Source organism: Henckelia pumila, chromosome 2 (genome assembly GCF_033568475.1).
Source record: "Henckelia pumila isolate YLH828 chromosome 2, ASM3356847v2, whole genome shotgun sequence".
Classification (NCBI taxonomy): Eukaryota; Viridiplantae; Streptophyta; class Magnoliopsida; order Lamiales; family Gesneriaceae; genus Henckelia; species Henckelia pumila.
This window is the reverse complement of record NC_133121.1, coordinates 90,781,192-90,853,280: the sequence shown is the minus strand read 5'-3', so window position 1 is coordinate 90,853,280 and position 72,089 is coordinate 90,781,192. Positions and strand designations below refer to the sequence as shown.

Below are 72,089 nucleotides of genomic sequence, written 5' to 3'. Positions count from 1 at the left end.
GAGCAATTTTGAGTCAAGGTGAATAAATATGGCAACACTTCCCCATCAGATGTCACAAATATAACTCCAGCGCCGGCTCCTTATTTATGCAAAGCTCTATCGAAATACATTTTCCATGGAGGTTTAACTTCAATTACAAGAACATCTTCATCAGGAAAATCATTTGATATCTCCCAATCGGCAGGGATTGGGTGTTCCGCTAAAAAGTCGGCTAATGCTTGCCCCTTTGACAGCCTTTTGAGGAACATATATAATTTTAAATTGCTGCAATTGGAGATACCATCTTGCAAGCCTATCAGAAAGAACCGGTCTTGTCATCACATATTTTAGCGGGTTTGCTTTTGAGACAAGCCGAATAGTGTGGGCTTGGAAGTAGTGTTTTAGCTTCTGAATGACAAATATGAGGGCTAGGCATATCTTTTCTATTGGTGAGTAATTCAATTCATTTGGCGTCATAATTCTACTCAAATAGTATAGTGCAGTTTCTTTTCCATCATCATTATCTTGAGCTAATAAAGCTCCAACAGAACGCTCTTGAGCAGTGATATAGAGGGTTAATGGGCGTCCAGGCACCGGGGAGGCCAACACGGGAGGCTTCATCAAATAAGCCTTAATGCTCTCAAAAGCGTTCTTGCAAGATTCATCCCACTTAAATGAAACTCCTTTTTTCATGAGGCGGCTAAATGGTTGACAACGCCCAGCCATATTTGAAATAAATCTTCTGATATATGCCAATTTTCCTTGCAAACTTTTCAGCTCGTGGATATTTCGAGGTCCAGACATTTTTAAAATTGCATCAATTTTGGCTCGCTCGATTTCGATCCCTCGGTGTCGGACAATAAATCCAAGGAATTTTCCTGATGTGACACCGAATGCGCATTTCAAAGGGTTCATCTTGATCTGGTACTTTCTCAGGCGCTCAAAAATTCTTCTTAAATCTTCCAAATGATTATTTCTCTGTTTTGATTTGACAACCACACCATCGACATAACATTCGACATTTTTGTGTAACATGTCGTCAAAAATCTTTTGCATCGCCCTTTGATAAGTGGCACCAGCATTCTTTAATTCAAATGACATCACTTTGTAGCAATATATACCCTTTGGGGTGCGAAATGCAGTTAACTCTTCATCTTCTGGCGCCATGCGAATTTGATTATATCCAAAAGATCCATCCATGAAAGACAATGCTTTGTGACCCCTAGTGGCGTCAATCATGAGTTCAGTGATAGGTAATGGAAAGTCATCTTTTGGGCATGCATCACTCAGATCTCGAAAGTCAACACAAACCCAAATTTGTCCATTCTTTTTCTTTACAGGGACTATGCTGGATATCCATGTAGGACACTTGACTTCACGGATGAATCCAACCTCAATGAGTTTGTTAATCTCAGTTTCTATTGGCGGGATTAACTCAGGGCAGAACCTTCGTTGAGCTTGCTTGATAGGTTGAGCTCTCTTTTTAACAGCTAAGTGATGGACAAACACTTTTGGATCTAGCCCAGGCATCTCTTTGTATGACCATGCAAATATATCTTTAAACTCATGCAATAGCTTGATGTATGCTTCCTCTTCATTGATGGACAATAGGGCGCTGAGGTAGATTGGCCTGGGGTTATCATCGTCACCTAGATTAATTTCTTTCAATTCATCAACAGTGACTTCCTACCATTTTGATTGTATGAGATGTCGCAATTTGATTGGCTTCTCATGATTCATTTGGTGATTGTCACAAGATTTGATTTTAAATACTAAATATATTAGTATTTTCTTCCATTTGATTCAAAATTTCATTTGAAATACTAAAAATATTAGTATTTCATTCCATTTATTGCAAGATGCAATCTTAATTTTAAAATATTGATTTGATTACAAAAATATTAAAATATCAATTAATTAACTATTTATTTTTTTTATAGGAATTTAATTTCCAATAAATAGTAAATTATTTTTTATTGATATTTAATATTATTTTGTACTTTTCATAATTTTTTAGGTCTACAAATTTAATTGTATACAAATGCCCTCTCGAAACTTATTCACAACTATTTTTTTTAAGTAAATAAGTCACGATTATTTACTTTCAAAATTGACCTCTTTAATCTATTCGATATATATATATATATATATATATATATATATATATATATATATATATATATATAATAAGAGAAACACACGTGAGTTCAAGTGCAAGAAAAACACACGTGATTTCAAATATCAAGGGAAACCCATGCAACATAAGGAAGTTTATGTCGAGTGAATCTTGGTTTATTTCCAACTTGCATTCTTTACAAATTTCCTTATCATATTTCCTTGCAATCAAAATTTTCTTCCTTCTAAAAAATGAAAACTTTTTATTCCCCCTCCATATATTCTCTTTGAATGAATTTTTTTTTCTTTCATTCATGCACACCCTTTCTACTATAAAAAGGTTGAGATAGGTCTTTTCTTGATCAAGCACAGGTACGCACCATTCTCTTTTCTCTTTTATTTCGTCTGTCCTTTCTATTAATTTTGGCTCTATCAGTTGTGCAAACTTCAGCACCTTTTCGACTCGCCTTCCAAGATTTTTGAGTGGAGTTTGAATTGACTTCCCAATACAGTGTGCACCTTCAATTATTTTTTCAATTCACGCCTTTTTCTTTTTTGTTCCTTCTAATTAATTTCATTCCACATGTTTGCAGAATTTCGTAGCTTTTGGAACGCTGTCCAAATTCCAAGACTTTGCATTGCCATCCAGTCGGTTCCTTCTTTTTTCCTCTTTTTCTGGTGCTTCCCCCCACTTGTGTTCTTCCTGTTTCTTTATTTTAATTTTTTTTGGGCTGAATCTAATTTCAAAACATTAATAAACAGAGATAATTATATAATCATATCAATCTCTCTAAACCCCACTATTTCACTTGCTAGGCCACCGTTGCACTCTCCCTTCATCTCCACTTTCAAAGACCCTTAAAACATAGAACTAACATGGTCCATGTCCATTTAAGAAACCCTTAAACGACCACATTTTCTTACAAGAACAAGCTAGTGGTGCATTGGAAATTTATCTTGGTGCATCGTTGGGGTGAACCAAGAAAACCTCGTACTCATCTTGCCAATCCACCTTGTGTAAGAGTTCCGCATACTTATTATCCCCGCTTATGAATATGCAACTGACTTTTGTTCCCTGTGGTACCTTATAATTGAATTTCAAGCCAATAATACTATCCATAAAAGTCAAGATCGCTGCATCATGATCGGCTGAATATTTCAACCAATTCATCCTGATGCCTGCTTTATTTATTTCTTTTGTTACATCGTCGGGGATACAATATTTAAACCCATAGCCATTAATAGAACTGTACCAAAAATTTGATGATCTTTAAGAAGTTGGCGTGTTCTAATGTAGACCAATTTTGGATCATATTTTTTTGGTGGACATGTCTTAATGTCCCAAAAATTTGTATTATATTTTGTATCCATAACAAGTTGGGAGGTGAAGGAAATTAAAACGGGAGGTTACTGGTACGAGGGAAGAAAATACTGAAGGAAATACCCGTCCTCGATCAAGAAGGGAGGTTACTGGTACGAGTGAAGGAAATAGTGGTGATCAAGAATGGGAGGTTGTTGGTATCGAGGTACTCAAGATTTGACGTGACAATAACCCCATAGCTACAATTGACGTGAAGTAAATATGTTAGGTGGCTGCAATTGTGGCATGTAGCTTAAGCAATAAATGCCATAGTTGGCGTCCAATTAAGATATCACAGCATTAATTAAGGACAAGGCTCCCAATGTGGTGTAGTTTCTTTCCCATTATCATTATCTTGAGCTAATAAATCTCCAACAGAACGCTCTTGAGCAGTGATATAGAGGGTTAATGGGCGTCCAGGCACCAGGGCGGCCAACACGGGAGGCTACATAAAATAAGCCTTAATGCTTTCAAAAGCATTCTTGCAAGATTCATCCCACTTAAATGGAACTCTTTTTTTCATGAGGAGGCTAAATGGTTGACAACGCCCAGCCAGATTTAAAATAAATCTCCTGATATATGCCAATTTTTCTTGCAAACTTTTTAGCTCGTGGATATTTCCAGGTCTAGACATTTTTAAAATTGCTTAAATTTTTGCTTGCTCGATTTCGATCCCTCGGTGTCGGATAGTAAATCCAAGAAATTTTCCTTATGTGACACCGAATGCGCATTTCAAAGGGTCCATCTTGAGCTGGTACTTTCTCAGGCGCTCAAAAATTCTTCTTAAATCTTCCAAATGATTATTTTTCTGTTTTGATTTGACAACCAAATCATCGACATAATATTAGATATTTTTGTGTAACATGTCGTCAAAAATCTTTTGCATCGCCCTTTGATAATTGGCACCAGCATTCTTTAATCCAAATGGAATCACTTTGTAGCAATATATACCCTTTGGGGTGCGAAATGCAGTTAACTCTTCATCTTCTGGCGCCATGAGAATTTGATTATATCCAGAAGATCCATCCATGAAATACAATGATTCGTGACCCATAGTGGCGTCAATCATGAGTTCAGTGATAGGTAATGGAAAGTCATCTTTTGGGCATGCATCATTCAGATCTCGAAAGTCAACACAAACCCAAATTTGTCCATTCTTTTTCTTTATAGGGACTATGTTGGATATCCATGTAGGATATTTGACTTCACGGATGAATCCAACCTCAATGAGTTTGTTAATCTCAATTTCGATTGGCGGGATTAACTCAGGGCGAAACCTTCGTTAAGCTTGCTTCATAGGCCGAAGCTCCCTTTTCAACAGCTAAGTGATGGACAACCACTTTTGGATCTAGCCCAGGCATCTCTTTGTATGACCATGAAAATATATCTTTAAACTCATGTAGTAGCTTGATGTATGCTTCCTCTTCATTGATGGACAATAAGGCGCTGAGGTAGATTGGTCTGGGGTTATCATCGTCACCTAGATTAATTTCTTTCAGTTCATCAACAATGGCTTTTACCCATTCTTCAAGTTCAAGGGGGGCGATTTCAGCATCTTTCTCTGATTGAGTTTCTTCTTCATTTGAAGTGATGTGACATGAAGCTACGCTTTCTGTATCATCTTCATCTTTTTGAGTTCGAATGTAAACCACTGTTTGCATCTTAGCCTTCAGGATCTTGTCACATGATATAATCAATGTGGTGAATCGCTTCATGCAAAATGGAATCAGACTTCGCAATCTTTTTGGGTTTTTCCGATTATGCGCCTCATGCAAATGCTTGGGAGAGTTCCATCTTTTTCGATTCTTGCTCATATTCCTTTGCCTTTTACATTGGCTCAACCTATCAAAGACAGATACTTGGTGATCCTTTTTGCTTTGTTCGTCAACAACGGTGTTTGACTTATATTCATATTTAGCAATATAGTTAAGGCTGACTCTTTTGATGGCAATAAGTATGGGACTTTGTGGAATGAACCCAAGGCCTGATCGAGTTTTTTTGAACAGTACGCGTACTTTCTTCAAGAGCCGGTTGGCAGTTATTCCACGCATACAAAAATTCTCCTAATTTGTTCAAAGGACTATTTCTAGAACAATCAAACCTATTCAAATATTGATGAACTAATCTTTCGTAATTCTAATAAAATTTGAATGCATTAAATATTTATGAAAATTCAGTTTACACCCAAACCGCACAATGAAACCGAATACTATTTCTAGTCGGTTTTACAATATGATGATTATCAAAGGGATCAAAATCAAAACCACTTCTTTCGACTTGGAATCGATTAACATGCAAGCAAACAGTTGATCAGACTATTCACAAGACAAATATAAATCTGACAATCAATAAAATAAAATCAACTCTGAAAAATCCCAAACAAACATCCAAGTTTTCTACATGAATTTGTTTGGCCCAATCACGCCTTCTTGGTTGAAAACAAACTACTCAATAATTGAAAACAATAATTAAACAAAAATTAAGAAAAAAGAACAAAAGAAAGAAAAGAAATCTTCTCTCCCAAGCCTACAGCAGCCTCCTTCTCCCTTGTGAAATCTCTTTGCCTTCTAGGCCACCGTTGCACTCTTCCTTCATCTCCACTTTCAAAGGCCCTTAAAACATAGAACTAACACGGTCCATGTCCATTTAAAAAACCCTTAAATGACCACATTTTCTTACAAGAACAAGCTAGTGGTGCATTTGAAATTTGTCTTGGTGCATCGTTGGGGTGAACCAAGAAAACCTCGTACTCATCTTACCAATCCACCTTTTGTAAGAGTTCCGCATACTTATTATCCCCGCTTATGAATATGCAACTGACTTTTTTTCCCTGTGGTACCTTATAATTGAATTTCAAGCCAATAATACTATCCATAAAAGTCAAGATCGATGCATCATGATCGGATGAATATTTCAACCAATTCATCCTGATGCCTGCTTTATTTATTTCTTTTGTTACATCGTCGGAGATAAAATATTTAAACCCATAGCCATTAATAAGAACTGTACCAAAAATTGGATGATCTTTAAGAATTTGGCGTGTTCTAATATAGACCAATTTTGGATCATCTTTTTTTGGTGGACATGCCACAATGTCCCAAAACACTGTATTATATTTTGTATCCATAACAAGTTGGGAGGTGAAGGAAATTAAAACGGGAGGTTACTGGTACGAGGGAAGAAAATACTGAAGGAAATACCTGTCCTCGATCAAGACGGGAGGTTACTGGTACGAGTGAAGGAAATAGTGGTGATCAAGAATGGGATGTTGCTGGTATCGAGGTACTCAAGATTTGACGTGAAGTAAATAACCCCATAGCTGCAATTGACGTGAAGTAAATACGTTAGGTGGCTGCAATTGTGGCTTGCAGCTTAAGCAATAAACTCCATAGCTGGCGTCCAATTAAGATATCACAACATTAATTAAGGACAAGGCTCCCAATGTGGTGCAGTTTCCTTCCCATTATCAATATCTTGAGCTAATAAATCTCCAACATAAAGCTCTTGAGTAGTGATATAGAGGGTTAATGGGCGTCCAGGCATCGGGGCGGCCAACACGGGAGGCTTCATCAAATAAGCCTTAATGCTTTCAAAAGCATTCTTGCAAGATTCATCCCACTTAAATGAAACTCTTTTTTTCATGAGGCGGCTAAATGGTTGACAACGCCCAGCCAGATTTGAAATAAATCTCCTGATATATGCCAAGTTTCCTTGCAAACTTTTCAGCTCTTGAATATTTCGAGGTCTAGACATTTTTAAAATTGCATCAATTTTGGCTTGCTCGATTTCGATCCCTCGATGTCGGACAATAAATCCAAGAAATTTTCCTGATGTGACACCGAATGCGCATTTCAAAGTGTTCTTCTTGAGCTGATTCTTTCTCAGGCGCTCAAAAATTCTTCTTAAATCTTCCAAATGATTATTTCTCTGTTTTGATTTGACAACCAAATCATCAACATAACATTCGACATTTTGTGTAACATATCGTCAAAAATCTTTTGCATCGCCCTTTGATAAGTGACACCAGCATTCTTTAATCCAAATGGCATCACTTTGTAGCAATATATACCATTTGAGGTGCGAAATGCAGTTAACTCTTCATATTCTGGCGCCATGGGAATTTGATTATATCCAGAATATCCATCCATGAAAGACAATGCTTCTTGACCCATAGTGGCGTCAATCATCAGTTCAGTGATAGGTAATGGAAAGTCATCTTTTGGGCATGCATCATTCAGATCTCGAAAGTCAACACAAACCCAAATTTTTCCATTTTTATTCTTTACAGGGACTATGCTGGATATCCATGTAGGATACTTGACTTCACGGATGAATCCAACCTCAATAAGTTTGTTAATCTCAGTTTCGATTGGCGGGATTAACTCAGGGCGGAACCTTTGTTGAGCTTTCTTGATAGGCCGAAGCTCCCTTTTTAATAGCTAAGTGATGGACAACCACTTTTAGATCTAGCCCAGACATATCTTTGTATGACCATGCAAATATATCTTTAAACTCATGCAGTAGCTTGATGTATGCTTCCTCTTCATTGATGGACAATAGGGCGCTGAGGTAGATTGGTCTGAGGTTATCATCGTCACCTAGATTAATTTCTTTCAGTTCATCAACGGTGGCTTTTACCCATTCTTCAAGTTCAAGGGGGGCGATTTCAGCATCTTCCTCTGATGGAGTTTCTTCTTCATTTGAAGTGATGTGACATGAAGCTACGCTTTCTGTATCATCTTCATCTTTTTGAGTTCGAGTGTAAACCATTGTTTGCATCTTAGCCTTCAGGATCTTATCACATAATATAATCAATGTGGTGCATCGCTTCATGCGAAATGGAATCGGACTTCGCAATCTTTTCAGGGTTTTCCGATTATGCGCCTCACGCAAATGCTTGGGAAAGTTCCATCTTTTTCGATTCTTGCTCATATTCCTTTGTCTTTTACGTTGGCTCAACCTATCAAAGACAGATACTTGGTGATCCTTTTTGCTTTGTTCTTCAACAACAGTGTTTGACGAATATTCATCTTTCGCAATATAGTTAAGGCTGAATCTTTTTATGGCAATAAGGATGGGACTTTGTGGAATGAACCCAAGGCCTGATCGAGTTTTTTGAACAGTACGCGTACTTTCTTCAAGAGCCGGTTGGCAGTTAGTCCACGCGCATAGGAATTCTCCTAATTTGTTCAAAGGACTATTTCTAGAACAATCAAACCTATTCAAATATTGATGAAATAATCTTTCGTAATTTTAATCAAATTTGAATGCATTAAATATTTATGAAAATTCAGTTTACACCCAAATCGCACACTGAAACCGAATACTATTTCTAGTCGGTTTTACAATATGATGATTATCAAAGTGATCAAAATCAAAACCTCCTCTGTCGACTTGGAATCGATTAACATGCAAGCAAACAGTTGATCAGACTATTCACAAGACAAATATAAATCTAACAATCAATAAAATAAAATCAACTCTGAAAAATCCCAAACAAATGTCCATGTTTTCTACATGAATTTGTTCGTCCCAATCACGTCGTCTTGGTTGAAAACAAACTACTCAATAATTGAAAACAATAATTAAACAAAAATTAAGAAAAAAGAACAAAAGAAAGAAAAGAAATATTCTCTCCCAAGCCTACAGCAGCCGCCTTCTCCCTTGTGCAATCTCTCTGCCTTCTAGGCTACCGTTGCACTCTTCCTTCATCTCCACTTTCAAAGACCCTTAAAACATAGAAGTAACATGGTCCATGTCCATTTAAGAAACCGTTAAACGACCACATTTTCTTACAAGAACAAGCTAGAGGTGCATTTGAAAGTTGTCTTGGTGCATCTTTGGGGTGAAAAGGGAAAACCTCGTACTCATCTTGCCAATCCACCTTGTGTAAGAGTTCCGCATACTTATTATCCCCGCGTATGAATATGCAACTGAATTTTGTTCCCTGTGATACCTTATAATTTAATTTCAAGCCAATAATACTATCCATAAAAGTCAAGATCGCTGCATCATGATCGGCTAATTTCAGCCAATTCATACTGATGCCTGTTTTATTTATTTCTTTTGTTACATCGTCGGTGATACAATATTTAAAATCATAGCCATTAATAATAACTGTACCAAAAATTTGATGATCTTTAAGAATTTGGCGTGTTATAATGTAGACCAATTTTGGATCATCTTTTTTTGGTGGACATGTCACAATGTTCCAAAACACTGTATTATATTTTGTATCCATAACAAGTTGGGAGGTGAAGGAAATTAAAACGGGAGGTTACTGGTACGAGGGAAGAAAATACCGAAGGAAATACCCGTCCTCGATCAAGACGGGAGGTTACTGGTATGAGTGAAGGAAATAGTGGTGATCAAGAATGGGAGGTTGCTGGTATCGAGGTACTCAAGATTTGACGTGAAGTAAATAACCCCATAGCTTCAATTGACGTGAAGTAAATACGTTAGGTGGCTGCAATTGCGGCCTGCAGCTTAAGAAATAAACGCCAGAGCTGACGTCCAATTAAGATATCACAGCATTAATTAAGGACAAGGCTCCCAATGTGGTGCAGTTTCCTTCCCATTATTATTATCTTGAGCTAATAAAGCTTCAACAGAACACTCTTGAGCAGTGATATAGAGGGTTAATGGGCGTCCAAGCACCGGGGCGGCCAACACGGGAGGCTTCATCAAATAAGCATTAATGCTTTCAAAAGCATTCTTGCAAGATTCTTCCCACTTAAATGGAACTCTTTTTTTCATGATGCGGCTAAATGGTTGATAACGCCCAGCCAAATTTGAAATAAATCTCCTGATATATGCCAATTTTCCTTGCAAACTTTTCGGCTCGTGGATATTTCTAGGTCTAGACATTTTTAAAATTTCATCAATTTTGGCTTGCTCGATTTCGATCCCTCGGTGTCGGAAAATAAATCCAAGAAATTTTCCTGATGTGACACCGAATGCGCATTTAAAAGGGTTCATCTTGAGCTGGTACTTTCTCAGGCACTCAAAAATTCTTCTTAAATCTTCCAAATGATTATTTCTCTGTTTTGATTTGACAACCAAATCATCGACATAACATTCGACATTTTTGTGTAACATGTCGTCAAAAATCTTTTGCATCGCCCTTTGATAAGTGGCACCAGCATTCTTTAATCCAAATGACATCACTTTGTAGCAATATATACCCTTTGGGGTGCGAAATGCAGTTAACTCTTCATATTCTGGCGCCATGCGAATTTGATTATATCCAGAAGATTCATCCATGAAAGACAATGCTTCGTGACTCATAGTGGCGTCAATCATGAGTTCAGTGATAGGTAATGGAAAGTCATCTTTTGGGCATACATCATTTAGATCTCGAAAGTCAACACAAACCCGAATTTGTCCATTCTTTTTCTTTACAAGGACTATGCTAGATATCCATGTAGGATACTTGACTTCACGGATGAATCCAACCTCAATGAGTTTGTTAATCTCAGTTTCGATTGGCGGGATTAACTCAGGGCGGAACCTTCGTTGAGCTTGCTTGATAGGCCAAAGCTCCCTTTTTAACAGCTAAGTGATGGACAACCACTTTTGGATCTAGCCCAGACATCTCTTTGTATGACCGTTCAAATATATCTTTAAACTCATGCAGTAGCTTGATGTATGCTTCTTCTTCATTGATGGGCAATAGGGCGCTGAGGTAGATTGGTCTAAGGTTATCATCGTCACCTAGATTAATTTCTTTCAGTTCATCAACAGTGGATTTTACCCATTCTTCAAGTTCAAGGGGGGGGGGGGGGGGGGGGATTTCAGCATCTTCCTCTGATGGAGTTTCTTCTTCATTTGAAGTGATGTGACATGAAGCTACGCTTTCTGTATCATCTTCATCTTTTTGAGTTCGAGTGTAAACCACTGTTTGCATATTAGCCTTCAGGATCTTATCACATGATATAATCAACGTGGTACATCACTTCACGCGAAATGGAATCAGACTTCGCAATATTTTTGGGGTTTTCCGATTATGCGCCTCACGCAAATGCTTGGAAAAGTTCCATATTTTTCGATTCTTGCTCATATTCCTTTGCCTTTTATGTTGGCTCATCCTATCAAAGACAGATACTTGGTGATCCTTTTTGCTTCGTTCGTCAACAATGGTGTTTGACAAATATTCATCTTTAGCAATATAGTTAAGGCTGACTCTTTTGATGGCAATAAGGATGGGACTTTGTGGAATGAACCCAAGGCCTGGTCGAGTTTTTTGAACAGTTCGCGTACTTTTTTCAAGAGCCATTTGGCAGTTATTCCACGCGCTTGTTTGTTAGAAATTTCTGAGGGGAGTTTACCCAAGGTGAGGTTTTCATTTGGGTTGTATCTGGCTTTAACAAGCAGTTTACAAGCTTTTGGATCAAATCCCTTTGCATTCTGTAGTTCTGAATATTCTCAATGTTTACCTCGGCCCCTTGATTTGGACGGACAAATCCTATGATAGATGGTCATTTTTCATCAAGCTTCGTTAGAGGAAGTACCATATTTTTCAAAGGATTTTCTTCTTTGATAGGCAATTTACCTTTTGATCGGTATTTATGAACTTTCAAGGTTTCTTTAATCTTACTTTCTTCATCATCCCGTCTTTTGGGTTCCCGATGAGGTGAACACTTTTCGATTCTTGATATCTTCTCATTCTCAAAGTAATACTTGACATCGGCAAAGTGTGACTCGGTCTCAGTAAATGACCTCTCATCTCCAAGTACTTTCCTTAACACCACCCCGTCTCGACAATATTTAAAACATTGGTGCCACGTAGAAGGAACTAACCCATTTTCATGAAGCCATGGTCGACCAAGCAACATGTTGTATGATGTTCGGGAGTCTATGACGTGAAATAATGCACTTGAGGTCATGTCACCCATTATTAGTTCTAATCTTATGGCCCCAAGAGCTATTTGTCCTCCTTGATTGAATCATTGGATCATCAGGTGACTGTTTGCAAGTTCTTCTGTGCCTATATTCAACTCATTCATCGTGCGCAAAGGCATGATATTAATTGCAGAGCCTCCATCGATCAATATCCTATTCATTTTTTTGCTCGCGACTATAGCCCGTGATGAATAGAGGCCGATTGTGAAAGTCAGAACCAAACGGTAGATCTTCGTCAGTGAATGCTAAGGTCGCTGCACAATCTTTCTTATTTTCAGACTGACCGATCTGGTTGAAGAGGCTTCCTTGTAAACCTATTACGTGGCAAGATGCACTATCATGGTCCTGTATTTCAACTTGATTGACATTCTCATTATCCTTTTCAAATGATATTTTTCCTTGGCGAGCTAACTGCATGATTTTATCCTTGAATATGAATCAATCATGAATAGTATGCCCGATCAACCGATGATATTTGCAATATTTCGGATCATCCGCTTGTGTAGCTTCTTCAGGTCGCTTCAGTTCTGGTAATTCAATCAAGTTTGCTTTGAGCAAATCATCAAATATCCCCGATACATCAGAGTCAAGAAAAGGGTACTGTTTTGATTGCATCTCCTTTAAACTCAGCTTTTTTCGTTCTCTTTCTTGATATATTTCTTTCTGGCCATTGATTTTATCACTTATGTTTCCCTTGACTTTGACAGGTGTGACATTAAGTGACATAGATTCTTTAGTCGGGGTCTTTGTGAAAGGCTTGTTTCCTTTCTTGAAGCTTTCTTTTTCTTTTGCTTTATGAGATTCGTGAGCTGGAGGTCCTTCTGCTCCACTTGCAGCGATGCTCAATTCCATGTCATGAGCTCGAGTAGCTAGATCCTCGAATGTCTTTGGCTGGTTTCCTTGAAGGATGTATCAAAACCCCCAATGCATACCTTGGATGCACATCTCAATGGCAGAAGATTCTGACAATCTATCTTTGCAGTTAAGACTCAAATTTCGCCAACGATTGATATAGTCAATGACAGACTCTTTCTTCCACTATCGTGAGTTTGTGAGCTCGATCATGCTAACTATTCGTCGAATACTATAGACGCGATTGAGAAATTCTTGTTCTAGATGATTCCAACTATTAATCGAGCATGGATTCAGATCAGTATACCAGTCAAACACATTTCCTTTTAGTGAGCGAACAAATTGTTTGACCAGATAATCTCCAAATGTTCCAGCATTGTTACATGTCTCGAAGAAATGAGCCACATGTTGTTTTGGGTTTCCCTTGCCATCGAACTGTTGAAACTTTGGAGGCTGGTAATCAGTGGGCATCCGCAAGTCATCGATCTTTTGAGAGTAAGGCTTGGCATATGTGAGAGATGACTTGGAGCTTCCGTCAAGTTTTTCTTTGATAGTACCCATGATGAAGTTTTTTAACTGGTATACAAGAACTGACCCATCAGGTGAAAAATATAAATCTTTAGTATGTTCCTTTCCTTTTTTCTTCAACGATGACTCAGTTTCACCATTAGTTTCACCTTGTTTGTCCATGTTACTTGCATCAGTATGGTCTATCTTGTCCATCAACTTCATAATTTGGGAGTCTTGTTCTTGAACATGTTTCGAGAGTCCCTCAATTGCCTTAGTCAGACTCGCTATTTGATCTTCTAAAGTTGTGGAATTTGTCACCATCACGAGTGCTATGTGCGAGCTTTGATGGGTTTCTAGGAAGCGAGCTCGCTCAGAAGATTCTTGTAATTTCTTCGACATACTTCTTGTGCTGACTCCAAGACTTTAAGTTGACTTCGTAGTAGAAATCTTTATGTTGGAGATCTTGTCATTGGTGGACATGATGACATAGAACTTTTGGCGAAGAGAAAAGATTAAGGGTAGAGATGGTCCCACTGGGCGTGCCAAAATTTGTAGCGCAAAATTCTTTATTTCTTGAAATTAAGAAATAAAAAATGATACAAAGTGAATTAAATAAAGATTAGTGAATACAATCTCTAGATAATCGCTTGATTCTCCTCTTCTATGACAATTTCTTGTGAAATGTGAATTTCTTGGGTGTTTGATCTTCTTGGAAGATGATTTGATATCTTGATAACATTAATTCGATGGGTTCACACCTTGTTATCGAATTAACCTTCAAAATTTGAGAAGAACGCGATGAATGTCTTGAATCGCGCCTTGAATTTTGTTGATCTTGAATTTTGTGAAGAACAAAATCTTCTTAAATTTGAATGTACTTAAATATGTTGAAGAATAACGCAATCAATTCCTTGAATCACGCCTTGATCTTCTTGAATTTGATGAATTTGAAGAATAACGTCTTGAATTGTGCCTTGATCTTCGTTGATTTCCTTAAACTTCTTGAATATCACTTGAGAGAAAAATCTTGAATTCTTCTACTCATTTGCTTCAATCTTCTGTGTCGTGTCTTTTTCTTGGTCATCTGCCCCCTATTTATAGTTGAATGATGCAGATTCATACCATTTTCATTTGATGAGGTGTCACAATTTGATTGACTCCTCATGATTCATTTGTGATTATCTTCCATTAATCACAATATTTGATTTTAAATACTAAAAATATTAGTATTTTCTTCCATTTGATTCAAGATTTGATTTGAAATACTAAAAATATTAGTATTTCATTTCATTTATTGCAAGATGCAATCTTGATTTAAAATCTTGATTTTCTCACAAAATATATTAAAATATCAATTAATCAACTATTTATTTTTATAGAAATTTAATTTTTCAATAAATAGTCAATTATTTTTTTATTGATATTTAATATATATATATATATACTTCTTTTGTACTTTTCATTAACTTACTACATTAAAGCCTTCCAACCTTCATATCATACTTGCCTGTGGTAGTGGACATGCAGTAAACCCACCATACGAGAAATCGAGCTCGAAGAAGGAAAAATGCTTAAAGATTATGGAATTTCGGGTCGGATAGTTGAGCGATTGCCGTGATAGATACTGATTCAACGGCCGCCATCACAAAGAAAATCGGTAGTTTCATTTAATTTTTTCTGTAAAGAGTCGGAAGTTTGTCATTTGTTCGCCATTCGGAAATTCTTTTTCTATTTCACACGCATTTGTGGGCTGGGCCCATTTACAGCCCATATTAACGGTGATACAAGACAGTAGCCTATTTTGTTCATGGCAAAATGTCGGAGTGAGTATCAATTTATCTTTCTTTTTTTTAAAAAAAAAAAATATCTTGATCTTACATTTATCTCTTGGAGCACTAAAATTTTTTTTTAGAAGGATAATTAGAATTTCATTTTTTGAAAATCAATTTTAGAGAGTGTTTGTAACTTCTAAAAATAAGTGATTATATATTTTTTATTTACAAATTTTGTTAAAGAAAAAAAATACATAATAACTTATTTTTAGAATCTGAAAATACTACCTTAGTCTTAGTTAATGTATGTTTCGTTGAATTAATGGTTGTCATGTAATATGTTATGTCATCATTTTTAGTCATTGTCGTCAAATATGTAACTAGCTTATATCATTGTTAATTTTTTGTAATTACGTTGTTAAATATGCATGCATGTCACAAGAGATTTTCAGCCATGTAATTATAAAAATTTAACAATGATATTGGTTATTTAACTACACTAGCCTATTGCACACATCCGTTGTGTGTGACGAAAAATTGATTTTTTAATTAAAATTAATATCAATAAAAAATTCTAATAAACTTATAGTAGCAAAAAATGAAGGTTTTTGGGCTTTAGAATATGCAAATACTACCTTAGTCATATATAAATTGAGCTTTAAAATTTTTTAGTTAATGTATGTTTCGTTGAATTAATGGTTGTCATGTATTATGTTATGTCATCATTTTTAGTCATTGTCGTCAAATATGTAACTAGCTTATATCATCGTTAATTTTTTGTAATTACGTTGTTAAATATGCATGCATGTCACAAGAGATTTTCAGCCATGTAATTATAAAAATTTAACAATGATATTGGTTATTTAACTACATTAGCCTATTGCACACATCCGTTGTGTGTGACGAAAAATTGATTTTTTAATTAAAATTAATATCAATAAAAAATTCTAATAAACTTATAGTAGCAAAAAACGAAGGTTTTTGGGCTTTAGAATCTGCAAATACTACCTTAGTCATATATAAATTGAGCTTTAAAATTTTTTAATTAATGTATGTTTCGTTGAATTAATGGTTGTCATGTATTATGTTATGTCATCATTTTTAGTCATTGTCGTCAAATATGTAACTAGCTTATATCATCGTTAATTTTTTGTAATTACGTTGTTAAATATGCATGCATGTCACAAGAGATTTTCAGCCATGTAATTATAAAAATTTAACAATGATATTGGTTATTTAATTACACTAGCCTATTGCACACATCCTTTGTGTGTGACGAAAAATTGATTTTTTTAATTAAAATTAATATCAATAAAAAATTCTAATAAACTTATAGTAGCAAAAAACGAAGGTTTTGGGCTTTAGAATCTGCAAATACTACCTTAGTCATATATAAATTGAGCTTTAAAACTTTTTAGTTAATGTATGTTTCGTTGAATTAATGGTTGTCATGTATTATGTTATGTCATCATTTTTAGTCATTGTCGTCAAATATGTAACTAACTTATATCATCGTTAATTTTTTGTAATTACGTTTTTAAATATGCATGCATGTCACAAGAGATTTTCAGCCATGTAATTATAAAAATTTAACAATGATATTGGTTATTTAACTACACTAGCCTATTGCACACATTCGTTGTGTGTGACGAAAAATTGATTTTTTTAATTAAAATTAATATCAATAAAAAATTCTAATAAACTTATAGTAGCAAAAAACGAAAGTTTTTGGGCTTTAGAATCTGCAAATACTACCTTAGTCATATATAAATTGAGCTTTAAAATTTTTTAGTTAATGTATGTTTCGTTGAATTAATGGTTGTCATGTATTATGTTATGTCATCATTTTTAGTCATTGTCGTCAAATATGTAACTAGCTTATATCATCGTTAATTTTTTGTAATTACGTTGTTAAATATGCATGCATGTCACAAGAGATTTTCAGCCATGTAATTATAAAAATTTAACAATGATATTGGTTATTTAACTACACTAGCCTATTGCACACATCCGTTGTGTGTGACGAAAAATTAATTTTTTTAATTAAAATTAATATCAATAAAAAAATTCTAATAAACTTATAGTAGCAAAAAACGAAGGTTTTTGGACTTTAAAATCTGCAAATACTACCTTAGTCATATATAAATTGAGCTTTAAAATTTTTTAGTTAATGTATGTTTCGTTGAATTAATGGTTGTCATGTATTATGTTATGTCATCATTTTTAGTCATTGTCGTCAAATATGTAACTAGCTTATATCATCGTTAATTTTTTGTAATTACGTTGTTAAATATGCATGCATGTCACAAGAGATTTTCAGCCATGTAATTATAAAAATTTAAAAATGATATTCGTTATTTAACTACACTAGCCTATTGCACACATTCGTTGTGTGCAACGAAATATTGATTTTTTTAATTAAAATTAATATCAATAAAAAATTCTAATAAACTTATAGTAGCAAAAAACGAAGGTTTTTTGGGTTAAGAATAATAATTAGTTAAAAAATAATATAATTATTAATTATATTAGTTATTTCTCTTTTTTTTCAAATTATTTGAATTTCAAAATAGATAAAAATATTATAACTAAATTTTCATACAAAGAGACCATAAGTTTCTCTAAGGCCTCTTGCTTAATATATTGCATGTCACAAGAGATTTTCAGCCACGTAATTATAAAAATTTAATAATGATATTGGTTCTTTAACTACACTAGTCTATTTGCACACATCTGTTGTGTGATGAAAATTTTTTTTTTTATTAAAATTAATTTCGATAAAAAATTTTAATAAATTTATAATAGCAAAAAACGAAGGTTTTTTGGGTTAAAAATAATAATTAGTTAAAAAATAATATATTTATTAAATATATTAGTTATTTCCAACTCTTTTTTTTCAAATTATTTGAATTTCAAAATAGATAAATAGATGATAACTAACTAAGGCAATCATACATTTTTTCTAAGGCCCTCTTACTTAATATATACGGTGATTGAGGATACATAGGATGATTTAGATGAGAAGTACTAAATTCATTTCGGAACATTTAATAGTTCAATATTTTTTATTTTTTTTTATAAAAAAACATCACATCCCAATACACGATACTAAAATTTACATTTTTGCGTTATTTATTTCATCTTTTTGTAATTTTATCTATATATTTTTATTCTAATGGTAATCTTGAACTCTGACTTTTTCTAAATTGATCTTGTTTCCACGGGATAAGGGTTCCATATATGGCACTAAAACTACTAGTGACATGAATGATTTAAGATTTAACCGTTATAATATCGTACGTGGTTGTAGCGTAACATCAGAGTTGTCAAAACGGGTTAGTGGGATGATCAAATTGCAACCCATCAAAACTCGTCGGTTGGCCGGACATGACTTGCAGTGACCCTGCATTGAATTACCTACTAACTGGCAACTATGACATGCATTAATCTTAATTAATAGATAAACACTTAACAGAGTAAAACGTGCGGAAACAAAACTCATATATTACATAACTGAGTACAAAAGTTCAAGGCTTAATACTGTAGTGATACAACCAAATCAAAATAACTAGAAAGTAAACATTATACAGCTATATCGAAGCCTGCTGTATAATAAATCCTCAAGGCTCTTGCTCCTTAGTCCTGCCTCGAACTCCAGCTCCGTCCATCCTGCAACCTGCCCCGTGGAATGGGATGTCCAAGATAACAACTAGGACGTAAGCGACTAACGCCCAATACGTAAACATGAGTAAACACAAGTATATGATGCATGCAACCGTGATGACTAACGGGTCATCAGATAAGTCATGCTCGGTACAGGCGCCACATGAGTGCTGCAACCTCACGGATCAACTTTTGGGTACAACCACACTCGTCTAATACACTGGAGTAATCAGACATACATGTCCCCGCCGTCGGGGTACTCCAAGTTACAGACTAAATATAAGTATAGAGCTGAGCGGCTCTATAATTAAGGTATATCAAGGTACATGCTCAACGTGTATGTGCACATTACATATGAATATGGAAATCAGTAAAACATATATCATGCCTGTAGTGACACAGCATTGAATCACCTACTATCTGGCAACTATGACATGCATTAAACTTAATTAAAACATAAATACTAAACAGAGAAAAACGTGCGAAAACATAACTCATAATTTACATATCAGCTTAATACAAAAGTTCCAAGCTTATTATCAGTAGTGATACAACCAAATCAAAAATCTTAAAATACAATTGTTCAAAACATTATACAGCTAAACAAATCCTGTTGTATAAAATCCCTTGAAAAACTCCAGCTCTCTAGTCCTGCTTCAAACTACCGGCTCCGTCCATCCTGCGACCTGCCCGTAGAATAGGGTGTCCAAGATAACAACTAGGACGTGAGCACTAACTCCCAGTACATATACATGAGTAAACATATGTATATAATGAATGCAACCGTGATGACTGGTAAAGGGTCGTCTGACAAGTCATGCTCAGTACAGGCGTCATATGAGTGATGTAACCTCACGGATCAACCTCTAAGTACAACCATACTCGTCTAAAACACCAGAGTAGTCAGACATACATGTTCCTACCGTCGCGGTACTCTCAATGACAGACTATCAAGTATAGAGCTGAGCGGCTCTATAAACAGGGTATAACAAGGTACATGTTCAATGTGTATGTGCACATGACATATAAATATAAAAAGCGATAAAACATATATCATGCCACGTAATAATGATATTGGTTATTTAACTACACTAGCCTATTGCACACATTCGTTGTGTGTGACAAAAATTGATTTTTTTTATTAAAATTAATATCAATAAAAAAATTATAATAAATTTATAGTAGCAAAAAACGAACGTTAAGAATAATAATTATTTAAAAAATAATAAATTTATTAATTATATTAGTTATTTCTCTTTTTTTCAAATTATTTGAATTTCAAAATAGATAAATAGATGATAATTAACTAAGATTGTCATACCAAGAGATCATACCGTTTCTCGAAGGCCTCTTGTTTAATATATTGTATGTCACAAGAGATTTTCAGCCACGTAATTATAAAAATTTAACAATGATATTGGTTATTTAACTACACTAGCCTATTTGCACACATCCGCCTTGTGACGAAAACTTGATTTTTTTATTAAAATTAATTTCAATAAAAAAAATTCTAATAAATTTATAATAACAAAAAACGAAGGTTTTTTGGGTTAAGAATAATAATTAGTTAAAAAATAATATATTTATTAATTATATTAGTTATTTCTCACTCTTTTTTTTCAAATAATTTGAATTTTAAAATAGATAAATAGATGATAACTAATTAAGGCAGTCATACTTTTTTTCTAAAGCCCTCTTGCTTAATATATAGGATATATAGGACGATTTAGAGAAGTACTAAATTCATTTCGGAACGTTTAATATTTCAATTTGTTTATAAAAAAACATCACATCCCAATACACGATACTAAAATTGACATTTTTGGGTTATGCTTTTTCATATTTTTGTAAGTCTTATCTATATATTTTTATTCTAAAGGTTAAATCTTGAACTCTTAATTTTTTCTAAATTGATCTTGTTTCCACAGGATAACCGTTCTATGTCACTAAAAGTACTAGTGGCATGAATGGTTTAAGATTTAACCGTTTTACTATCGTACGTGGTTGTAGCGTAACATCAGAGTTGTCAAAATGGGTTGGTGGGATGATCAACTCGCAACCCATCAAAACTCGTCAATTGGCAGGACATGACCAAATTTTATTTATAGTAGCATAATCGCATATACACATTGCGTGTGTATAAAATCATATAATATATTTAATATTGTATGTTATCTATAAATATTATTTTTTCGATAATATTTATTTTTTTTCGTTTATAAAATAATATAAAAATAAATTTAAAATTTATTCATCAATTTATCTTATCTATAATGTTTAGTTGAGAAAACTATGAAAATTTGAAATATCGAAATTTAAAAAAAAAACAAATAAAAATAAAAGTGTAATATTTAAATCACATAAGGGCAATTTTCGCAAATGAAAAGATGGTGTCTAATGGGGAAATTCTTTATATATAACTAGCGATAGAAGCACACGCAGTTGCGTGTGTCGTATATATAATATATAATATTTTATGAGTTTTTATGGTAATCAAAAATTAATTATTGGAAAGATAATATAAATTTAATATGCTAATATAATCAATTTGATATTTGAGATATATGCATGTGAAATTAATTATAAAACAAACATGATACAATTTGGTTAAAGAAAATGTAGAAAAGGAGTGAAAAAAATATGTTGAGAAAAAGGTTGACAAAGAAGGGTAGAATTGGAAGATGGTTTTTGGTGTGTCGACACACCAAAAATTAGTTACTATAAAGTACTCAACTTTTATATAATAGTATATATAATATTGTATGTTATGTATAAATATTATTTTTTCGATAATATTTAATTTTTTTTCTTTTATAAAATAATATAAAAATAAATTTAAAATTTATCCATCAATTTATCTTATCTATAATGTTTAGTTGCGAAAAATATGAAATTTTGAAATATCGAAATTTCAAAAAAATAAAATAAAAAATAAAAATAAAAGTGTAATATTTAAATCACATAAGGGCAATTTCGGCAAATGAAAAGATGGTGTCTAAGGAGGAGATTCTTTATATATAAGAAGAGATATATAAGGAGAGATATGACTAGTTGGTGCATGTTGCCGGGTTGGTGTGGATTGGCCCACAAGCAAGCACAACCCACCACTTGGTGGGATGAGACTAGATGGGACCGGTGCGGGCCAGTCCGTCATTTGGGTGGGTTGAAAAATTAGCAACTCAACCCCTATTTAGCAGGGCAATGACTCAATCTACTTTGATAGCTCTATGTAACAGCAAGTGCATGTTTAAAATGCCTAAGAGTTCAGCGATGCAACAATAGAACTAAAGAATAAACAATTTCAAACACCAATGATGCCGGTAGATTCATGTCTATGGGTTAGTTTATGTTACACCTGGAGTGTTTTTCCCCCTATTTCAATACCATTAGATCACGTGGGACCTATATATTTTTATGAAAATTGACATATGTCTTGATGATCCAATGGTTGATATTTGACCACATCATGAAGGAAGAAGTATTCCAGGTGTAGCATAGAATAACGTGGGCTAATCAGACACAGTTCCGCATGCAACAAGAGATCAAAAAGAAAATATTGGTGGCAACAATTTTGCAATATTTTGCCCCTGATTTTTTGTATGTTGTATGAAGACTTGGAATTTATGGTTGGAAAGACGACATAAGTTCGTCGAGATTTATGCAAGCCTAGACATATTTCTTTTGAACATGATCTCCTGAAAAACAGTACTATATTTGGAAGAAGATGTCGACGGGACAACCTCAGGGAATCCAATTTGATTTGTGTCCAGATGAAGAAACTGTTAGCTTATGTTCTAGATACAGTTTCTAAGTTGCATGATGTGGAAGAGGAACAGAAAAATGGATTTTCTCAGATAAAAGTGGACTATATTAAATGATATGGGATTCATGAAAACACCCTCCAGAGTCACCAATCTTTTCATCAAAGCATCAATTTAGTCAGAAGCATACATGCAAAATCGCTTTTTCTATATGGACAGGGCTAAAAGAGGGTACATATTTTAGCATTGAAGATATGTATATTGTTGCCATAATTCTATAGGCTGCCATAAAACTCGCCAGCTACATAGCTTTGTTGACAAAACAGTAAAATGTCTAGATACAGTAACTACACTCAAATGTACTTGGAGAAATGCTAAAACACCTATATCTGCTAACATCATTCTGCTTCTAGTAAATATTCAACCATCTTCAGTCTCTGCAATATGAAATAAATACAGAAGTTATCTAGATATGCCGTGCTTAAATTTCTAGACGGTCGTATAGTTTGAAATAGTTAAAATATCTGCAAAGCATACCTTGTATTGTTTCCATGTTGTCTTCCTTGTACACACCAAGGGGCGATCCATGTACAGATAAAAGCATCTCCCCATCTTTTGGAAGCCTGAGAGTTTTGGGTGTCATTCCAACGGACAACCTGTTGTTGTGAACCTGCAATTGTAATTCAACATGCAAATACTCAAGACACTTTTGAACATATCATAAAGCCGCCAAATGGATAAGATTAACATTGTAAGAAGCTAATCACGGTCATATTTAGCTCTAAACGATCACATCAACAGTTGAAAGCTCTTCTTTTCCAGTGGTCTATACTTCAGCAACTTGAACTTGACTTCAATCTTTAAATTATTGCAATTTTAAACCAGCAAAAAAAACACACTTGCATGCTATCATTAGAAGCTATGTAAAGACACATACATCAGGAGTTTGCAGGCCATTCTTCAGCTCATATACTTGAGAATCAGGACCTTCCAAGACCTGAAAATTATTTTTTTCGGAGAATCAGAACTGAAAGACGAAACTAGGAAAGCCAAAGGAACCAAGAAGCCTTGAGCTATTTCCACCAGAGGAAATTAGGAAGATTATTCAAAAAAAAAAAAGGATGGTTTTAATTGTTTAAATTAATGAGACTGTGGCATTTTTTGATGCAAACTAAGACAAGTAGACATGGGACACAATGAAGAGTATCGAATTAGTATCAGTTGAATGCAGACATACAAGGCTCCTAATCTGCAAAGTATCAGCACCAAAAGGGACTGTTTTCACTGCAATATAATCAATAAAGCGCGTCAGAAAAATAGAAAGAAATGGAACCATCTATGCATCAGAAAGTTCTAAATACCAGATTTATTTGAAAATTCAAAGCCACCCAAAGATGGAATTTGAGTGGAGAGATCAGGATAAGCAACTGACAGCCCATGCAAAAGTGAAGTGTGTATCATTCTCTCATCTGCCTGGTTGAGAGTTAAGTTCCCGTCCGCATCTTTCCATTGCACATCATATTGATCATCCTTCCCAGTCCCTGCAATGGTCAGATTTGGAAGGTTTTCCTTAAAAAACTGCAGTACAGGGATTTGCAACTGTTCCTGGGTGAAATAGGAACGAAGTAACCGTAACATAGTCTGCAGTTGATCAATTTCTACATCCCTAAGAGCCCTGATTGCAGCACTTTGACGTTCAACTGGAAAATAAAATTAAGTTTCATCCATGTAAGTGCACCACAAGAGCCAGTAAAACAAATATAAAAAAGATAGCAGAATCTTAATTTCTGATGTTGGTCAGTGGAGAAATGAATCATATAGTTACTAATGGAATAATATATGGACCATAGTTCTACTACTAAACTCCAGTGTCTTAAATATCAAACTTCACATCTAAATTACATTTTTGAATATATTATTTCAGATCCATGTGTGCAAACGGAACTAATAGCAATAAGAGAATATTATACAAATTTGCCCATTGTCGTGCAAAAATTAAGCACCAACATATCAGGATAAATAACATAAGAAAAAACTTGTTAAAATTACATCATATGGGCATGAAACACAATTAATATTCAGGATCACCACATAGCAAGTATAGAGTATAAATAAAGAAGGTAAAAACAAACTCCAGAAAAGAATCGTGAGGCGTTGGCATTGCGAGCCAACACCAAAACTCAAAGGAAATTGTGTAAAAAATAAGATCTTCAGCTTCCCAAAGCTAGAACAGCGCTTTGTGAGAAATCACTGAAATTTCGGATCAGATGACAGGATCAAGAAGGGTACAGGTGAAATCCAATACCTTCATAATCTTGGTATGCTGTCTCTTTCTTCTCTAATGTTATACCATCTTGAACATCATTGTTCCCAGTGCTCGCAGACTGTTTAGTATTTTTCCGTACTCTTCGCTTCGCCATGGAAATTATTCACTCTATTAAAGTAAAAACGAACAAAAATAGATTAATCATTTATTATATATATTCATGCGCTCAGAATCAAAGTTTTTCCAAAACATATATAATGCAATTTTTTTTCCAACCTAGTCGTCTAGCCACCAAATCTTCAAATTTTAAATAACACAATCCAAATCAACAATCTACTCCCTTCAGTCTGATAAATCGATTCATAAAACGATATCTAATATCATGATAAGCTCAAGAGGCAATCGAAATCTCATGGTAACCACTAGCATAGGGTTTGACCATGTAACAACGAAATTCTAAAAGTTTATAGCAAAATTTTTTAAGATTTCAAAGTAAAATCATGTAATAATCAATTACCATCAGCTTCATATAAAAATTTAGTACAAAATACAGAGATGAAACTCGCGCATTGCTCACCCAAGTTTTCGAACCCTAGGCCTCCGCCTGAAGCTGTAACTTCATCATCTCAATTGTCAGTCTCTTCAAATCAAATGTTGGAATGAGATAGATGGAGAGAAAGGCGTGGGCAGGAGGGTTTTGAAAAGGGGGAAGATGAAAGAAAAATTACATGTTCAATTTAAAATATAACTTCCCGTGGCGATGCTCTTTAAATTTTAGATCTCTTTTTCAAAATAGAGCGGTTTAACTTCTATCGTCGGTCTAACCAAGTTATATTTATACTCGATTTATGTTTATAATAAAAATTAATATTTTTTATAAAAAAAATAAAATAAGATTAATGTGTCGGGTCGAATAAGCATATCTCCGATTCTCCAGCTCAATCTCTATCCAATACAATATAAATTTCTATTTTCTATTTTAAAAATCTTCTCCAACTAAAATTCATGACCTAGTTCATTATTTCCCTTTGCGTTTTTTTACCAAATAGTATGACAATAATTAAGTGAGAAAAAAAAAGGAGAAACTTGAAATAAAAGGACCAAAAAAGCCACTAAAATTAAATAAATGAATTGACAAGAACAAAAATATATATGATGTATTAACTCTAATCCCCTTTTTACGTTATTAAATTAGCTAAACATATTTAAAATGATAAAATATAATTAAGGAGTTTTAATATGATAAAACCAAGTGACCCCAGGATGCCAGAAATGGCCTGAAAGACCCCAAGGACCCGAGTAGTTCGGAATGTCCGAACTCAATCCAAGAGTAGTTCGAAGATTTGAACTGTTCGAATGGGAGTTGAGTTCGGATGAAGAGGGTGAGTTCGGAACGTCCGAGCTCAATTCGGACATGCGCATTTTTTAGGTGTCAAGTATGTACGAACACGTGGTGATCGGAACGTCCGAAGTGAGGATCGAAGCTTCCGAAGAGGATCAGAACTTCCCATCAATAGTAGTCTGAGACGTGGCAGACATGCAGAGTCCGAAACTTCCGAACTACGTCAATAAATATGTCGAGGATTACTCATAGTTGGTGCATGTTTGAAGTGTTTGGAGTGTGTATCAGTGTATATTCTTAGTGTTTTAGCATTATACTCAAGGACGAGAGTGATAACGAGGTGTTACGGGGCTTATAGCGCGGATGTGCTCGGGCTGGGACCTTCGACGTCAATGGTTTCACGACAGACGCAGGTATAATCCGAGATCCTTAGTAGTATTAGGGAGTATCTATTAATTTAGTTAAGGTTTTTAGATCAATGTTAGTGATATGATATTGTCTTGGTTTGTAGTGATGAACTATAGGAAGTATTGACGCAGATCAGTAGTAGAGGTACATAAGTACTTACTGAGATTGTCAGCGAATATGTATGATTATATATTGCATTTTATATGACATGATACATGTTTTATTATTTTATTATATTATGTTGCATGTACATATTATATTGAGTCGTGTCTCCTTCAAGATAGTCTTTTCTAGTAGGGTTACTCAGCCTTATACCCTTGTTATATGGTCGGACACCAAGAGACGTCGTGATAACGGGGACTGACCTTACGGTGATCTCGACGAGTGTGAGAGTTTACCCAGCGGAGTTGACCCCAATTGGTACTACACACTCATTGGCGTCTAGACTGATCAGAACTTGATAGTTGACCAGTTACCAAGTCATTTGCATGAATTATGTCGATATGTATGCTTGATTTATGTACTGAGCATGTGTCGCCCATGTTTGTGTTGTTACCATGGACACCCCATTCGACGGAGCAGTTCCAGGTTGCTCATGAGTTGGAGCTGTGCGTAGTTTGTGACCCTGGCATGTATGCAGAGGTTGCTAGTAGTTTAGTGTAATACATTTGAGTGGTATTGTATTCGTTTCGATTGGGTTGTATAATTAATTATTTTGGTTTTTCATTTATTTTCGATTGTATTTTGTCGGGTTGGTAATTATTTAAGTTTATGCAGTTATCACTGACGATGTTTAACTGTTTAAGTTAATTACATGTAGGGGCGGGAAAGAATACCGAATTCTCGGTATACCGAAGTTATCGTACCGAAAAAATACCGAATTTTTGGTATACTGAAGATTTCGGTATGGTAATGGTATGAAATTTGAAAATTTCGGTATATACCGATATACCGAAATACCGAAATACCGCAACAATATAAAATATTTAAAAATATATAATATTTATAAACAATAAATTTATAAAGTTTAAAAAATATTGGTTTTTTTTTTTTATACCGAAATATCACCCCTAATTACAAGCCTAAATTTCTTATTAGTAGGTAATTTGAATCGGGTCACTATATAAGAAATGAACCAAAAAATCAAAATAAAAAATTATAATTTTAAATTTTTGGATAATGACATTTTTGTAACAGTACAATTCTTCAAATTATTCTCCATAGCTACATAGCACTCTCTAAAATAGAGAGTGCAAATGGAGAATGATTGGAATGATTTTCATCATTTTCCGAAATAGAGAAGAGTTGGTGATGTTCTTAAAAATAGTTTGTTTAATAAAATTGACTAATGACGTCGTTTCATTTGAGGTTTTTTTTTTTTTTTTTTAAATCAGGCGTAAAACCGTTCATATATCTGATTTTTACAAACACAAGCTTGTAAAAGAGTTTGAATTATATGATATTTCATAGAGATAATTCTTAAAGTTTTTGGACTCTAGGAAAATAAATTCCCACTAATGAAATTTGATCAATACCATTATCGGCCAGAAGTGGTGATATTTAGGAAAGTGAAATGTGTTTATCCTAAATTCGAAACATAACATTATCAAAATTTAGCCTTTGTTTAGCTTTCATGCTCGAGATCGTACGAAATAATAATAAGAAAGATCATATTATAATTCAAAAAATACGTTCGACCAAGATCAATTTTCAAAATATCTAATCGACAGTAAGTAGATTAACTAAGGGTTAATCTTGAAGTATGAGACTGTCTAACATTAATCTTGTTCGAACATTAATGTTATCTCTCCAGTTAGGAGTCGGCATTGTTGTATGAAGTATGTGACAGAGACATAATTCATTTAAAACTAGCAAGCATCTCATCAAAATCCCTCGTAATGTCATATCTATCCTTTGCAAGGTCAATGATAAAATGCACTGGAGTTTTAATTTGTTGAGGGATAGCAGCGTAATTGGATTGACACCAAACACGCAGCACTGGGAACGAATATACAAGGCATCAAGAACATAATAAGAACCGACATCTAAGCACACACAACGCATGAGCATTATGTAATACTGATACATATTCTTAAATACGGTTCACTGTACCCTTTATTCCATATATTTCGTTTCCCTTGATCACTTTAGCAGACTCAAATCCCACAACTATAAATACATTTATATTGCAAGAATTACAAACTTATTTTTACGTAAATACACTGGACAAAACACACAACCGAGATTAACCTGATAAGGTGTAACAAAAATGCAACAGCTTCATTAACAAATGGCTTGAATATAAACACCTACAATATGTCAACAAAGGATCACCCTTCACACTTATTCAAAAATAATTTGGCTTCAGTGTCACCACCAAAAAAATGAAATATGCAAAACCAGATATTCATAAAAAGACAGAAAAGCACCATCCAAACCATTGTCCTGGATAGGAAGGGAGGGAGAGAGAGGCTAACTGAGATGAGAAATATCAACGTCTTCTGGAATCCTGAACGTATCTGCTGCCCCGAATTTTCTCCATTCATCTCCAACAGATTCGTCTTCATTGTCACTATCCCTTTCATCAGCTTCTTGGGGAATAGGAGATGACGGGTCCATAATACTTTTGGATCTACAATCGTGAGTCGCAAGCATCTTAACTTGGCCTAGATGAGAAATTTCTACCACCACTGTGTCATCATCAACGGGAAGAGGTTGCTTCCATGGTTCCCCATCAATCCTCATGAATGTGTGGTCAGCTGCACCTTTATGGAATTCAAAACGGATACGGTGTGCCTACACAAGAAAAAGTGAGACATTAATGGCTTGATTCAACTGAAATGCTAAGTGACTTATAACTCCTTGCAAGCGTGATTCCATTATTAGGATAACCATTTAACAATCAAAGTAGTTGATGCAACCAACTTGTTGATACCAGGGGTGGTTGAAATGAAGGGCATTCGTGTCATTTGATCATCCATAAAATTAACAGCTATGGAGCAATGTATACTTGTAGTATTGCGGGAAAATTACAATTTTAGTCCTGCAAGTTGGCCTGTTTTTTGTTTCAGTCCATTAACTTTTCAACGTTTGGTCTTAGTTCAGTAGCTTGGATTTTTTTTGGGTTTTTAGTCCTTTTTTTAATCCAAAGTCACTGAATCAATCGAATATTACTTATTTGGCAAGAATTAAACTTATGTTACACAAATTAAAATCCATTATGCAAAAATCAAGAAAAAACGAAACACGATATCCACAAATCAGGGAAAAAAACTTGTCGTTTTGGTTTATTTTGATTAGGTATATTTTAATATGTAATATAAGCTTAATTCTAACCACTCGAGTCTAATAGGAGAACATCGACGTCAAATAAGTGATATTAGATTGATTTAGTGACTTCCGATTAGAAAATGATCAAAACCCAAAAAAAATCCAAGTTACTCGACTAAGACCAACCTTTGAAAAGTCATAAAACAAAAACAAAAACAGACCAACTTACAGGACTAAAATTCCAATTTTCCCTAGTACTGCTGTCTGTTAGGCTCTAGAATATACTAATGAGACCTAGAACCATTACTCCGACAAGTTCCACCATATGTATTCAATCAAATACAACAAACTAAGATTCCAGAATTTAAATCCTGACTTGACTTGACTTGACTTGACAAACCAATCCAACGATTACATGATAATCAAAAACAGAATTTCATCAAGGTTTAAAATTTCACCCCTTTTTCTATATTTTGTAATTTGTAATGATAAGTCCAAATACTAAAAAATATAATCTTGATAAATTCGAAATTGACAAATTCCAATTATTCATAGGCAGACCCTTATCAATGAATTATAGAGGTTCTCATCACATAGCCTGTAAGAAAGAAATAATCAAGTACTTAATAAATAATCAAGTCGAACCTGCGCAAGACGTGTCCCATGTCCATTGGGAGCAAGTAGAACAAGTCCATGCCAAGCATCTCTAAAGCCCACAATCTCGATAAGGCCATCGTCTACATAAGGTGCAGTCAGTTCTCTCTGTATATCAAGATGAAACAGAATAAAAGGTTAAGAAATACATAATTCCAGAAGTTGACAATTCTCATCTTTCCAAAGAGCAACATTGGGAACAAAGATAAGGAAACATGCATCTGGAGACTACTGACATCACGTCGTTTGTTAATATTTGGAGTTCCCCAAGGGTTTAGTCCACCAGAAAAACTCGGCAAGTTAAGGCATACAATTGACCTGATGCTGCATGGTTAGACAAAAGATTAAAGTATCAGAAGCACAAAACAATGTATGCTCCATTATTTCAAGAACCGGGAATCTGACCCCAAAAAAAAACAAATGTTTAAAAAACGTGTCATACATCTGTCCTAGTCTAAGCTGTGAAAATTTAAGAAAACATGTGACAGTACCTGAATTTATGCATAAACTACATGTTTAATTGGAAATATTAAAATCAACACATACAGCTGGATAATAGTTAATATCCTCCAATCTTAGAAAGTGCCGATTCTCATCATGTTTTTGTTATGGACTAGAGCTTCATGGGCTTTCTTATGAGTTTTGATAGATTGGATTGAGGCCCAAGAGTCTCAAGCCCATAGAAGAATCTAGAAAGTGCCGATTCTCATCATGTTTTTGTTATGGACTAGAGCTTCATGGGCTTTCTTATGAGTTTTGATAGATAGGATTGAGGCCCAAGAGTCTCAAGCCCATAGAAGAATCTAGATGCGTGAATGAAGAGGAATAAAACGTGGGAATTGTAACTGGTTAGGATCATTCGGTTATTACTCTGGATTTGTAACTAGCTTTGGCTAGGGGTTTACTAGCAATTCTGCTAGGGTTTACAGTGCTTGCTCTGGGATTTATATATTTTATATTGAATTTCTTCATATAATTTGGGTACATAACATTAATCCGACCTGTCGGATTTCGAGGAGCGTCGATTCACGATGGCCAGCACAGGAGCACATGCGAAGTTTGAAGCTATGGAGCATTCGGTGAGGGGATTGCAGAAGAGTATGTTGCAGGTGCAGGGTAAGATAGATAGGATTGATCAAGCTATCGGAGACCTTAGTGATCTGAGGGTGTTGATGGTGCAGTGGATCAAGGATCAGGGAAAATTCAGGATTGCAACAGACCAACGAGATAATATCAAGGGTCTGTTGGAGAAATCGGTGAATAGAAATTCGGGGGATGAAACGAACCAACAAGGTGTAGTCAAACCAGAGGAGAAGGTGAATCATGAGTTGCTCTGTCAAGAACAAGACTCGGAAGGAAGAGGGACTTACGAAGAAGTGCATTCTGACGCAATTGTTGTGATTAAGCAACCTGAAGAGTGGAACGATGCCCCAAGGGAGCTCTCAAAAGGCAAGCCGCCAAATATTGAAGCACAGAAAAATTCGCTAGGAAAATACACAGAGATAATTGGATTGAAAGCAGAGGAGCAGCACACCAAAATTTGCAGGGAGAGGACTTTTAATTGGAGCGGGAGGGTGGACAGGAAGATCCGGTGGATGAGATGGGAACAACGTCAAGTTGAATTGATTCAAAGGTACAGTGGCCGCAAAGCCATGAATGATGGATACGCGAAGTTGATGAAGGGACGCACGAGAGTAGGGCTGCATATCGTGAAGACTGAGACGTTGTCGGCGCAAGAGTGGACTCAAGAACAAGGCATGGGTCAAGTGATTGATGGGCCCAAAAAAACTTTGAGTTGGGCGAGGAATCAAAGCCCGATTAAAATCATCAACGTTGAGAAATTGTGTTTTGAATCTTTTGACGGTCAAGTAACCTTAAAAGAAGAGTTGTTGTGTTCTGTCCATATAGAGATTGGGCTTGATAATAATGGGCTTGTTTACTACTGGCCTAATAGCTGCAATATGGGTTGGGCCCAATCCTGGTTGGCTTTAAATTTGAGCAAGACAAGTCCATCCGCTAGACGCCGCACTAATGGGGAAGGAAGAAACACTCTAGGGAGTCCTCGTTTCACCAGAGGATGGAAGCGTTGTAGCGGCTGGGCCACTGGGGTCAATAACCGAAGCCTAGGGACAAGGAATCGGGAGAGCCTAACCGTTTTGCAAAAGGGAATTGAAGAAAAGGAAGACAAGCGTTCAGGGCTTCAAGAATTTGAAAAGAACCTCGTTGATCAAAGACAGAAAGAGATTAAGGAGGAAGAATGGGCCTTTAGCCCACCTACAAGCTTCCGTGCTAAGACAACTCTTGTGGAGGGTTTGTCCAGAAGATATAGGATGATTTGGTGGCTGTTTTATCGAGTGGCTTATGTGCATACGTGGTCAATTACTCTGCATGAAAGAGAAAATCTTGTTTCTGGTGTTATGGATTGTTGGGAACGAGACCATGGTGTTGCTGCCCAGGAAGTAGCTGTAGTAAAGGGATGTTACAACAGAGTCAGTAAATCCGGGATAACTAACTAGTGGATTGAAGAGTATCCTCTTAATTTTTTCTATTTTGGTAATGAGTTTTTTGAACTTGGTTTTGCGATAGTTGTCTTCGATGTTGGGTGGAAGATTGCTGAATTCGGAAGAAGGTTATTGAATTCAGAGAAGAGGAGGTCGCTGATCTCAGCCTTGAGGCCAAGGCTGATTTTCGAGAGGGTTGTATTGTTATGGACTAGAGCTTCATGGGCATTCTTATGAGTTTTGATAGATTGGATTGAGGCCCAAGAGTCTCAAGCCCATAGAAGAATCTAGATGCGTGAATGAAGAGGAATAAAACGTTTGAGTTGTAACTGGTTAGGATCATTCGGATATTATTCTGGATTTGTAACTAGCTTTGGCTAGGGGTTTACTAGCAATTCTGCTAGGGTTTACAGAGTTTGCTCTGGGATTTATATATTTTATATTGAATTTCTTCATATAATTTGGGTTCATAACATTGGTCCGACCTGCTGGATTTCGAGGAGCGTTGATTCACGATGGCCAGCACAGGAGCAGATGCGAAGTTTGAAGCTATGGAGCATTCGGTGAGGGGATTGCAGAAGAGTATGTTGCAGGTGCAGGGTAAGCTAGATAGGATTGATCAAGCTATCGGAGACCTTAGTGATCTGAGGGTGTTGATGGTACAGTGGATCAAGGATCAGGGAAAATTCAGGATTGCAACAGACCAATGAGTGGAGAAATCGGTGAATAGAAATTCAGGGGATGAAACGAACCAACAAGGTGTAGTCAAGCCAGAGGTGAAGGTGAATCATGAGTTGCTCTGTCAAGAACAAGACTCGGAAGGAAGAGGGACTTACGAAGAAGTGCATTCTGACGCAATTGTTGTGATTAAGCAACCTGAAGAGTGGAACGATGCCCCAGGGGAGCTCTCAAAAGGCAAGCCGCCAAATGTTGAAGCACAGAAAAATTCGCTAGGAGAATACACAGAGATAACTGGATTGAAAGTAGAGGAGCAGCACACCAAAATTTGCAGGGAGAGGACTTTTAATTAGAGCGGGAGGGTGGACAGGAAGATCCGGTGGATGAGATGGGAACAACGTCAAGTTGAATTGATTCAAAGGTACAGTGGCCGCAAAGCCATGAATGATGGATACGCGAAGTTGATGAAGGGACGCACGAGAGTAGGGCTGCATATCGTGAAGACTGAGACGTTGTCAGCGGAAGAGTGGACTCTAGAACAAGGCATGGGTCAAGTGATTGATGGGCCCAAAGAAACTTTGAGTTGGGCGAGGAATCAAAGCCAGATTAAAATCATCAACGTTGAGAAATTGTGTTTTGAATCTTTTGACGGTCAAGTAACCTAAAAAGAAGAGTTGTTGTGTTCTGTCCATATTGAGATTGGGCTTGATAATAATGGGCTTGTTTACTACTGGCCTAATAGCTGCAATATGGGTTGGGCCCAATCCTGGTTGGCTTTAAATTTGAGCAAGACAAGTCCATCCGCTAGACGCCGCACTAATGGGGAAGGAAGAAACACTCTAGGGAGTCCTCGTTTCACCAGAGGATGGAAGCGTTGTAGCGGCTGGGCCACTGTGGTCAATAACCAAAGCCTAGGGACAAGGAATCGGGAAAGCCTAACCGTTTTGCAAAAGGGAATTGAAGAAAAGGAAGACAAGCGTTCAGGGCTTCAAGAATTTGAAAAGAACCTTGTTGATCAAAGACAGAAAGAGATTAAGGAGGAAGAATGGGCCTTTAGCCCACCTACAAGCTTCCGTGCTCAGAAAACTCTTGTGGAGGGTTTGTCCAGAAGATATAGGATGATTTGGTGGCTGTTTTATCGAGTGGCTTATGTGCATACGTGGTCAATTACTCTGCATGAAAGAGAAAATCTTGTTTCTGGTGTTATGGATTGTTGGGAACGAGACCATGGTGTTGCTGCCCAGGAAGTAGCTGTAGTAAAGGAATGTTACAACAAAGTCAGTAAATCCAGGATAACTAACGAGTGGGTTGAAGAGTATCCTCTTAATTTCTTCTATTTTGGTAATGAGTTTTTTGAACTTGGTTTTGCGATAGTTGTCTTCGATGTTGGGTGGAAGATTGCTGAATTCGGAAGAAGGTTACTGAATTCAGAGAAGAGGTTGCTGATCTCAGCCTTGAGGCCAAGGCTGATTTTCGAGAGGGTTGTATTGTTATGGACTAGAGCGTCATGGGCATTCTTATGAGTTTTGATAGATTGGATTGAGGCCCAAGAGTCTCAAGCCCATAGAAGAATCTAGATGCGTGAATGAAGAGGAATAAAACGTGGGAGTTGTAACTGGTTAGGATCATTCGGTTATTATTCTGGATTTGTAACTAGCTTTGGCTAGGGGTTTACTAGCAATTTTGCTAGGGTTTACAGAGCTTGCTCTGGGATTTATATATTTTATATTGAATTTCTTCATATAATTTGGGTTCATAACATTGGTCCGACCTGCCGGATTTCGAGGAGCGTCGATTCACGATGGCCAGCACAGGAGCAGATGCGAAGTTTGAAGCTATGGAGCATTCGGTGAGGGGATTGCAGAAGAGTATGTTGCAGGTGCAGGGTAAGCTAGATAGGATTGATCAAGCTATCGGAGACCTTAGTGATCTGAGGGTGTTGATGGTACAGTGGATCAAGGATCAGGGAAAATTCAGGATTGCAACAGACCAACGAGATAATATCAAGGATCTGTTGGAGAAATCGGTGAATAAAAATTCGGGGGATGAAACGAACCAACAAGGTGTAGTCAAGCCAGAGGAGAAGGTGAATCATGAGTTGCTCTGTCAAGAACAAGACTCGGAAGGAAGAGGGACTTACGAAGAAGTGCATTCTGACGCAATTGTTGTGATTAAGCAACCTGAAGAGTAGAGCGATGCCCCAGGGGAGCTCTCAAAAGGCAAGCCGCCAAATGTTGAAGCACAGAAAAATTCGCTAGGAGAATACACAGAGATAACTGGATTGAAAGTAGAGGAGCAGCACACCAAAATTTGCAGGGAGAGGACTTTTAATTAGAGCGGGAGGGTGGACAGGAAGATCCGGTGGATGAGATGGGAACAACGTCAAGTTGAATTGATTCAAAGGTACAGTGGCCGCAAAGCCATGAATGATGGATACGCGAAGTTGATGAAGGGACGCACGAGAGTAGGGCTGCATATCGTGAAGACTGAGACGTTGTCAGCGGAAGAGTGGACTCTAGAACAAGGCATGGGTCAAGTGATTGATGGGCCCAAAGAAACTTTGAGTTGGGCGAGGAATCAAAGCCAGATTAAAATCATCAACGTTGAGAAATTGTGTTTTGAATCTTTTGACGGTCAAGTAACCTTAAAAGAAGAGTTGTTGTGTTCTGTCCATATTGAGATTGGGCTTGATAATAATGGGCTTGTTTACTACTGGCCTAATAGCTGCAATATGGGTTGGGCCCAATCCTGGTTGGCTTTAAATTTGAGCAAGACAAGTCCATCCGCTAGACGCCGCACTAATGGGGAAGGAAGAAACACTCTAGGGAGTCCTCGTTTCACCAGAGGATGGAAGCGTTGTAGCGGCTGGGCCACTGTGGTCAATAACCAAAGCCTAGGGACAAGGAATCGGGAAAGCCTAACCGTTTTGCAAAAGGGAATTGAAGAAAAGGAAGACAAGCGTTCAGGGCTTCAAGAATTTGAAAAGAACCTCGTTGATCAAAGACAGAAAGAGATTAAGGAGGAAGAATGGGCCTTTAGCCCACCTACAAGCTTCCGTGCTCAGAAAACTCTTGTGGAGGGTTTGTCCAGAAGATATAGGATGATTTGGTGGCTGTTTTATCGAGTGGCTTATGTGCATACGTGGTCAATTACTCTGCATGAAAGAGAAAATCTTGTTTCTGGTGTTATGGATTGTTGGGAACGAGACCATGGTGTTGCTGCCCAGGAAGTAGCTGTAGTAAAGGAATGTTACAACAAAGTCAGTAAATCCAGGATAACTAACGAGTGGGTTGAAGAGTATCCTCTTAATTTCTTCTATTTTGGTAATGAGTTTTTTGAACTTGGTTTTGCGATAGTTGTCTTCGATGTTGGGTGGAAGATTGCTGAATTCGGAAGAAGGTTACTGAATTCAGAGAAGAGGTTGCTGATCTCAGCCTTGAGGCCAAGGCTGATTTTCGAGAGGGTTGTATTGTTATGGACTAGAGCGTCATGGGCATTCTTATGAGTTTTGATAGATTGGATTGAGGCCCAAGAGTCTCAAGCCCATAGAAGAATCTAGATGCGTGAATGAAGAGGAATAAAACGTGGGAGTTGTAACTGGTTAGGATCATTCGGTTATTATTCTGGATTTGTAACTAGCTTTGGCTAGGGGTTTACTAGCAATTTTGCTAGGGTTTACAGAGCTTGCTCTGGGATTTATATATTTTATATTGAATTTCTTCATATAATTTGGGTTCATAACATTGGTCCGACCTGCCGGATTTCGAGGAGCGTCGATTCACGATGGCCAGCACAGGAGCAGATGCGAAGTTTGAAGCTATGGAGCATTCGGTGAGGGGATTGCAGAAGAGTATGTTGCAGGTGCAGGGTAAGCTAGATAGGATTGATCAAGCTATCGGAGACCTTAGTGATCTGAGGGTGTTGATGGTACAGTGGATCAAGGATCAGGGAAAATTCAGGATTGCAACAGACCAACGAGATAATATCAAGGATCTGTTGGAGAAATCGGTGAATAAAAATTCGGGGGATGAAACGAACCAACAAGGTGTAGTCAAGCCAGAGGAGAAGGTGAATCATGAGTTGCTCTGTCAAGAACAAGACTCGGAAGGAAGAGGGACTTACGAAGAAGTGCATTCTGACGCAATTGTTGTGATTAAGCAACCTGAAGAGTGGAGCGATGCCCCAGGGGAGCTCTCAAAAGGCAAGCCGCCAAATGTTGAAGCACAGAAAAATTCGCTAGGAGAATACACAGAGATAACTGGATTGAAAGTAGAGGAGCAGCACACCAAAATTTGCAGGGAGAGGACTTTTAATTGGAGCGGGAGGGTGGACAGGAAGATCCGGTGGATGAGATGGGAACAACGTCAAGTTGAATTGATTCAAAGGTACAGTGGCCGCAAAGCCATGAATGATGGATACGCGAAGTTGATGAAGGGACGCACGAGAGTAGGGCTGCATATCGTGAAGACTGAGACGTTGTCGGCGCAAGAGTGGACTCAAGAACAAGGCATGGGTCAAGTGATTGATGGGCCCAAAGAAACTTTGAGTTGGGCGAGGAATCAAAGCCCGATAAAAATCATCAACGTTGAGAAATTGTGTTTTGAATCTTTTGACGGTCAAGTAACCTTAAAAGAAGAGTTGTTGTGTTCTGTCCATATTGAGATTGGGCTTGATAATAATGGGCTTGTTTACTACTGGCCTAATAGCTGCAATATGGGTTGGGCCCAATCCTGGTTGGCTTTAAATTTGAGCAAGACAAGTCCATCCGCTAGACGCCGCACTAATGGGGAAGGAAGAAACACTCTAGGGAGTCCACGTTTCACCAGAGGATGGAAGCGTCGTAGCGGCTGGGCCACTGTGGTCAATAACCGAAGCCTAGGGACAAGGAATCGGGAAAGCCTAACCGTTTTGCAAAAGGGAATTGAAGAAAAGGAAGACAAGCGTTCAGGGCTTCAAGAATTTGAAAAGAACCTCGTTGATCAAAGACAGAAAGAGATTAAGGAGGAAGAATGGGCCTTTAGCCCACCTACAAGCTTCCGTGCTCAGAAAACTCTTGTGGAGGGTTTGTCCAGAAGATATAGGATGATTTGGTGGCTGTTTTATCGAGTGGCTTATGTGCATACGTGGTCAATTACTCTGCATGAAAGAGAAAATCTTGTTTCTGGTGTTATGGATTGTTGGGAACGAGACCATGGTGTTGCTGCCCAGGAAGTAGCTGTAGTAAAGGGATGTTACAACAGAGTCAGTAAATCCGGGATAACTAACGAGTGGGTTGAAGAGTATCCTCTTAATTTCTTCTATTTTGGTAATGAGTTTTTTGAACTTGGTTTTGCGATAGTTGTCTTCGATGTTGGGTGGAAGATTGCTGAATTCGGAAGAAGGTTACTGAATTCAAAGAAGAGGTTGCTGATCTCAGCCTTGAGGCCAAGGCTGATTTTCGAGAGGGTTGTATTGTTATGGACTAGAGCTTCATGGGCTTTCTTATGAGTTTTGATAGATTGGATTGAGGCCCAAGAGTCTCAAGCCCATAGAAGAATCTAGATGCGTGAATGAAGAGGAATAAAACGTTTGAGTTGTAACTGGTTAGGATCATTCGGTTATTATTCTGGATTTGTAACTAGCTTTGGCTAGGGGTTTACTAGCAATTCTGCTAGGGTTTACAGAGAAGATGTTGCTGATCTCAGCCTTGAGGCCAAGGCTGATTTTTGAGAGGGTTGTATTGTTATGGACTAGAGCTTCATGGGCTTTCTTATGAGTTTTGATAGATTGGATTGGGGCCCAAGAGTCTCAAGCCCATAGAAGAATCTAGATGCGTGAATGAACATGAATAAAACGTGGGAGTTGTAACTGGTTAGGATCATTCGGTTATTACTAAATCCCAGAGCAAGCTCTGTAAACCCTAGCAGAATTGCTATTAAACCCCTAGCCAAAGCTAGTTACAAATCCAAAATAATAACCGAATGATCTTAACCAGTTACAACTCCCACGTTTTATTCCTCTTCATTCACGCATCTAGATTCTTCTATGGGCTTGAGACTCTTGGGCCTAAATCCAATCTATCAAAACTCATAAGAAAGCCCATGAAGCTCTAGTCCATAACAGTTTTCTTCAACTAATATACAGCACAGTATTTCAACTTTCAACACGCAACTGATTCAAGAGTATGAGATCCATCAGGAAAGACAGAGTTAGGCATATGAAATAATTATCATACCTATGGGGAATGGGGAGTTCTTGCCAATCACCATGCCTTTTCATGACCTTCAGCTTGCAAAGTTGGGCTATATTCCTGTGTCACAATTATCATTAGTTCCCACCAAACTGAAACTCTGTAGAGAAAACGAGAGACACGACTACTTTATTATGAGACATTCTGAACAAATAACAAAAAAAAACAACTGTAAATCTCAATGTTTGTGAACTTTAGGTTGTATTTGGATTGATGGATTTGAAGCTAGGGATTTCAAATCCATCGGGGTTGTTTCTACAAATCCACTTGGCAATGAATTTCAAAACCCAAATAGTTGTTTTTAGGTAATTGTGATGGATTTCAAATTCATCCCAACACACAGGATTTTCAAATCTCACCCCTCAAATACTTTCTTAAATCCAATATTTCTATCCAAATGTAACCTTCAAGTTTTCAGACAAGAAACAACCTCCAGGTGTTCCTATGCGAAAGAAGGCATGCAGTGTTCTTTTTGATGGATACATTACTAAAATTTTCATCAGGATGATAACCATTTTGATTCTGTAGCATAAATTTTCATTGCTATCTCAGGCTCTCAGAACCATCAAAAATCAGAAATCTGATTCATATGCTAGTCATATGTGCCACTGAATTTCTCATACTCGTGTGAAAATAAAAAGAGTAGTCAAAAGGAACAAATAAGGTGAATATGAAAAGTTAGAGATAGTGTAATCAGAAATTAGTATTATTACACATGAAATCCATAATCCACACCCGAACACAAAGAAACTGGTTAGAAAAGAGAATAATAAGGTGCAGATTAAGAGAACTGTTGATCATGTGGCTCAGGGTATAAATAAAAAGTTAAAAAAATAATACGATGATGTCTTGAAACACCTTAAACATCAGCATCTAAGTGCTGGAAGACAATTAACCTGAAGCTTTATGGTGTAGCAATCGAATAAAATTAAGTTGACATATATATTATGCAAGAATGCCAATTAACTTAGCGGTCACGTACTGGAACAGACAATTTGATGACTGAGAGATCTGTCATAAGTTGAGTTTCTTTAGTGATGTAGACGAGTTATATGGAACTCCAACAAAGTGACTCAATTACTGAAAAATAGCCATCAGATCTCTTTTGAATTTAAAATTAAGCAAAAATTATATTGGGCACTGCTTACAATCTCACCTAGAAGAAGGGTGAACAATAGGAGCCATAAACCATCCCTGTGAGCATCCAATCTTTGCATATGTACTCTGAGACGCAGTAGAAGAGCATCACTCTTTCTAACAAAAATTAATACCAGTTGAATGCATATCTTCTTCCCGACTCTCATAACAATTATAAACGAAAAGCTATCAACAAAATTTATGCAAAAGCAGCACTGAAGGCTAGCATATCATACACCCAACTTTGAGTGTGTGAAAGCTGCGCAGTTTATTGGCAGAACAATAGAAGCATATTTTTTACAGCAAATGTACAACATGCCCAAGAACCACGTAATTTCCAGCCACTGAATAGTAACAACAATGAGAGCATTATCTCTAAAAGCAATACCTACAAGAAAAAGTTATTTTAATCTTTGATCAATTAATACAGGTTTCAAGATTCAGCACATACTCAAGCGATAGAACAGAAATGAATGGAAATCCACTCTACATTGTCTTTTATGAAAAACCCTCAACATTGTTCCATTCACTGAAGATCTATCAATGGCATGCCAGACTTGCAAACTTTTTATTAAAGGTGAGAAATGAGAATTCAAAGAATATTTTATGTACTCAAAACAGATTGTTATATTATCTGAGATTTTCATACTCATTTGTCACTGTATATGTAGTGATATTTCTGAAGTCAATTCATACGTGAGACTTCCGCCTCATACGGTTTGCTTTTGCATCCTGAGAAATAAATTTAGTCAACAGTGAAGTTTCATTTCAATAAAATGTTCGATTTATCTCCATATTTTTATAGAGCCAGCATAAAACCATTCCACTTTCCAACTGTCTTCAATCAAAGAATTACGATGGTGTGATTGTTTGTAGAGATGGAAATTACAATGTGTTTACATTATATTTGTATAATACCTGATTATGAAGCTGGTTTTTGAATTTTTCTGGATGCAGCTTTCTCTCTGTGTGGAATGCATAAGACACTTGTGCGTCCATTCCTAATTACAGAAAAATAGAATTGTGAACCAAAAATTCATGCAATTGTAGAAAATGTTTGCAGCATCCCACTGCTCGCACATTTGTGACTACTGCGATATATAAAATTTACTCTTGATCTCTGATAAGTTAATTATGTAAAAATGTAAATATTTTATTGTAATTCTTCAAAATAGTTCAATTTAATCAATAAAACATCCATACTAAACAACAAAAATCACACTGCATCATCCTAAATAGAAGGAAAGGCTTGAATTTCTAGCAGTACATAGAAGAAAACAAGCTAATGTTTCAGCTACATGTCAACTCAATTGAACAAGGTTACCCATAAAATCATCACTAGTTGCTGCACTATTCATTAGGTCAAGACAAAGCATGAATAAGAGGGCAGCAGAAGCAGAATAACTAATGCCAGCACAATCTTTTATATGCCACACATTTCACCATTCTATGCTGGTATAGAATGCACAAAGATAGCATCTCGAAAGATGTAATATCTGAAGGCTCAAGTATAGCGGCAATTACTAGTATTTAACAGCAGAAAAGTATCAACGCACAGAGCAGAAATAACAAGCAGAATTTATTAACAAGGTGTTGCTTTGCTCAACAATCGAGAACCATTCTCTCACCCATGCTGAAGTAATTCCAAAATCCACCGCGGAATGTATCACAACCTTCCTGAAACATTCACAGATGTAACAGTGAGACAGGAGAAGCAGTCTTTTTTTCAACGTTTAAAGTATTATTTATCAGATTCTAGTTAAAGAAGAAATTAAGACACTAAATTGTTTGTTGCATAAGTTAAATCGATGGTTTATACTTAATACATTAACATATAAAAACAATTTAGACTGATTTCCTTCCATGTTACTGTAATCTTACTCAACAACTTCGTTTTTGATTGAGGAGAAAATGCTCTCCAGATTAATATATAGACGATAAGAAAACCTGACAGGCTTAGTTGTAACAAACCGCTTTAAACTTTCTATGTTCTTGAGGTTGTCATAAATTTAATACAGTTGGATAATAGAATCCGGTTGTTCCAAATATAAGTCAAAGTCCAAAGACATTCATGTCATGGAGTACTTAGGAGCGCATAGGAGACTAAGTTTATTTATCGTCCACAACTCTAAACTTTTATACTGGCATGGCAGAGATACTCAACATCAGATGCCCCCTAAGGTTCATAGAAAATTACAGCACTACGGAGAGATGCAATGATCAAGAAAAGAGTTGCCAATAAAATCTTACCACATTGAGATCATCTGTTGAAGAAACCTTATGAAATGCGTGCAACGAATGTGGCAACTCCATGGGGGCAATTGGATCACACGAGCCTTCTTTTGGTGCTCTCATCCGCATAAGAATATGCCAACTGGAAGACAATGACAAGCCAACCGACTCAGGGAGATATATAAAAAATCTGTAAATGTACTTTAAACCAGTATTGATTTTTAAGTTTTAACACCACGAATCATTATTAAACTCTGAGGCCGTGGAAAACAATGATTGAAGACAAACTTTAATTATGAACAGAATGTAAGCAAAGCGTTTTTGTATAGATTCTAATATAGTTATTTGCTACCATAATCGCAAACTGAAAGCTCAGTGTTAAGAAGTATCTCTAAAAGTTAATTCTTCTGTCACTTTCGGTACATCACTTGTAGGATAAGAGTGCATTAAAGATTCATCCATGATCATGCATGAGTGGTGTGGGTAATACCTAGTTGTTAGAAGGTGACCATTTGAGGATCCGCTTAACGATAAAAAACATAAAGTAAATGTTGGTTAAGCTTACGATGAGAATGGATCCCCTTATGAGCTAAAGAGAACATAATGTGATGAAACCTTACAGCTGTCTACCATACTAATTCTCTGTAGTAGGAAAGTGGAATACTAGATTACTAAAAATAAAGGTCAACCCATTCCTAAATGAAAGGAAGATCAATCCACAATATGGATGGCCGAGATATAATTGTCGGTGAGCAGAACCTAGCTAATACTGCAATTAGTCCCTAACGCTCATTTTTTTTTATTATAAGAAACACAAATATTATTAAAATAATAAAGGAGTTACAAATATAGGTGGACCAGTGGTCCACAAAAACTCTCAAGTCTCTCTAGTATTATGCTAACTCAAAATCAATCTCCAATCCCTATACAAATCTAAGATTGAAAACGATTGGAAATCTGTTAAGATGTGTAACCAAGCTGCAACTCTCAGCTTTATCTTGTCCCAAATTTCCAATCCCTAACGCTCATCTCTGCCATTATTTTCAAATTGGAACAGCTTAAAACGATCATATTATTTAGAAAAAACTTTCTTAATTTGATAAAGGTCAATGAAAATTACCTGTCGATCTTCATTTTTTTTGCTTTCCGCACTTGATCCAAGAATGAGAGCACAGAATTACGATCTGTTCCAGGATTTTTTTTACCCTGTAAACAAAAGGCTTAGACAAAGTTTTGAACAGATTATTTACAAAGACATTGAAATAACAACATGCATTTCATCCCAGAGAAGTAACTGCCACATTAACTGAGCTCGTCCTGATGATATAAGTTCAGCATACACACTCCAACAGTTTGGAATTAGCCAGTGCCAGATTGACTGAATTTGTTAACAAACTAGGGTTCTTATGTAAAAAACTATATCCCCAGGATGTAAACCAATTCATGAGGAAGTTACGATCAGTGGTTCAAGTTTTGAAGATTGTAGGCCAGATAAGAAAATCTTATTAAAGTCGATGGCCATAAATTTGAATATTTTCCAACAACCAACATTTCAGTTGCAGTGGGCAAACTCAAGTCCTCAGAAATCATCCTCAAACAAGTTCAAAATGATGAGCATTTCCAGAAGGGTATCAGCTGGTATTGCTTCAAAAAGGTGAAGAGTTTTTCATACCCATCCAAATGCAAATGGAAGATTATTTCCAGTTCCCAAAGGCACAGTAGCAATAGGTGGTGGCTGAGTCAATTTCAGATCAGAAACCACTCCAAGAAGCCAGCCAGCTGTACCATCTCCCCCAGCAGCCTACAAGTTACAGACTATCACATGCTGTGCAAAAATAGAAATCAAGGAGATACCGAAATAACCATAAAAAGTAAAGATCAACTTTCACACGATCTTTTGTAATGAAACTCACTATTATTTTTAACTTCTTCTCAAGTATAGGAGCAAATTCATCGCCATTAAGCTTTAGCTTTTCCAGGTTGAGAAAAATCCTATTCAGCACATTGTTGGGAGATTCTTCTCCTAAATCAAACACCTGAAAATTGAACAAAAGAGGACCATAAAATTTGTTTATATCATGGTAAACTACCAGAATAATCCTACAAAACACAGGACATTAATGGCAGTAAGTTGCAGCTGCACCCCTTGGTTGTTCCACAAAGCCACATCAATATTACCAATTATTTGACTATTCTGATTATAAGCAATATTCTTTCTTCATTGCTCCATGCCACCAGTATCAAAGATTCTAGTTACTTCTAAAATGTTGATTCCTCCCCTACCAAAAATTTTACTCATGAAAAAAGTAAACGCTAACAAGTAAAGCTAATTTCACCTGGTTTTTGTTGAGTATGGTTTGGTAAGTAGCGAGAAGATCTCCACCAAGCTGACCACCACTTTTGGAATTGATAAATACCAAAACAGGGCACTCGGGTACATCAGGTAAACACTCAGCCTCCAAGTCAGACACAAGTATATAGTTAGGGATATAAAACTCCTTCACAAATTTCTCAGAATCAAGATCCGAACTTGCCATTGTTAATTACAATTCAGCAGCTGCAGGAAAAAAAAAATCAAGTATGTAATTCCTTTTACGTAAATAGCATGACACTCCTTTTTTCGTGCAGAGAAATTCCATGAATCACTAGATCAAAAAAAAAAAAAAAAAAGCCAAATCATTTATTTTATTTTATTTTATTTTTTAATCATAAAGGACATGATTGGATCACATTGGTTGTAATACCCCCGTAGCCAATAAAGATGACTTTAGGCTCTGCGACATACTTTATTTTTATTTGTTTTTTTGAAGATGCGACATACTTTATTTTTATTTGGCATTAAACACAGAAACATCTCTCGGCCTTCAGTCATCTATGTCAAACTCTCCTCCTCAATCCTCATCTAGTATGATCATATATATATAGCATGAAGAAAAACGCTAATACAGGCATTTAGACGAACACCAATCGCCATATAACAAATCACTCCACTAACCACTCATGTTTTTAAAAAATAAAATAAAGAGTCCAATTCGATGATGTCTTGTAAAATTGTGATCTCTTTCTGGTTTCTACAGAATGTTAGAACAATAAGAGTGACTTAAGTTTCGATCTGACCAAGGCAAATACGAACAGCACAATATGATCACGCGGAAACATAAAATAAAATGGACGAAAAACCCAGATGGAATTTCACCAGAAATTGATAGAACAGTAAACAAATCGCACATGAAACTAAAGAAGTTGTGTGTCTTTGAGGTACCACGAGTGAATCTTCAACGAAATTCGGATCATGAAATGGTAATGGAAGATTGACGGAGGCAGCAAGCAATTAGGTGTAGATGTGGAGCACAAACGCTTAAAAAAATGATATTATTATTATTATTATTATTATTATTATTATTATTATTATTATTATTATTATTATTATTATTATTATTATTATTATTATTATTATTATTATTATTTATTTATTTATTTATTTATTTATCATCATTTTTTTTAAAGAATTTTATCATCATAATTGTTTTCCTTACTGGCCACTTGCAGGTCAACGGTCCTGGCACAATCAAAACGTGTGACTCGAAAATAAAAAAGATCAAGTATTTTTTATTTCAAAATAAAAAATAATTATTTTTTAAAATTAAAATAATAAGAGAAAAAGAAAAATATTGAATATGAGGTGAGTAAATGATGTTATTCAAATGATAAAAAATTAAAAACCATTTCGTTAATATACGAAAAGTTAACTCTTTACCGGGTTTAATTTTTATTAGTAACTAGTGAAAGACGCATACACTTTGCGTGTGTAAAATAAATTTTTTTTTATATGTATTTTTTTTTTTGAAAGTCAAAACATGGAATGAGTGGTAGATTTAGTGGGATAATGTATAAGAAAGAATAATTATGTAATAATGTATTGAGCAATGCTATATGTACAACAAATTTTATACAACAAATCTTACAAAACAATGTAAAAATTAAATATATCAAAATCTCACGATAAATTGAATACAAAATATCGCGATAAAATAGCAAATCTCATGATATAATTATTGTAAATATCGTTGTACACGATATTTGTTGTACCTTTAGCATTATCTTAATGTATTTTAGTGTCCTCTAAGATACTTAATATAGTATGCTATCTTTTATATAATAGAATAGGTAGAATAGATATTAGTGATTTAATCAGGTAAATGGGATAATTGCATACATTATCTTTGTGAAATATCGAGATTGCTAAAAATTTCTTATGAAAAAATAATGATCTACCAGCTCCCTACGTTTTTTTTTATTTTTGACCACATATCTCCCCGTGTTTTCAAAATTTGAGCAAATAACCCCTTGTCCGTACATATTTTCAGGAGTATTTGTGCACAAAATTTGAAAACACAAGGGGTTTATAGTCATAGAGTTTTTTAGCAATCTTATGATTTCATGGGGGTAGTATATGCAATTATCCCTCAGGTAAATCACACTGAGCAAGCCATTTGTGACAGACTCTCCTGAGAAAGTGTTGGTAGGAAAAAAATCGAACTTTTAACCATTTGTCGAGAATTCACATATATACTCCACCAACTCGAACACCCCTTGACCGCATAATAATAATTTGTTATATGGAAATGGTGGGATGTTAGTTAATTCAGCAGACTTCGATAGTGTTTATAAACTATAAAAATAAGTTATTATAGATTTTTTTCATCAAATATGTAAAGAAAAAATTCATAATCTCTTATTTTAAAATCTACAAATAATGTATTAAATAAACATAATCACTTTTTTAGAGTTTGCAAACATTATTTTGATAAAAATATCAACAAAAAAGATGTTTTAAACGCGACTTTTATGTTAAGGCCGCACATAAATAATCATGTGAAGTATTCCCATTATCCACATGCAAGGGAATGTTTGGCATTGATTGCACTTTGAAGGATTTTTTTTTTCAAAAACAATTTGAAAGATAATTGATACGATATGTATCTGAAGATGATTTTAGAAAATATTATTATTTTTTACTTCTTAAAATTTAAAATTTTTAACGGTATTTATGATATGAATTGGTGCAATAATTGTGAATTAACAGTTTATTATATATAAGAGGGTGTTTGACAGAGTTTATAAACTCTTGAAAACAACTTATAAGTTGTCTTAGAGCTTATAACTATCAAAATAAGCTGTTTGGCAGCCTATCTTTAGAAAATATCTTATTTGGATATTTTACTTCTCTATATTATCCTTATATATTTTATTAAATTTCCACCATGACTTCTGCTCAATTTTTGTACATAATTTATCAATTTTTTTTATTAAAATAAAAATAGTTTTATTTTTTAATATATGTTTAACATTTATGATAAATTTAAAACTATTTTTGTATATATATTACTAATTACATGATTTTCATAGTATTTATATCTTTTTTGGTAATTTTGACAATAAAAAATCTTATAATACCAAACACATTAACATCTTTAAGTTTTTTTAAATAAATTAGATAATTTCATTCAAACACAATTGTTTTTAAAATAAGACCTGACATCTTATAAGCACCTAAATAAACATATAAGAGATTATTAAAAAAAGTTTATAAGCTGTTTTATGAGCTTATAAGCTGTTAGGACTGATTTTAAAATAATTTGTTAAAGTTTTTGGATTAATTTATTTCAAACAACATAAAATATATTGAGATGTTTGGTATTATAAGATCTTTTTATTGTCAAAATTATAAAAAATGGTATAATTCTATGAAAATAATGTTTCGAGTTATACATATACAAAAATAGTTTTAGAATAAACTTATATTAAAAAAATAAAACTATTTTAATATTTTAATTTAGAAAAATTTATGTGATTTGGAATTTTTTTTTAAAATAATATTTAATATTTAATGGGTGGAGGATATGATGGAGATTTATGAAAATATTTAGAGAGATGTAATGTTAAAATAAGATCTTTTTTCATGTGTTCTCTTGGATGATTCAGTCGGGCAATCGTGCAGTTTTCTGGAGCAGTTTAGCTTTATTTAGTTAGCTCCCTAAACTGGATGCAGTTTATAGCTCATATCTTCGGTTGAGCTTTGGTCAATAGTCAACTAAGTTTTTGGCTTCAGTTTAGCTTGAAAACTTGTCCAGTTTATGTCTTTTGCTTCTCTTTTAGGTAAGAGCACAATTAGTCTCTGATTTTAGCTTAGTTTTGCCAATACCACGTCCGCGTATGTTCCAACAATGTGTTATGTATTTTTTAATTTTTGAAAATGTTGTTTTTAAGAATTATACAATGGTTTTTTTTAGCTAAGTTACTTGGTAAGGTGATCGATGAAGGTTTGCTTCTTTAGAATTAAATGGTTCGTTTTTCCCATTTTTTGTTAATATATTTTCATTAGTTTAATTAAAATATGAGGACTATGAATGTAAATTTAATTCATGTCACATTGATAGTTGAAGTCGGTTATTATACATGGCTCAGGAGGCTAATTTTTAATATATATAATAAGTTGTTACTAGTGCGTGTGTATAAAATCTTATCATCAATTGCATGCACAATCATCTTAGGCACCGTTTGGTTTGAGGTATGATATAAGTAATATATAGATAAGTAGTATAATGTAATAAAAAAAATAAATAAGAAATGATAGTTAAAATTGTATTGGATTTGATTGATAGATTATGGTTTATTTTATTTGATTGATTAAATTTTATATAAAAATGTTAAATGACTATTTTGTCCTTTTAAAAATAAATAAAATAAAAATTATATTATTTATAAGGGGTAATATAGTAATTTGAATTCAATGATTTGATTGATGTGAGATAAATAATTAATGATTTTATTGATGTAAAATAAATAGTTAATATATAGATAAATAATATGATGAGAAGAACGTGAGATAGGATGAGATGAGTTATACATATATTAGTAATACCAAGAACAGAACGGTGCCTTATTCTACATAATTTTCTTTATGTTAGGACAAGAATAAAACAGATCAAAACTATATGGGTCAAATTTGACTCTCATTTATGAACAATTTATATTCCGCACTTTTGATGTCCTCAAGGTAGTTATTATAGTGTAATCATATTTTATATAATAGTATAATATAGTATATATTAACGTCAATGCAACGGTTATTCGTGGTTTGAAGTCCTTCGGAGTGGGTTGTTATTGTTTGAGATGATAGTGGCACGATTTTAACTAGGGCTGTCATATCGGACTAAAATACCGAATTTTCGGCATACCGTACCGAATTTTTTTCGATATACAGATATTTTTTCGGTAAACCAAATTTTTTTTCGGTATCTATATGGTATCAATATGGATTTTTTCCATACCAAAATTTCGAAATTTCGCTATCGGTATCGGTATGAATTTTTTTCATACCAATATTTTTAGTATGATATACCAAAAAATCACCCCTAGTTTTAACAGCTCAGACGCAGTGAATTGAAGGGGCTCATCTAGCTTCCAGTCCGAGTTAATGGTTGTAAGAGTAAGTATTTTGCTAGCATAGTTGAACCAGTGGCCCAATGTTTGTGGAAACGGACGCGAGCAATGTTGTTCACTCTATTTACCATCCATAATATTACGTTCCTGATGCGTCGATTGTGAATTTAATTTGTTCGGATCGTACATTCTCAGAATCGATCAATTCAACATTGTCTTAGATAAGAAAACGAGGCGACTCATACACTTGCTTCTTTTGGTCTGTCGATTAGGGGTAAGGGTGGTATACTGTACCGTGTACGGTATCGGTATATACCGTTTTATATCGAAAAAAAACTTATAGTTTTCAAATTTTATAAATTTATTGTTTATAAATATTATATATTTTTAATTTTTATAATATTATTTCGGTTTTATTTTTTTTAATATTATTTCGGTATACTGGTATATACCAAAATTTTCAAATTTCATACCGTTACCTTACCGTATCGAAATTTTCGGTATATCGAAAATTCGGTAAATTCGATATTTTTTCGGTACGGTAACTTCGATATACAGAAAATTCAGTTTTTTTTATCACCCCTAATTAGAGGTACACCAGTTGATTATTTTGATTCTTGTCCTTATTTTCTAAGCCTCTTTGTAAAATGTGACTTTGGTTGTTTAGCAAGAATATGCATTGTTTCTTGAAAAAATAAATAAAATAAAATAAAACAAAACCAAAACTACAACTCAAGACACGGACTCCAATGAAAGTTCTTAAAGTCACATACTAATATACCTCTCCAGTGATCCATTTTAATTCATCACAAAAACATTCAAACAAACAGACCAAATTAATTAACTCATTACACCCGAAAAAAACTACCCAACTAAATTTAAATGGTAAACTTATAATAAAGGTGGAAAAAACTCTTTTAAAAAATGATCAGCCCTAGACCGATGATCATGCACCCCTTAGCTCTTAGATGTTTAAGCAGCTGCTAGACGGACCTAAATATCAATTTTTTTTTGTTGACCTTAATATTTATCCAATAATTTATATTTATCAAATTCAAACTCAAAATCCATGAACACATTCTCTCCTTCACCCAACACAAATTGATGGAAAAATATGTCAAATAATCTTTTTAAAAAATTTAAAATTAAGAAAATTAAAAAAATTATACATTAATCTAGGTAGATTTTGAGCCACTTAGCTAGCAGCCGATTTATGCAACAAAATCCATTGACATAATCGTCTAAAAAATGGGGTGGTGGAAACCGCGTTAAAATAATTTAATTATGGTTCATATATTTCATCAAGATAAATTTGAAAGATGTCTTATGTTTAAAAAGAAATTAAATCAAGAATATTATGTGTGTTAAAGATGATAAATGTTTTAATATTTGATTCGATACAGAAGAAAAATGAAATGAAGTGAGAGGCCAGGGGTTGGGGGAAAGAGTCGAGTCGATCAGGCTCGACGATCGGGAGAAACAAAAAAAAATAGCATTTGTTTGAAAAAGAAGCGAAGCTATGGATACCATGACCGATATATCACCGTTAATAAAGAAGAATCATTCTAAATCACTTCGGATTAGCGGGACCTTCAAGCATCCGAAATATGTTGGGGTTGTAAATGGCATAACCTTCTTGGTAGAAAATGATGACTCTTTTAGAAACAATGGCGGAGCCAGAAATTCAAATTTGCTCGGGCTAGAAATTTTTTTTGAGGCATAACCTTCTTGGTAGAAAATGACGACTCTTTTAGAAACAATGGCGGAGCCAGGAATTCAAATTTGCTCGGGCTAGAATTTTTTTTTTTGTAAAAAATATATCAAATAAAAAAAATCCCAAAAATCATACAATAATTACTCTTAAGAAAAAAAAAATTCTAACACCTTAGATCATAGATATTTTGGCTTCTATAATCAATCCATTGATGATTATATTAGTGAGTTAATGCATCATTTTTTTTGGTTTTTTTTATTTATTAGTTTTGTCATTACCCGGCCTAATCTCAAAGTGACCAAAAGAAGGCCCAAAAATATATTAATTTTTTTTAAAAAAAAATTGGGCCATCCATAGTGTAGGTCCGCCCTTGGCAGAAAAAATGAAGTTACGCAAGTTCTTTTTTTCTAAAGCATCAACATCAAGATTTGTCAAATCTTGACTCTATTTTGGTTAGAGAATACCTATAAATTAAATAGTGTCCCACAAATAGAGCTGTCAAACGGGCCAACCCATGACGAAACGGGCCGGCCCACCAAAAATCCACCTTTTGGCGGGCCGACCCACTATCCTGGCGGGCTGAAAATTCTCAACCCAGCCCAATCCAAGGTGGGTTGCGGGTTAGGCGGGCCGGCCCGTGGGTTGGATCACGACAAATAAAAATAAATACAAAATATTATAATTAATTATAAATATCATTTCATAAATAAATATTAATAGAAACATATAAATAAAAATTTAAATTATTGATTTTATATGTGTAAATTTTATATAAAGTAATTAATACAAAAAAAATCACAACTTTTATTAAAAAAATACATATATAACAATAAAAATAAAAATAATTTATTAATTTTCCAGGCCCGGGGTGGGTCAACCCGCGCGGGTCATGGGCCTAGGCGGGTTGGCCCATCTAGGCCCACCTTTTGTTGGGTTGAAAAAATTTTAACCCAACCTACTTAAATTATATGGCGGGCCGGGCCAATTCGACGGGTCTAACCCAAATTGACGGCTCTACCCACAAGTCCTTAAATTTGTGCAGCTATTTAAAAACGAAGTTATGCAAAAAAGATATTATTATTATTGTTGTGAAAAAGTAAAAATTTATGGTAAAAAATAAAAACTCCAAAACTCAAAATATATCAAACTCTACACTTCACAAATATTTTTCTCTCAATTCAATTGTATTTTTCATCACAAATGAAGACCTATTTATAGATCCACATTTGAGATTAGTCCAAAAATAAATACATCATCATCTACATTATCACACACTAATTTTCCACATTTTACAACTCAATATTCAACATTCAACATTCAATATTCAACATAATATTAATAATAATAATATTTTTCAACACTCCCCCTTGTGATGATGATCGTGATATGATGACTGTCTTCATTACGTGTTTTATACTGCCTCATTAAAAACCTTACTAGGAAAAACCCAGTGGGATAAAAACCATAGTAAGGAAAAAAGAGTGCAGCCACGTAAACTCCCCCTCATGTTAACATGAGTGATTCTTCACATATTCCGCAGATTGCGCATCCCAATGTTGTATATATGCTTTCTGAATATCGTCGTGGGAAGTGCCTTTGTGAAGAGATCTGATGAGTTCTCACTTGATTGAATATAACAGATATCAATATCTTTATTCTTCTCAAGCTCTTGAGTGTAGGCAAAGAACTTTGGGGGTATATGTTTTGTTCTGTCACTTTTGATGTATCCTTCTTTCATTTGAGCAATACATGCAGCATTGTCTTCATACAACGTCACAGGCTTCTTGTCTACTGATAATCCACAAGAAGTTTGGATATGTTGTGTCATTGATTTTAGCCAAACACATTCACGGCTTGCTTCATGTAGCGCAATAATCTCAGCGTGATTTGATGAAGTTGTTACGAGTGTTTGTTTCTGTGAACGCCAAGAAATTGCGGTGCCTCCACGAGTAAATACATATCCGGTTTGAGAACGTGCCTTATGTGGATCAGATAAATATCCAGCATCAGCATAACCAATGATACTTTGATTGGTGTCTTTTGAGTACAAAAGTCCCAAATCTGTTGTTTCTCGTAGATAACGAAATATATGTTTAATTCCGTTCCAGTGCCTCTTTGTTGGATATGAACTGAATCTTGCCAATAAATTTACAGCAAAAGATATATCAGGTCTAGTGCAATTTGCAAGATACATAAGGGCACCAATGACACTTAGATATGGTACTTCTGGACCAAGAATAACTTCATCATCTCCACATGGACGGAATGGATCCTTTTCTATGTTTAATGATCTTACAACCATTGGAGTACTTAATGGATTTGATTTATCCATATTAAAACATTTAAGGATCTTTTCTGTATAATTTGCCTGGTGAACAAAAATTCCACATTCTTTTTGTTCGATTTGCAAACCCAAACAATACTTGGTTTTTCCAAGATCCTTCATTTTGAATTCTTCCTTCAAGTACATCATAACTTCTTGAATTTCTTTATTCGTTCCAATGATGTTTAAATCATCAACATATACAGCAATAATTACACATCCGGATGTTGTTTTCTTGATGAAAACACAAGGGCATATTGGATCATTTACATAACCCTTTTTCATCAAGTGCTCACTTAGCCGATTATACCACATTCGGCCAGATTGCTTTAACCCATATAATGATCTTTGCAATTTTACAGAATAAAATTCTCTGGGTTTTTAACTTTGTGCTTCAGGCATCTTAAATCCTTCAGGGATTTTCATGTATATATCACTATCAAGTGATCCGTATAAGTAAGCTGTAACAACATCCATAAGACACATTTCCAAATTTTCAGACACTGCCAAACTAATCAAATATCAAAACGTAATTGCATCCATAACAGGAGTATATGTTTCTTCATAATCAATTCCAGGCCTTTGAGAAAAACCTTGTGCAACAAGTCTAGCTTTATATCTGACTATTTCATTTTTCTCATTTCGCTTTCGAATAAAAACCCATTTGTATCCAACAGGTTTTACACCTTCAGGTGTGAGGACTATAGGTCCAAAAACATTGCGTTTATTCAGCGAATCCAATTCAACCTGGATGGCATCTTTTCATTTGACCCAATCATGACGAGTTTTACATTCACCAAAAGATTTTGGTTCATGATCCTCATTTTCATTTACGATGTCACAAGCCACATTATAAGAAAATATCTCATCAATATCTTCTATATCTTTTCGGTTCCATATTTTTCCAGTATTAATATAATTGATAGAGATTTCACGATTCTCGTCAGTTTATGGTTCTGACAGAATATTTTCATCATCAGGTGATTCTTCTGGAACACCATTTTCTATTTTATGATCGTCGTGTTTCTCTATGCCTTTTCTTTTCCGAGGATTTTTATCCTTGGAAACGACTGGTCTTCTACGCTTCAAGCATTTTATGACATCATGAGTGTCTTCAATTTGTTTCTTTGGAATTTCAATTCGAGCAGGGGCATTTACAGCATGTATATATGATTTTGTTACCCCTTTTGTGTCTGCAAATGCATCTGGCATTTGATTTGCAATTTTTTGCATGTGCACAATTTGCTGTACATCTTTCTCACATTGTTTGGTCCTTGGATCCAAATGTAACAATGATGGTACATACCATGTGATTTCTTTTTCGATGTATTTCTTTTCTCCCCCTAACACTGGGAAGATTTCTTCATTAAAATGACAATCAGCAAAGCGTGCTGTAAACACATCGCCTGTCTGAGGCTCAAGTTATTAAATGATTGATGGACTATCATAACCGATATAAATACCGATTTTTCTTTGTGGACCCTTTTTTTATCGTTGAGGTGGTGCAATAGGCACATACACCATACATCCAAAAATTTTCAAATGAGAGATATTTGGTTCTTTACCAAATGCAAGTTGCAATGAGGAGAATTTATGATATGCACTTGGTCTGATGCGAATTAATGCCGCAGCATGTAAAATTGCATGTCCCCATATAGAAATAGGGAGTTTTGTTTTCATAATCATTGGTCTAGCAATCAGTTGTAGACGTTTAATCAATGATTCAACTAATCCATTTTGCGTATGAACATGAGCTACATGATGTTCAACAATGATTCTCATTGACATACAATAATCATTGAAAGTCTGGGATGTAAATTCTCCAGCATTATCAAGTCTTATTTTCTTGATTGTATAATCGGGAAATTGATTTCGCAATTTTATTATTTGAGCCATCAATCTTGCAAATGCCACATTCCGAGTTGACAATAAGCATACATGTGACCATCTGCTAGAGGCATCGATCAATACCATAAAGTATCGAAATGGTCCACATGGTGGATGAATTGGCCCACAAATATCACCCTGAATACGTTCAAGAAATATGGGTGATTCAGTTTGGATTTTAGCTGGCGATGGTCTTATAATAAGTTTTCCAAGAGAACATGCTTTACATTGAAACTTATTCTTCTGAAAGATCTTCTGGTCTTTCAATGGATGACCATGCGTATTTTTAATAATTCTTCGCATCATTATTGAACCAGGATGTCCCAATCGATCATGCCAATTTGTTAATATTGAAGAACTATTAACCACCATATTTGATTCGATTGGCCTTATATGTGTATAATGCAATCCAGTAGGGAGCATTGATAATTTTTCAACCACATATTTCTTTCCTGATTTATATGTGGTAAGACACATATATTTCTGATTTCCATCAGTTATCGTCTCAGTATCATACCCATGAGAGTATATGTTATTAAAACTCAACAAATTTCTTTTCGATTGTGGTGAATATAAAGCATCATTTATCAGAAATTTTGTACCATTAGGTAACAAAAAATGTGCTTTTCCACAACCTTCAATCAAGTCTACAGGACCTGATATGGTATTCACCATTGTTTTTGTTGGTTTTATTTCCAAGAAATATCTTTCATCTCGCAGAATAGTGTGTGTTGCACCACTATCTGGTATGCAAATTTCCATGATATTATTTCCATGTTTGCTCATAGCATTTTCCATATCAAACTTCACAAAAAATGCAATAAAGAAAAATTAATTACAATACAAATGCAAAATATAACATGCTTTATAATACAAGAATACATGAAAAATACAAATTTGTTACAATGTAGTCCCACCAATATTTTAATCAATGTCTTCGAAATCATTCAAAAAATCTGCAGCATTGAAATTAGTTGAACCAATTAAACGGTCACTATCTTCAACAAAATTTGTCTCTTTTCCTTTCCCCTTTGTCGATTCTTTATAGAGCTTACATAGGTGCTCAGGGGTTCGACAAATATGTGACCAATGTCCTGGAGTGCCACATCTATAACAAACACTCTCAGATCTTTTTGAGTGATTTTCATTTTCACTCGTATTTTCATGCTGCCTTTTTGGTGGTGATTCGTGACGTTCTTTTGAGATGAGTTATTGAAATAACTATCTCGATTATTTTCATATCCATGGCCACGACCACGACCGCGATAATTTTTACGTCCACGTCCACATCCACGCCCATTTCCTCGACCTCGTCCACGACCAAAATCTGGTCTATGCCTTTGATTTTGATTTTCATTTTTCATTATGACATTTGCTTCAGGAAATGCCGTTGATCCAGTGGGTCGGGATTGATGATTTCTTACTAACAATTCGTTGTTTTTTTCCGCCACAAGAAGACATGCGATTAGTTCGGAATATCTCGAAAATCCACGCACTCTATACTGTTGTTGTAGAGTTATATTCGATGCGTGAAAAGTGAAAAATGTTTTCTCAAGCATTTCCATCTCCGTGACTTCAAGTCCACAGAATTTCAATTGTGAGACTATTCGATACATCGCTGAATTATAATCACTGACTTTTTTAAAGTCATGGAATCTTAACATATTCCATTCATCACGGGCGGTCGGGAGTATAACTTCCCTTATATGTTCAAATCTTTCTTTCAGCCCTTTCCATAAAATCATTGGGTCTTTTTCTGTGAGATACTCACATTTCAATCCTTCATCAAGATGTCTACGTAAGAAAATCATAGACTTTGCCTTTTCTTGTTGGCATGTAATTCTTTCCGGTGATATCGAGCGCAACGAATTCAATCTTTGTCAAGTTTGACATGGTGGTACTAGAAAAATAACAATGCATTTTATTAGTTAATTTCTATTAGTATGACAATACAAAATAATGGAAGAACGTAGATTACAAGTGCGTATATAAATAGATAAAAAATATGTGGTGGAAAATCGCCGGTGAATACAAAACTCGTGAGCATGATGATCATAGTCGTTATGAAAAATATCCTTATAAATGTCATCATCTCCATCTTTGAAAAAATCGAGGATAAAATATTTTGAGAGAAAGAATGAATTTTGGTGTGATTGAAAATGAGTTTGAGTGATCATATATATAGGCAAAAAAACTAGCCGTTTATGACCGTTTGTGACCGTTGGGGGTAAGAAAAATCGAGTATGTGTTGAATAAAAATTTTGTGATAATGATGCAATGCATATAATGATAATCATAATTAAATAATTATGTATATCATATCACATTATTATAAGGTCGGTGTCGTAGACAACATTTTATATAATATTGTGAAATTATACTAATAAAGTTAGTCTAAAGTCAGGTATAGTATATCATATCACATTATTATAAGATCGGTGTCGTAGACAACCTTTTATATAATATTGTGAAATTATACAAATATGATTATAATGTTTAAAAACTTTAGAGGCTTTTATACTTGTCGTATCCCTTACCGAGAGTGTGGGATATCGTCTTAACATCCTCCCAGGATTTATAACAAGTTTTTTTAAAAAATATAACATGATATTATATATTAAATATATACACAATAAAAATATATAAACAGTAAAATAAAAATTCTTACATGTTGAATATTTTTATCTTCTCTTTGTGTTTTGGAGCGTCGGAAATCTTCGAGCGATCGTGCTGATAACGTGTTGTGAAAAAGTAAAAATTTATGGTAAAAAGTAAAAACTCCAAAACTCAAAATATATCAAATTCTACACTTCACAAATATTTTTTTCTCAATTTAATTGTATTTTTCATCACAAATGAAGACCTATTTATAGATCCACATTTGAGATTAGTCCAAAAATAAATACATCATCATCTACATCATCACACACTAATTTTCCATATTTTACAACTCAATATTCAACATTCAACATTCAATATTCAACATAATATTAATAATAATAATATTTTTCAACAATTATTATTATTATTATTATTATTATTATTATTATTATTATTATTATTATTATTATTTATCATCATTTTTTTTAAGAATTTTATCATCATAATTGTTTTACTTACTGGCCACTTGCAGGTCAACGGTCCTGGCACAATCAAAACGTGTGAGTCGAAAATAAAAAGATCAAGTATTTTTTATTTCAAAATAAAAATAATTATTATTTTTTAAATTAAAATAATAAGAGAAAAAGAAAAATATCGAATATGAGGTGAGTAAATGATGTTTTTCAAATGATAAAAAATTAAAAACTATTTCGTTAATATACGAAAAGTTAACTCTTTACCAGGTTTAACTTTCATTAGTAAATAGTATCCCTTACATGCGATGCATGCGTGTGTATACTTAATTCTTTTTGTGTTAATTAATTTTTATGTTATTTTTAGAACTCACATGTTGAATTAGATATTCAAAAGTTTAAAAGTGATAACGATCTGCCCCAAAGGGGGTGTTCAAGTTGGTGTAGTAGGTGAATTCTTGGCCAGAGGTCAGGAGTTCGATTTTTCCTACAACACCTTCTTGGACTAGCCTGTCACACAGGGCTTGCCTAGTATGGTTTACCTGAGTAACGTAATTTGTAGGTTATTACATTAGTTCGGAGGTTTACCCAGTGCGCACCGAAGGTAGCGGCGCGGGTTCCCACGTAACAAAAAAAAAAGAGTGATAACGATTTAATCTAAAATTTTCAAACAAAAAAAGAAAAATTATCTAATCTAAAAATTAAAAATACAAAAAAATATAGCGAATGTCATTTTGGTAAATAAGATTGTTTCTAATAGCTTAAAAAAAAGGATACCATATAAAATGACTAATTTGCTTAATAATTTTGATTTTGTTGGGAATTAAGTTAGAATATAATAATACAATTTACTATTAAAATATATTTCGCGTATAACAAATATTAAGATAAAACAATTATATATAATTTCATAGTTATTTAACAAAAATTTGATTATTTTGTTCAATTAAATATAGAATTATAAAATAAAATTAATTTAATTATATATTTAAGTAGGGATATTTTTGTCATTTTTTATCTAAAAAAGGTATGTATGCTTCATATCTATAATCACAGGGGATTATTAGCTCAAAAAACTTTTATAGGGATTATCAACAAACTCGAAATTTCACAGAGGTGATATATGTAATTTTTCATTTTTTTTATTATAAATTATTTGTCTTGAACTCATGTATTTTGGCATCATTTCGATGTTTATTTTTATTTGTCATGGACTCATGTATTAATTGGCACACACATTTTCAATCTTTTTTTAATTGAGTCAATTTTAATGATTGTGCCAATTTTAATGTCTATTGTTGAGCCTTTGTTAAATTGAATTAAATTTTTAAGCGTGGGTATCTCCTACAAAACTAAAACTTTATTTTTAAAATTTTTTTTTAACTTTTACAATTTTTGTATTGAAAAATATCTAAAAAATTATTTAAAAAATACTTTTGAACTTTAAATTAAATTTTAAAAATAAAGTATAAATTTACACACAAAAATTATGATTTTTTATTAAGTTAAATTTTGATTTCGCTAATATTGACAAATATATACGACCCTCGAACATAAAGTTTCTCAAAAAAAAATTTCTCTCTATATATCTCACAATTAAACATACATTTTTAAGAAAATAAGGCATAGACCAGAAACTAATAGTACTCGCTGGAAATTGGTAGATCCGACATCGTCGCATATTTTTGTCACTTAACATGTGGCACCCCCAAACCTTACATCCTGAATCTGTTCCTGGAGCCTACAAACTAGGCTAGTCAGGTAAATCACACTGAGAAAGTCATATGTGACAGACTTTCCTGAGAAAATGTTGGCAGGGGGAATCAAATTTTTCACCATTTGTCGAGAGTTTACATACTCCACCAGCTCGAACATCCCTTGAGCGCATAATAATAATAATTTGTTATATTGAATGTGGGATGTTAGTTAATGGGAAAATTGTCTTTTTGGTCCTTTATGTTTGTCACTTTACGATTTCAGTCCTTTATATTTTCAGATTTCAGTTTTAGTCCGCTATCTTTATTTTTTTTTTGGCAATTTTAGTCCTTTTTTTCCTACGTGACGCTGATGTGGCACAAATTCAGTGCTGATGTGGAACTGACATGTACAGTGCCACGTAAGCATTTTCGAATAAAAAATACCGAAATTGCAAAAATCGAAACATGCAAGACTAAAATGAAGAAAATAATTATTATATGTTTCTATAATTTTCAATGACATTAATACAATTTTTTAAAAAATACATATATATAATATCAAAAGTTAATATTAAATTTTTTCCCAAAAGAGGAAAGCCAAATATTTTGTAAAAAAATATTTTTGATTATATATCAAAATCTATCGTTGTACATATCAGAGTTTATTGTCTTTTTATATTTTATAATTATTTTTTTCATCTATAAGTCTATAATAAAAGAAACATGCTAAGCGAGAGTCACAGTATCAATTCACAAATATGTTTCATTTTATATATTATTAAAATATTAACAATAAAAAAATAATATGTAATCTTTCGTTCAATGAATTAAGTTTTTATTGTATTTTTTTTAATTTTGCAAGCCCAACTGCACAAGTGGACACAACGTTATTTTTTTGTCCAAGTCGATGAGTAAGTTTTTCAATTAGAAAAAAACTATTTCAACTTACAAGCAATTAATTTATAAGATTCAAGATCAAGACGGTAGATATAAGAAGATAAAACGCATCATAGAATAAAACAAAAATACAACGAAATATATTAAGGAAGTTACAAAACAAAATGAAAAAAACATAACCAAATTTGATGTTAAGAAAATTCGAAAAATTTACCAAACTTTGGTTTAAAAACAATGAAATTATCAGCTACCAAAAAATCCCAAAATTTCAAACCTTAAAATCACTTCAAATTACTAAAAAAGCGAGCAAGATGTTTATTGAAGCTGAGTTAAATAAGAAATTTTAAAAATTAAAAAATCAATTTTTTAAATAAATGATGATAATTTTAAATAATACAAAATAAAAAGTTGTAATACAGTTTTAAATAAAAAGCGCTAAGTTTTCAAAAAAAAAAAAAAATGGTGATAGTGTTTTTAATTAAAGGTGCTAAAGTAATAATAATATATACTAATAATAAAAATAAAAAAAATTGAAAGGGTAGCGTTTGAAGAATCAAACCTGAATCTCTCATTTCAACGGGAGATTAAGTTTGGAAGGTCAACCAATAGGCCAAATGCCAACAACTGTTACAATATTGGACCAAATAATATATATACAAAAACCTAAAAAATACATACTATATAATAATAAAATTTTCAAAATTTTTTGCGGGGCCCCCTTCGCCCTAAAGTAAATCCGCCCCTTTGCAAGGGAATGTTTGGCATTGTTTGAACTTTGAAGGACTTTTTTTTAAAAACAATTTGGAAGATATTTGATACGATAAGTGTGAAGATGATTTTAGACAATATTTAACTTTTTTTAGTTTTACTTTTTAAATTTTTAAATTTTTAACGGTAGTTATGATATGCAATGGTGCAATAATTTCAATTAATTAACGATTTATATTAAGTGGGTATTTGGCTGAACTTATAAGCTCTCCAAAACAGCGGTAAATAATTTTAAAAACAGTTTGACAGCTTATAAGCTGTTTTTAAAAAAATAAAGGGAGGGTACTTTTTTCAAAAAGATCTTATTTTAATCATTCTCTTCTTCAAAATATCCCTCTATATTTTCATTAATTACTGTTTATCTTTCACAGAATTTACAAACCTAACAAGTCTCTCCCCATGCCGCGACTTTATTTCCTAACAAGGTTTTTGTTCTAACTTTTTCTATTTTTTTTTAGGATTTTTTTAAAAAAAGTGTCTGACGTATTATTGAGTAGTATTTAACTATAATTTTTATTTGAAATATTAATGATACATTAAATTTTTAATTTATTTTTTCAGTTTTTCTAAATTTAAATATAAAATAGATTTAATTATATATATATATATATATATATAAGTTTAACATTTATTTATAAAATTGTAAAACTACTTCGTTTGTTTATATATATGTAACTATTCCATTACATTAATAATATTATACCTTTTTTGGTAATTTTGTTAATAAAAAGATCTTAAAATACCAAACACATCAACATTTTTAAGTTATTTAAAATAAGTTTATTCAAACACTTTAACAACTATATTTTTAATATAACCTAACATCTTATAAGTTCTTAAAATATTTTATAAGTTCTAGGAGCTTATAAGCTGTTTTTAATAAGTTTAGTTAAACACCTTCTAAGTCGTTCAATATATATATAATTGGTATCCAAATATGACCATTTAGATGGCTAATTGGCTATATCACTCTTCATAAACAAAAATATAATTATTTTTTATTTTAAAATAGAAATAACTATTTTTAAAATTTAAAATAATAAGAGAAAAAGAAAAATATTGAATATGAGGTGAGTAAATGATATTTTTGAAATGATAAAAACTATTTCGTTAATATATGTCATGGGAATCCACACTCGTTATGGAGTGTTGGGTAAACCTCCGGCTAACACAGCTAAATCACAGTTTCACACTGAACAATCTCTGTGACAAGACTTGCATGAGAAAGTGTTGGTAGAAAGAATCAAACTTTTAATCATTTGTCGAGAGTTTACCTACTCCACCAACTCAAATATCTCTTCAGAATAATTTGATATGTTGAATTGTGGGATGTTAGTTAATTCAGTTGACTTTAAAAAAAATTATAATCATGTAAAGTTTACGAACACTAATTTAATTAAAATATCAGCAAAATATGTGTTGACTTTTTTGCTTAGACCGCCCATAAATAACACGTGAAGGATTCCCATTCTCCGCATGCAGGGGAATGGTTGGCATTGTTTGAACTTTGAAGGATATTTTTTTTAAAAAAAAAAAAATAGTTTGAAAGATATTTGATATGTGTTTGAAGATGAGTTTAGAAAATATTATTACTTTCTTTATTTTTACTTTTTTAAAATTTAAAATTTCTAACAGTATATCATGATATGCATTGGTGCAATAATTGCGAATTAATGATTTATATATAAGTCATACAATATATATAGGACTAGGTATCAAAATATATATGACCATTTAGATGGCAATATCACTTTTCATAAATAAGAATATTATTAAAATTCATTAATTTATAAATAACAAAAATTATCATATTTATTTTTTTTGATTAAATTTAAATAATTATAATTATTTTAACTGTACAATATCCAATAAAGCATGAGACTATTAGCAAACTATATTTGGTATCTTGATATACAACTAAAATTCCAAAAACACCCTACTTCAACTATATTAAATCATTGAAAAAAAATCTTAATATCCAACAAATTGCCATGGATTCTCCACTTCTCTACATTTTTTAATTTATAAATATTTTTTTAGCAACAAGCCGATGATGTCGAGAATCAACATATGCCGTAGGTTTCTTCTTTGTTTTTTCCACTGTTCTAAAAGGCCTGCTTAGGCATTGCGATATGCGAAAAAAATTAAAGGCAGGAATGAATTCTAACATTTAGCTATTGATATTGAATTTGAGACTGCAACTAGCGAGATTTCACAAAGGCGAAAAAAAAAATCTTCTAAACTTTTATACAATTTATGAGATGTTGTATTTTTTAAATAATTGCACAGATCTAAATACATGTAGGCCACTATTTACAGGAAATTGGTCGATGCTACCCATGGGTAACGTGAAAGCATTTTATTGGCCAATCATGTGGAGCCCACATCAAAGCATGTGGGGCCCACATGATTTAAGCCAATAGAAACCTCACATGCCAGCATCGAATTTTTCATTTACAGGTATTCTCTAACCAAAATAGAGAGTCAAGATTTGACAAATCTTGATGCATTGGGAAAAAAGAACTTAAATAACTTTATTTTTATGAAGGAATCGTCATTTTCTACCAAGAAGGTTATGCAATTTACAACCTCGACCTATTTTGGATGCTTGAATAAGGCCCCGCTAATACGAAGTGATTCAGAAAGATTCTTCTTTATCAATCGTGATATATCGATCATGGTATCCATAGCCTCGCCTCTTTTTCAGCCAAATCTTGATTGTTTTGCTTCTCCCGATCGTCGAGCCTGATCGACTCAGCTCTTTCCCTTGACCCCTGGCCTCTCACTTTGTTTCATTCTTCTTCTGTACCAAATCAAATATTAAAATATTTATCATCTTAACACATATAATATTTTTTATTTTATTTCTTTTTAAATATCATGAGACGTCTCTCAAATTTATTTGATGAAAATATATGGACCATAATTAAATTATTTTTCCGCGGTTTCCACCACCTCACTTTTTAGACGATTGATGCCTCTGGAGTTTGTTACATAAATCGGCTGTTTAGGCTGCCTAATTGCCACTTAGGCGGCTCAAAATAAACCTAGATTAATGTATAATTTTTTTTCTTAATTTTAAATTTTTTATAAAGATTATTTAGGGAGTATTTGCAACCTCTAAAAATGAGTGATTATAATTTTTAATTTACAAATTCGTGAACAAAAAATCCATAATCACTTATATTTAGAGTTTGCAAATACTACCTTAGCATATTTGTTCACCGATTTGAGTTGGGTGAAGGGAAGAATATGTTCAGAGATTTTGAGTTTGAATTTGATAAATATAAATTATTAGATAAATATTAAGATCAACAAAAAGAATTGGATATTTAGATTCACCTAGACAGCTGCTTAAGCATCTAGGAGCTAGGGGTGAATGACAATCTTTCTACCGCTGACCGTTTTTTAAAAGAGTTTTTTCCACCTTTATTATAAGTTTAGAATTTATATTTAGTTAGGTAGTTTTCTTCGGGTGTAATGAGTTAATTTGGTCTGTTTGTTTGAATGTTTTTGTGATGAATTAAAATGGGTCACTGAAGAGGTATATTAGTATGTGACGTACGTACTTCATTGGAGTCCGTGTCTTGAGTTGTAGTTTTGATTTGATTTGATTTGATTTGATTTGATTTTTTTTTTTGAAGAAACAAGACATATTATTACTAAACAACCAAGTCACATTTTACAAAAAGACTTAAAAAATAAGGACAAGAATCAAAATAATCAACACCACCCCTAATCGACAGAACAAAAGAAGCAAGCGTATGAGCCGCCTCATTTTCTGATCTACGACAATTTTGAATTGATCGATTTTGAGAATATACGATGCACCGTCGAACAAAATCCACAATCGACGCATCATGAGCTCAAGATTCTGGATGGTAAATAGAGTGAACAACATTGCTCGCATCCATTTCCCAAATTACATTGGGCCACTTGTTCAACTAATTTGCTAGCAAAATACTTGCTCTTACAACCATTAACTCGTCTGGAAGCTAGATAGATCTTCTTAAGTTTTCATTTTAATTTGAGAAACGTGTTGTTCAATATCTTGATCAACATTTGCTTCTTGTTCCTCATTAACAGTTTGATCAACTAGATTTTTATTAGCATTTGTGGATTTTCAATAGTTGGTTTTCCAACACCCGTTGGGACTTGAGGGGTGTAAACGACAGCCAGTGGATCACTTGGGTAAGATGGTTTAATGTGATCTTTTTCAAGAATTACTTCTTGTGATTTATCGCTCCCACTAACCAAGTCATCTTCAAGAAACTTCGCATTCCTTGATTCCACAATTCTAATGCTATGAGATGGATAGTAGAATCTGTACCCCTTGGATTTTTCGACATACCCAATGAAATATCCACTTATAGTTCTTTGTTCCAATTTTTTTCTTCTTGTGGATTATAAACTCTTACTTTAGATTGGCATCTCCAAATGTGTATATATTGTAAACTAGGTTTTCAACCTTTCCATAATTCAAATGGTATCTTTGAGACAACCCTCGGTTTAATATATGCACTGTCGTTTTAAGAGAATCAGTCACAAGGACTTAGGAAGGTTGGAGTTACTCCGCATACTCCTTTCCATATCCATTAAAGTTCAATTCCTTCTTCCAGCCACACTATTTTGGTCCGGAGAACCAGACATGGTATATTGGACAACAATACCATTTTCTTGAAAAAACTTCGCAAATGGCCCAAGTGCTTGTCCATTTTGGGTGTATCTCCAATAATATTCACCTCCTCTATCAGTCCACACGATCTTAATTTGTTTATCACATTGTTTTTCTACTTCATCCTTAAAAATATTAAAGGCATCCAAAACTTTGTTCTTATTATGAAGCAAGTAGTTATACATGTATCGTGAGTAATCATCAATGAAGGAGATGAAATATTTCGGATCATGCATATCCATGTCTGGACACCATATATATGAATGTATGATCTCTAACTAGGGGTGATCCTGATACGGTTTGGGCATCATCCCTTCTTCTTGAACACACATGGTCAACAACTCGTTGATTGACATTTATCCTTATATATATTGTAGGAAATTTTAAAAGGTCCATATAATTACTTTGGAAGCGTGCATAAAATAAAGTGCACAAGAAAGTTATCAAATAATTCCACCTCAAGTGTTTTCAATCAAGCCGTTATATCCCTCATCTGCATGATGTGCTCTCGCACACTTTTTACACTGCTGAGCCTTACTGACAAGAACTCCATTATTAGGGTGCTAGCCAGGGCCTTGTACAGAGTTACAAATTGTTCATCAATTACCTTAAGTAGGTCCTTGACTTTTTCATACCCCTCAATCGAACCCAGCAGATATTTTAGTCTTTATGAACTTAACGCTGAGACGATTAGATCACTCTCACTTTTCATAAAAATCAATCTCATCAGGTTCACTAGATTCCGTGATGGTAGGTGGTCTGTATTTCCTTATGGCATAGTCAACATTCATCCATCCACCCTAATTGAAGGAGAACTCTTTTCTTCAAGACTTTGTAATTATTCCTGTGGGACCCCGGGGCTTGTCTAATAAAAATACCATAATTAAACAATTACAACATTTAAAAGAAGCAGCACAAGAACCAAACAAATTTTTTTTTTTTAAAAATATGACCCTCGCTCGATCGGTTGAACTTCACCGATCGAGCGAGAAAGAGTTGCCAACTCTCGGGTTTGAGCAAAAACAGGCCCCGCTCGATCAGTAGAACTCTACCGATCGAGCAACCAAGCCCTGTTCGAAAATTCTGCAGATCACTTGTGCTGATTTTGCTGTTAAAAATAAACCATTAAATGATACCATTGGTTTCCCCGTCAAAACTTGAAGATTCAACAACCAAGAAGCATGCTAAACTTACTCCCAACATGATCCAACAACACATAATCTATACAACTCTAGACTATGCAAAGCTATACAATACAAAAGTTGGATACCATCAAAACTCAACATGGTTTAAAAGTAAGTTCCCAATAACAAGCTACAACACAACCCGGAGCACCACTTCTAAACTCTTCCCAATGCTCATGGCCTCCTATAACTTGGCCCTGAAACAACTGTTGCAATGCACACACAAAAACAAACCAACAGCCGGAAAACCAGTAAGTCTAAAGACTTAGTATGAAAGACGGAACATATAAATAATCGCAAGTAGCCATAGCATGAATTTCAAATCATAAATAACACCTTATGAAATGCAAAATAAATTAAATGGCTAAGAAGGAATAAGGCTCAAAGGCAACACCTGTTTAGATGCTAAAACACATCACTCACCATCAATGCTAGAACTCCTAATTGATGTTATAAACCCGGCTTTAGGTATCAATGCTCGAATCTCATCACTGATACACGATATCGATGCTTATTACTCATCAACGATATCAAGGCAAATCGGAGAGAAAGGTTAGGCGCAATGAAACACAAAGAGATGACACAATACACAATCACCTCATAATATAGCCTAACAAATAAGCCACCAGCTCAACTCCAATAAAGAATAGCAAAACACATAAACACATAAACTAGAAACTATTGTGTGATTTAAGGGATCGAGAGATCAAACACATCTCGATGCTCATTCCCTGCTTTGGTCATCATCGAATCATACCTTCCAATATTTATAGTTAAGTAGCTCCAATCCTCAAGCTACAATACACACAAAGCTTGCATCAATTCACTAGCTAGAATGGTAGAAATCTCAAAGCTAGCAACTCAAACCTTGACCATTCTTCAGTTGATTCAAATCGTTGCGAACTCGAACTCGATATAATCTTGAACAATCTGAAATTCATATCAATCATTCAGTATAGCATTCTAACTTACCAAGAACACTATTCAACTCAAACCAATGCTCAACAACTCAAGGCTTGCTAATTTGATTGGAATTCAAACCGGCGACACAACGGTTCGAAACCGATAATTCTAACAACTCAAACATCATCTAAACATTGATATATAACTCATATCAATATTATTTCATCACTTAATTCTCGAAATCAGCAGCATATATTTCAAGAATTTATCAAACGTAAACTGACGGCGTAACGGTACAAATTCGGAACCCGAACTTCATTTCTATCCAAAATCTCAATCATAAACAACACATACACATCTCATATTAGCTTAAACCAGCATATCAGAAGGTGCAAGGGTTCGAAATATATTCTGAAAATCATAACAATTGCATACGATGTCCGTTCGTCGTTCCGGTTTCGATATCGTAAAGCTTATAACATCAAGAACACCATTTCCATAACCAAATTCTGATTTTTTCCAACATCAACACATCATAATTTCGAGACATGCTGGATCAAAGAGATACTTACATCACAACGAAGCTCTTGTCGCGAGGATTCCAAAACTATGCTTGGTTTTGAAATCGGACAGCCGGATCTTGAGATATCAATTTCTGAAGATGAAAATCCCAAAGAAGAAGTGCTCTCGGTTGTCTTGGCTGAACAATCTGATGAAATTCATGCACTTAGTCGTTTATATCCAGCCAAATGACAAGTGTCCCACTCAAAATCTGATATTTGCACTTTGGCCCCCCGAATTGTCCCCTATTTGCAATTCGGTCCCTGCTCGAGTTTCTTCTTCAAATTAAATCCTCTTTAATTCTGGAAATATGGAATTTCAATCTTAATCCCATAAATATTCAATTCAAATATTTTAATCTTTTAATTTAAGAATCCCAGAAATAAAATCTCAATATCCGTATATTCTCAAATTAAATATTTTCAACTCGGAAATTAAATCTCTAATTTCCATAATTTCTCCAATTAATATTTTCCAAAATTCGAAATTTAAATCTCTAATTCCGTAATTAATAACTTAATATTTTCGGGGCCTTATAATTCTCCCCCTCTAAGATATGATTTCGCCCTCGAAATCGCTTGCAATCATCCTTTAATAGATATAGGCTGAATAAATGACTGAAGTAACAACCTCTCTTCTGTGACCTAGCTCAGGATATCGCATCTCAATCTCAATATCATGGGTTGAATAAATACTGAAACAGTTTCACCTTTTAAGACGAGTTCCGGATACATCTATCTCATATCCGGCTCTCATTCTCAGGTAGCTTTCTCAACACTGTATATATACTGCTGCACATCACCTAGCTTAAAATATCATCCAGTTATATCTCACCTAGATAAAATACATAGAAAATATTTAACTCATACTTCCTCTTTATAGACATGTGGAATATTTCATGCATACATGATAAGAATTAATCAACGATGAACTGGGTGCGTCCCACGACTTGCTCTTGTCAGGGTGCCCAAGTTCCTGCTAACAATCTATATACCAAATCTGGAACGCAGTCTAGATCGCATAAAGCTCAATATATCTCGGTAAAAACTTACCTTGCGTTCCAAATTTGACAATACCCTGGAAAGGAAATATCTTAAAACACACTGAAACCTTACCAAATGCTCATAAGTCTACATCTGATCTTAGCATAATTGGCATATCGGTCTTGCTCTGCTTCAAACTGAATTAATAAAATTGCATCCGACATTTCTCATGACCATTCTGGTTCAATCATTCATGCTACTTAAATCTCATCTCAGATAAAAAAAACTATGCATATTATACTGCTGAAGCATCAAAACAGATCATTCAACCATCGGAAAGACCTTTA

The 72,089-nt window shown here is 34.3% G+C and overlaps 3 protein-coding genes across 5 annotated transcripts; all 3 read right to left on the bottom strand.

The window, feature by feature from the left end:
• Positions 1 to 6,877: 6,877 nt before the first annotated feature.
• Positions 6,878 to 7,626, bottom strand: LOC140877904 (uncharacterized mitochondrial protein AtMg00860-like). The gene is made up of 2 exons (XM_073281507.1): positions 7,477 to 7,626; positions 6,878 to 7,381 (listed from the first exon to the last, which is right to left on the bottom strand). The coding sequence occupies exons 1-2, from the start codon at positions 7,624 to 7,626 to the stop codon at positions 6,878 to 6,880; spliced, it is 654 nt and encodes a 217-aa protein (XP_073137608.1).
• A 15,474-nt stretch (positions 7,627 to 23,100) lies between these two features.
• Positions 23,101 to 25,958, bottom strand: LOC140884347 (uncharacterized). The gene is made up of 7 exons (XM_073291080.1): positions 25,757 to 25,958; positions 25,219 to 25,347; positions 24,275 to 24,613; positions 24,151 to 24,197; positions 23,851 to 23,910; positions 23,451 to 23,583; positions 23,101 to 23,350 (listed from the first exon to the last, which is right to left on the bottom strand). The coding sequence occupies exons 2-7, from the start codon at positions 25,331 to 25,333 to the stop codon at positions 23,334 to 23,336; spliced, it is 711 nt and encodes a 236-aa protein (XP_073147181.1). The 5' UTR covers positions 25,334 to 25,347; positions 25,757 to 25,958; the 3' UTR covers positions 23,101 to 23,333.
• A 3,230-nt stretch (positions 25,959 to 29,188) lies between these two features.
• On the bottom strand, positions 29,189 to 46,978 carry LOC140882235 (diacylglycerol kinase 5-like). Of its 3 annotated transcripts, none has more exons than XM_073288101.1 (13): positions 46,893 to 46,978; positions 45,967 to 46,187; positions 45,544 to 45,666; positions 45,303 to 45,431; positions 44,751 to 44,836; positions 43,649 to 43,772; positions 43,027 to 43,075; positions 42,317 to 42,399; positions 41,418 to 41,485; positions 40,247 to 40,321; positions 31,090 to 31,177; positions 30,845 to 30,961; positions 29,189 to 29,725 (listed from the first exon to the last, which is right to left on the bottom strand). In XM_073288101.1, the coding sequence occupies exons 2-13, from the start codon at positions 46,165 to 46,167 to the stop codon at positions 29,402 to 29,404; spliced, it is 1,467 nt and encodes a 488-aa protein (XP_073144202.1). In that variant the 5' UTR covers positions 46,168 to 46,187; positions 46,893 to 46,978; the 3' UTR covers positions 29,189 to 29,401. The 3 variants fall into 3 exon arrangements, with proteins under 3 accessions (XP_073144202.1, XP_073144201.1, XP_073144203.1); XM_073288100.1 differs by having other exon boundaries at positions 46,859 to 46,972; XM_073288102.1 differs by having other exon boundaries at positions 46,827 to 46,926.
• Between the last annotated feature and the right edge of the window lie 25,111 nt (positions 46,979 to 72,089).

What these genes read in the sequence shown, in the direction of transcription:
- LOC140877904 (XM_073281507.1), bottom strand. Translation starts at nt 7,626, where the DNA reads ATGGGTCAAGAAGCATTGTCTTTCATGGATGGATATTCTGGATATAAT. An exon ending in TTGGATTAAAGAATGCTGGT is followed by an intron (nt 7,382 to 7,476) that starts GTCACTTATCAA and finishes AAATCAAAACAG; the next exon opens with AGAAATAATCATTTGGAAGA.
- LOC140882235 (XM_073288101.1), bottom strand. Translation starts at nt 46,167, where the DNA reads ATGGCAAGTTCGGATCTTGATTCTGAGAAATTTGTGAAGGAGTTTTAT. An exon ending in CCATACTCAACAAAAACCAG is followed by an intron (nt 45,667 to 45,966) that starts GTGAAATTAGCT and finishes TTCAATTTTCAG; the next exon opens with GTGTTTGATTTAGGAGAAGA. An exon ending in ATTGTTCACCCTTCTTCTAG is followed by an intron (nt 40,322 to 41,417) that starts GTGAGATTGTAA and finishes ATTGTGACACAG; the next exon opens with GAATATAGCCCAACTTTGCA.
- LOC140884347 (XM_073291080.1), bottom strand. Translation starts at nt 25,333, where the DNA reads ATGGCGAAGCGAAGAGTACGGAAAAATACTAAACAGTCTGCGAGCACT. An exon ending in AGCATACCAAGATTATGAAG is followed by an intron (nt 24,614 to 25,218) that starts GTATTGGATTTC and finishes TTTATTTTCCAG; the next exon opens with TTGAACGTCAAAGTGCTGCA. An exon ending in CTTTGCAGATTAGGAGCCTT is followed by an intron (nt 23,911 to 24,150) that starts GTATGTCTGCAT and finishes AATAATTTTCAG; the next exon opens with GTCTTGGAAGGTCCTGATTC.